Genomic DNA, 69,644 nt, shown 5'->3' with positions numbered 1-69,644 from the left:
AAGCAGAGCCAGAGTTTGTGCAGTCAGCTTCAGCCTCTCCTTCCACCGTTTCCTGTCACCTGTCACCCAGGGCTCAGTGGGTCTTCGCTAGGGTAATCCTGCCCTAGTGAGAGAGAGAGTGTGTGTGTGTGTGTGTGTGTGTGTGTGTGTGTGTGTGCGCGCGCGCACATGCACATGCACATGCACATGCGCATGCATATGAACTGGAATAGGCATATCTGTGCATACTTATGTGACTTGTTTATTTATGCAGCAGTGTCTATGGGTGCTTATTGGTCCATATATATGTATATTTTTTTTCTATGATTGTGTAGGTTTGTATATGAATACTGTTTGTAAATGCATAGCTGTAATGTATGCTTGTGTGTATACATTATTGTGTGTATATGTATAAATATATATACATATGTATATTGTATATTGTATGTTTATGAGTATTTGTAGCTGCAAAGATATTCATGCACATTATCATGCAGGATATCCACTTACATATTTACATGATAGTGTGGATGTTCGTGTATGTGTGTATGTGTGTGTGTGTGTGTGTCTGTGTGGGTGTGTAGGCATGTGGAGCACCAAGAGTGGCTATTTGCTCCAATACAAGAATCTGACTCGTTCAAGGTCAAATGTGGTGGGTCAAACGAGGTGCTCCCGCTCAAAAGCACAAGGATGGACACGATGACTTCTGGGGTCCCTTTCTAGCCTGAGAAGCAGATTGAGTGTGTCTGTGTGTCAGTATGTGTGTACATGTATGGGTATGTCTGTGTGTGTCTGCAGCTCTGTGCCTCTGTATGGTATGTGACAATGTGTGCCTGACTCTGTAAGTGCTCTAAGTGATAGTGTGTACCCTTGGGTGACACTGGGCACTGTCAGACAGTGACCTGGCTATGTTCATAGTGATGGGAAGTGATGGCATCTGCCTAGAACTAAGGCAGCATGAGATGAGCCTTGCATGACGATGTATGGCATTATAGCCCATGTGTCCTTCCCCTTGTATGACTGTCACTCCCATATTCTCACTCCCACTGGGGCTCCTCCTGCCCCTGAGTCAGAGGCAGGTGGGCAGAGTTAGGAGCCAGGACCTGGAAGCTTAGAACTGAGCTCCTCTCCCTCCCTTCCCTGAAGCCCCAAGGCAAGCACTAGCCCCAACCGGTTAGACCAATGGAGGGATAAGAGGGAGGTTGGACCCAGGGCCCCACCCTGGGCACTCAGCACCCTGCCTCCCAGCCTCCAGCAGCACTCCCTCCCCAGGCCCCTCATCCAGCTTGTCCACTCTCCAACTACAGCTTTTTTTGAGTCAGCACATACTCTAGAGTTCCTGCCCCAAGTCTCAGCAGTCAAGTCGTTCCCTGGCTCAGGACACTTGCACTCTTAGCATCACCAACACAATTATACAGTGTCAGTGTTTACTTACATATTGGCACATACCCATCCTTACAAGCTTTCAAAATGCAGCCACATACCCATGCAATCCCCCCTTTCTACACGCACACAGACACTGTCAGGTCTATACAAACACAGTAATCCAGAAGACACGCCCACGGCCTGCTCATACGATTTCATCTGCATCCATTCAAGACCAGACATATCTGAGAAGCCCTGCCGGCCAGGTGAAGCCAGAGAGACCAGTGGGAGCCCTGGGAACCCCGGCTGGGCCATCAGCCATGCCCTAATGCAGTTAGATTTCAGGGTGACCCAGAGCAGGCAGGCTGGCTGCTGGGGCTCTAACGGGACAGGAGGATGCCTCTTCCAGCCCCAGGCCAAGGGAACACCAGCTCATTCCTGAGATAAGGATCCTAATGTCATCTGCCAGATCTTGGGGTGGCCCAAGGCAATTTAAGGATGAGCCAGAAGTCAGGTGCAAGAAGAGACTCCACCCTGGGAAAGAGCCACTGGAAGCAACCCTCCCAACAAGGAAGATTCTCTTCGCCCACACCACGGAGTCCAGTTGGGCAGGAGGGTAAGCATTCAGGAATAGGGGCTTGGGATGGAGGGATAGGCTGGAAGAAAAGTGTCTCCACCCTGCGTTAAGCTGAGTGTCTTTCTTCAATTGTCCCAGGCCAGGAAGCCTCACCCCAGCTTCTCAATCTCCTTAGAAGCTTTCTCAGCCTCCTCCCAAAGCTTCCAGCCTTTTATGTACCTCCTCCCCCGTCTTTGGAAGTTGTTCCTGGTGTCTCACCATGATTCCTCTTGCTGTGACACTGAGGAAGTACTTCCAAGGAATGTGAGAGAAAAGGGAGGCTGGGGAGAGGGAAGAGAGCCAGAGGGGATGAGAAATCTGGTTGGGAAGACTTGGGGAGAGAAAGGATCCTGAAGGAGTCAGTGGTGATTGTCCCCCCACAAAATCGCCAGGGGCTGGCTACCCTCTAGGGGGTGTGACCACATTCCTAGTGACTACTCTCAGCTGGTAAAGCCTTTCTGAATTTCCCAGCTGTTTCCAGACAGGAAAGTGAGAGAGGGGAACAGAGGGAGGAGAGAAAAGTCACCTCCACAAGAAGGCACTGCTGCATAAATACACACCCCCAGACACACACTGCAAACATGGAGATGTCCCAGCATTCCAGAGCACAGCCGGAGCTTCCTGAGTGGACTCTGCCAGCCTCTTCAGACCCAGAGGACGTCACAGACATCCCGCCGTACATGCCAGAATCACACACACGTACATACACACGCAGAGGCCGAAATGGTCCCCCCACCCCACCCTCCTTACCCTTCCTACTTCATCGTAAATCCAGACCCCAGCTCAGGGGCTCTTGCTAGAACTTGCCCAACCTGGGCAGGCAGCCACCACATCCACACCTGATCCCTGCCCTCCAGCAGCACCCCAGCATGGTGAGGAGGCTCTGGAAAGAGCCATCTATCACCACTCTCATCTTGGAGAGGCCACAGACCTGGAACTCACAGCACACAACAGCTTTCAAGGGAAGCAACTCCCTCCCGGGCCCCATGCTCTGGCCTAGGGAGAGCAGGCCCTCCCACTACAGAAGATCCGGGTGAAAACTGAGCCTTCCCAGGCTCCTCCTCAACCCCCACCCAGAGCTGCTGCTCACCTGACTCCTACCCCACCTCCAGCTCCCGCAGGTTACTCCAAGCCAGCCCCATCCTCCAGTTCGCAGCAGGAACGCTGCACGTGGAGCAGCTGCACATGTGTGAGCCCCACAGGCCTCAGACACCATGAAGAGCCACGCAGAGACCTCTGCACAGGGACACTGCCCCAAACCTTCAGGTACAGGTTCTCCTGGGGAGAGGCCCCCCTCTTGGCAGTATCCAAACCAGGATGGTAGCAGGGTGAGAGTGGGTGGTCCCTACCAGAACCTTGCAGGCCACCTTTGAGGCTCCTCTGGGAGTACTTGCTGCCCTTTTCCCGGCCCATCTGGCCTCACGCTGGGCATCCCTGCCCACTGCCCAGCCCCATACCTGGGCTCAGGCACAGGAGTAGAAGTTGGAAAGCTCCTCGAACTCCCATGTCTCTAGGCTCGGTGTTTCCTCCGCCTGAGGAGGTGGGTTCCCGTGGCCGGTGGTGGTGGGTGGAAGGGGCAGGTGGAGGGAGGGGGAGCTGAGGGCCCAGACACTGCCCGGGGTGGCAGGAAGGTGCAGTGAGTGCCCAGCTGGGGAGCAGCCAGAGTTATTTCTATGGGAGGGAGGGGGCCTGGTCCCCGCCTTGGGGAGGAGCCCCAATCACCCTAATTAGCGGGGTGACAGGATGGCCTACCCAGGCATTACCCAGCCCTCACCCAAGCTCTTCCCTGTCTTGAGAGTGGCACAAGGCGGCCAGCGGGACTTGTAATTAGGCACCTGTTAAACCTCCACTTCCTCCTGGCCACGTCCTGGGGGTGACAACAGTCGCCCCATTTGACAGCGTCCACAGAGCTCCCCTCACCACTCATTTGTGCCTCCTTCCCTAGGGGAAGTGGGAAAGAGGAAGGAGAAGCCAGGCTTGGGGGGCAGGCGGGGTGGGGAGAGGCCAGGCCTTGAAGAGTTAACACTCACAGGGGAGGGGCGGGTGTTCTGACACACCCTCCCAGCTGCAGGCCCAGCTGTGCAAGCCCCGCCCCCTCCAAGCATCCCTGACCCTCCCGAGGGACCCCTTGTAGGAGGAGGTCTGTGAGAAGGTACTCCAGGGAAGGAGAGCCTTCCCCCAGGCTGGGACCAGGAAGGAAGGAAGGCCTGGCAGATGAAAGGGATCCAGGCATGTCCAGCCTGGGATCTTTCAAAGGGAATAGGGCCCCCTGAGCTGAAAGAGGGAGAGGAGGGGGATGTGAAGGGACAAAGTCATCCCCTGCAACTGCACCCCCACCCATGCCTGACTCAAGGACTCCACGGGCATTGGGACCCCTGGGAACCCAAGGTGTCATGGGGGACCCAGGCCCTAGGGCTCACACAGATCTACAGTGGTTCACGGAGGATTATAAAGATGGACCAGGGCATGTGGAGGGAGGGAGGTACGGGGTTGGGGTAAGGGAAGGAGCAGCCCTGGTGAGGGAGGACTGTGTGAATCTGTGCATCCTCACACCTAACAGTGTATAGATGGGAGGGAGGCAGGGTGACAGTGTCATAGAGTGAGGCTGGGCCCCTCTGTATGTGCTTCCCGTGAAGGATGCCTTGGTAGCCTGGCTCCTATGCCCAGGAAGAGCCACCAGGCCTGCAGAGTGAATGAAGACCTGGTTTGAACTGAGCCCTTGAGACCAAGGACCCCCGTGACCTTGACTGGTCATCAGGGTGACTAAGATGGTGTAGTCCTAGGAAGGCTGGAATAATTGGGGTGGGTGGGGTCTCAACCAGCCCGAGAAAATAGAAGGCCGGCTCTTGCTTTTGGTCCCCTCAGGCCTCCCCTGGACTCCAGGACTGCTCCACAGGACGAAGGTCACGAGGGGCCCCATGGAACTGCTGGACTTCCTTCAAGGAGCCAGGAACCCTCCCTTAGCCCTGACAAGGACAGAGGGGGAAGAGTTATGGGGCTCTGGGATGCTGCTGGGACCCACCCCTCTGGGAAAAACAGGAACATTAAGGAAACAAAGGAGTCCATGCGTCTCTAAGTTCCAAACCCCTCTACCTGAACTCCCAACAACAACAGGGTGCTCTGGGGCTTCCCAGACGTACACAGTGAATATCCTCATTTCCTTATTTATTTTGAGTTTTATGGGATTGTCTTGTGCCCTCTGGAGAACAGGGATCATTATTCCCATTTTACAGATAGGGAAACAGAGGCCTGGAGAAACATGAGGATTTGGCTTAGTTGATACCGCTGGGGCCTAAGTAGGAGACAGCCAGACATCCTGACTCTTGGCCCAGCGTCGTCCAAAAAAAAAAAATGGCTAGGTGAGAAGAAAGCGTAGAAGGTCAATGGTAGGGGAAGGGGATAAAAGGTGGGATGAGGAAATGAGAGACTGAAAGGAAAGGAGTGAAGGGAGGGGGTTTTAATTGGGTTCTGAATTTGAGCTGATGTTGGAGTTGGGGTGAAAGCTGGAAGTGGGATTAAGTGTGGGGTCAGTTGAAATTATAAATGAGGTTGAGGTCAGGTTTGAGGTTGGGATTGGAGCTTAACTTGGCATGAGGGTTAAATTATAGTTAGAACTGAGGCTAGAGTTAGTGGCTGGGATTAGTGTTATGATAAGGAATAAGATTTTTAGCTTCATTTACAGATATGCTTAGGAATACATCGAAGGCTAACCTGAAGGCTCAGTGGAGATTGACCTAGGATTAGTTACAACTGGGTCAGAACTGAGTTTAGGATTTGAGTTAGAATAGGCTATGGTTGGGGTTAAAACGTGCGTTAAAGATATATGAATGGAGGATTCCCAGTAATCAAAAATGATATTTTATTTATGATACAGAAAGACATCAGCTTCCGTCTGCTAAATTCAGGTTTGGCTGGAATAAGTCTGTGAGAATTCCAGTGGTACATGTTGACTGGGATCTCAAGATTTGGGAGAGGGATCCCAATGTTCATGAGTCCATCTGTGGGTATGAAGTAACCTAATCCCATAACAAACGTAACCTCTGAAGACCTGTTCCACCACCCAAGCTCATGGTTTGGTCAAACTCCAATAAAGGCACTGGGAAGGGGATGCAAGAAGTTCTTAGTAATGGAGGGAGCTCAGACACCAAGTTGAACCAGAAGACAAGGCCCATGGGAGGGAGTCTTACTAGAGGGGAGCCCTGGTTTTGAAGCAGGAGATGGGGGTTGGGGAAGAATAAGGACCTAGGTGCTTCCAGAAGAATAGCCACTTTTCAGGAGACTATAAAGGGGGTTCTCAAAGCCTAAAAAGGCAGAGCATCATCATGGGTCCCCTTGACCTACTGATGGCTAATTGCCTCCTCCTTGCAATTTGGAGCCTATAAAAGAAGCTGCCAGCCTTCTTGCCTTGTGCCTTGAGCCCTGCAGGGTTTGGGGGGAGTGGTGATAGAGGGAGGTTACCGGGGATAGGTCCAACCCACAGTCCTCTCCCTGGGAGACCAGCCTACAGCCCATGCCTGTCTCTCTGGGCCATCCTCAGTAGGATGGGCCCCAATCCTGGGAGGCACCCTACTCCAACTTCTCCTTTTCCTTTCCCCCCATCCAGTCCCCACCCCAAACATTCCATTTCCCTGCCCACTTCTTTTTCAGGTCCCATAAAAGTCCAGGCAGATCTGAGAGTATTGGATTTCTCTCTCTCTGGTGGGTGGCGGGGGGGGGGGATGGCGGGAAGAGTAAGAAAAAGGAGGAGGAGGAGAGGAACTTGGGAGGAAATAATGATTAGTTAAGGGGCGAACACTGAGACCATCAGAAATACATGTGGCATGAGAGAGAGTCACAGGAGGCAGAAAACTCCAGATCATAGCCTGGAACCCTGGGAAATCTCTAGCTTTTCGGGGGCAAAGGGCTCCAGTTTGAATGGCATTTGCTTCTATTCTAAGACATAAATAGAAAGTCTGAGACAGAGACCTAGAAAAGAGTGAACAGAGACACAGACCAGGAGGAAATAGGCAGGATAGGGACCTAAAGACCTGAAGCCAACCTCTGAAATGAGCTGCAGCCCAGCCCCAGAGCCTTGGGGAAGGACGGACAGAGGTCTCAGTCTACCTACTCTTCCTTCAAAGTTCCCTTTGCAGCAACTCATAGGACCCTATAAGCCCTCCCCACCCCCTGCCTGGACTCTGCCCCAGGCCCCCTCCCTAGGCTCTGTAGGCATGGGCTCAAGCTCTCCATCTCCCCCTGCCGTGGCCGGGACTATAGCTTGACCCTTTCTAAACCCCTCCCCATTTCTGTCAGCAGGTCCGACAGCCTCCTCTCCCTAGTCCCCATGTAGAACTGGGCTCACCCCCACAATACCTAAGGAGGAGCCACCTCCCAGAGAAAACCTTTGAGAAAAGAGCCCAGGAGCAGAAGTTACGACCATCGTGGAGAGACAGGGTCTCGTTAGTCTTGGAGGCAGGTGGTCCCAGAGTCTCCAAGAAGCCACTGCAGCTATTGTCTTTCCACCAGCTTTCAGTGAAGGTCTGTGGGGGGGGGGGGGACTGCCCTGCTGGGTAGGGCCATGGTTGGATGAGAAGGGCAGGGGTTTCAGAGACAGGACAGGTGACATGACGGGAACAGGATGATATCCAACAAGAAAAGGCTAGAGTTAGCTGGAGAAAGAGGGATGAGACCTATGTGTGGGGTTAAGTTTGAGGATGTGGGTTCAGGTTGGAGACTGAGGCTCAAATCGGGGCTGGCAGGTAAGAGCTTCAGACACCGGTGACCCAAGAGTCCTTGAGCCCCTGCTCAGACTTCCATCACAGAAGAAGAGGGACACTGAGAGGGAGCCTAGATATTCCCAAATCTCTCCCATCAAGCAGCATCTCAGAACTGTCCCAGATTGATAAAAGAAAGCAGAACAATCATATGTCACCGCCTCTGAAAGAGTGGCCTAACCCGTCCTCCATCAGTAAAGAACAGTAACAAAGGGTTGTGGATGGAAGGCCATCCACTGAAAGGCTATCAAGCAATTAAATGAAGAGAGACAAGAAGAAATCCCTTTTAAAGAGTGTGTGAAATCCTAATGACCAGAGGAATAAAAGACCCTGATGATGAAAAAGTCTCTTCACCTCCGAGAGGTCAACCACCTGCCGCAGAACCTTCATGCACTCTACAGCCGGCTGGGCTTTGTGTTAGTCCCTGATGGGGAGACACTGATGGGGGGACACAGACAAGTGAAGGGGCACCTGACCCCACAGTGTGATAAGCTATGCTAATGTGCTCAAAGTCCAACCCGGTGGAAATGATGTTTAACCCGAAATTCGAAAGATTGTCCATTGATGTACCAGGAGGAAGACCAAGGGTGACCAGAGGAATATTTCAGGGTTTGGGGAATCAGCCAGGCACCAAATGAAGTGAGGAAGGGAGGTGAAACCACTGGTGGTGATTTTTGGACTGAGGAGGGGAGATCCTTGAGAACTGAACTTCTTGGAACCCTCTGCCCAACCCCCACAGAGCACCTCACAGGCCCTCGGATGGAATTGGGTCACTAAGATCGATTGGCCTGATCCACACGTCTGTGTGTGTGGAGAGGGAGACTTTGTGATGTATTCATCCATATGTCCAGGGAAAGTTTGGCTTTTGAATTTGTAGAAATAAAATTCACCTTTGCTTTGCTACCTCGAGTCAGTGGCTACATATCTGCAGAGGGGAACAGAGGACCCCTTCAAGCGTGAGGGTGGCCCTGGGACGGCCTTGCCCAGGAAAAGGTGTGGGAGGTGACAGGCATCAGAGGGAAGTCGCTCCTGTCAGCCCGACCTGACCAGCCCTCACTCTGCCTTCCCTGTTTGTTTCCTGTTGCCTGGATACCAGAATAAGGGACTGAGAAGGGAAGGTGGCGCCAGAGGGATGGGGCCTCAGAGACGACACCAACCACTCTGCCAGGGCTGGCCCGGGATGGAAGCATTAAACGGCAGGAAAGCAACAGGCCCAGCCCAAGGGAGAGAGCCAAAGTTCCCCTCCAGTTCCCTCCCCTGACTTCCTCCCTCTAGAACCTCTTACCTGAATGGCTGGAGAGCCCTGTGTTTCCAGAAGTACATGCACTTCCCCACATAGGGTCAAACTACACAGCTTACGACGGTAGGAGACAGCTGAAGGGGTCTTAATTATGAAAAAAGAGCCTGGACTTGTTTTGTGTGATCCCAAAGAGCAGAAATAAGTCCCTGCATTGGATGCACAGGAAGACATATATTGACTCGACACTGAACTTTCTGAGCTCCAGGGCTGATCTAAGATGATTGGGTTGCATTATCAGAGAGTGAGTGTCATGTCTGTCAGAAAGTGCAAGCTCAGACTGCCCAGCCGTGGGAGATTAAAACACCAGAAGGTCCTTGAGGTCCCTTTTGGCCTTGACATTCTATAATTCCATGCTCACCCCCACCCCCCAGCCCAGAGATAATCTTTCTCCAGGGATCACGCAGAAAAGTTCACTAGCTCTAGGCAATTTCTTCCAAGCCCCAGGACCTTCTGCTCCCTACTCCCACCCAACACTTTGGCTCCACTTTCTCTGAGTCTTTGGAGAAAGCCACCGAAACCTCAATGCTATTTCTGTCCCAGCCTCCAAGTTGTCAAAGGACACTGAGAAAACTGGCCATCCCTTTCCAAAGTGAGGGTGGGGATGCAAAAAGAAATGTGGAGCTTACACCTCATGGGGAGTATCCCAAGCTAGGAGAGGCCAGAGTGTGTGAGCTAAGACAAAAGGAAGGTTTGAGCTATTAAAGATATCCAATCAAGAAAGATATGTGATGTTGGAAATGAGGATCTTCCAGGAACTCTTGGCATGAGTTCCCGGATAAATCTCAGAGTGCAGAACAAGAGGTGGGTCACCTTGGAAAGCAGCCTTGGATGGGAGAGGGCCTCTCGTTGACCTTTAGGGAGCCATCTCCCAGGCTCTCACTCTTTGCAGAATAGAAAATGCAAAATAGAGAATGAAGAAGTCAGTCCCACCTTCATGACCTCTGCACCCAGACTTTTTGTCTGAGACTCCAGCGTCTCCCCTCTGCCATCACCTGAACACCTGCCACCCTTTCTCACCCCAAAAGCCCTGCCTGGCTTTGAACTCTCACAGACCCTTTCATCCAAGTCTAATCAAAGTGCTTTTACTGAAACCAATTATTGCCCAGCTGTAACCCAAAGTCGCAGATGGGGATGCTGAGGCCTCCAAGGGCACTGGAGGACATCCCAGCACCCCCACTGAGTCAGGGCCTGCCTGGATGGGCCACCCGGGGCGGGCTGCTGAATCATGCAGTCTTGAGCTACTTCTGCTGCAGGTGCAAAGGTTCTGAGACCTCCCCCAAGCCACAGCAGAGCGTGGTGCCAGGAAGAAGCACGTGAGGGCGGATAGGACAGCGAGCCCAGCCAAAAGCTGAGGGAGACAGGCATACCTGCAGGCAGCTGCCTGCAGATCCGACTCAGTGCTCCATGGCTGGAAAATTCAGCTCTGGAGTTTTTAGGCTGAATCAGACTATCCTGACACTTTAAGGACTGCAAGACCCCAAGGTCACAAGACAGGAAGCTAGTGCACACCTTGGTTTGTTTTTTGTGTTTTTGTTGTTACTTTTGTTTTTACCGGAGATTGAACTCAGGGTTGCCTTACCACTGAGCTACATCCCCAACCCTTTTTTTCAAAATTTTGAGACAGGATCTCTCTAAATTATGCAGGCTGGCCTTGAACTTGTGATCCTCCTGACCCAGCCTCTCAAATTGCTGGGATGACAGGTGTGTGTCACTGCACCCAGCACAGTATGTACCTTTATACATGAAATAATGTAAACGCAATATATAAAGAAATCAGATACCCATACCACAAAGTCAATAATAGCTTGGGCACTTTAAAAACAAAATCTTTACATCAGCAAAGACAGTGCACCAGCGGCCCTTCCTACGTATCCTCAGATCTTCCTCGTCTCTCTTCCTAGTCTCTCTCAGTGTGGAAGGAGAGGGGGGTCACCACAGGCAGCAGCCATGGATGGGAAAGGGCCTCTGGTTGATCTTTAGGGAACCATGCCCTTGTCTACAATTTTCCTCCAGGATCCCACTCTTTGTAAGAGTAATAGTAGCTGCCTCCCAGGTACCCCAAGACTGACGCAGTGGTTTAGAGGGATGCATGGAGCGCATTTCCACCTCTGAGCGTAAGCTGGGGAAAGCTGAATCGTCTTCAGCAGAAAGCAGCCCCGCCAAAGGTCTGACCTCTAGCAGAAAGACTGGTCATTCCTGATTCCTGAGCCTGGGGGGTCCATTAGAGTCCTCAACACCACACTCACTCCCTCTTTCCCTTGTCCCCAGGCCCCACCCCCACTCTGCAAGTTGGGCTCACACAGCCCCCTGCTGGTTCTGCCACTCCTGTCACAATCCTGACCCACCAATCACTACTCAAGCCAGAAGACTTGCTCCATAACTATTCCCAGGGCTGTTCCCAAGCCAGTGGGTAGAGGGTTTATTAAAAAAAAAAACACCCTCACGGAGCTGGGTAGCCTAAGATCTCAACTAGTCCCGCACTCAGAAGATTCCCACTTCTGGGAAGTAGGCTCCTGCTGGCAATCCAAGCCAGCCCTGGAGCCGAGGACACCTGTGTAGCGCTTCTCAAGAATCCTAAGAAACAGAACCTCTCTTTTGTGGGCCAATTCCAAGGCAGAATTCCACCGCCCCATACTGGAGATTGAACCCAGGGACATTCTACTGAACTATATCCCTACATCCCCAATCCCATTTTTTTTTTTTTTTTTTTTTGAGACAGGGTATTCCCAAATTACCCAGGCTGGCCTTGAACTTGTGATCCTCCTGACCCAGCTTCCCAAACTGCTGGGATTACAGGAATGTGCCACCACACCAAGCCAAAGATATGGCATTCTTAGATTGGAGGGGGCAACCCAGTGAGTGTCTCTCCCAAGCCATCTTCACTTGTTCAGAGGTGACTGTGTTCTCCTTTCTCCTGTAACTGCTCTGGGTCCAGGCCCTGTCCACCAGTGTCACCCATGAGCCTTGGGATCTGCCGTGAACCGCAGCTCTGCTTTTTCACCAGCAGCAGCTCTTTGACTTGTTCTCAGCATGGGTTCCCAAGCAGGCAGTGAGTGCGAGAACCCCTTTCTGGGAGCCCGCATTCCACAGGGGCCCACTCTTTCCCAGCCCTGAGATGGATGACCTGGGTGTGCACCTGACAAACTCCAGGTGCCCAGGAAAGGCTCTTTCTGACCTTCCTGGGGAAGAGGGCTCTCCAAGATAGGTAAGGGCTTATTCTTTGGGCCTTGAAGGTCTCACGATGAGGCCAGCTGGGTGCCAGAATTCTTGGTGGCACTGCTGTGTCTTTCTCTCACACTGGGCTCAGTGCCATGTCCTCCCAAGACCCTGAGAGGGGCAGGTGTCAGCTGGTTGCAGTTAGTTTGCTGAGTGGAGAAGGTGAGGCAGTCTTTTCCCCAAACAGCTGGGGGGCTGCCCGCCTGGTTGGGTGGGGCAACAGTCTTCCCTAGTGGGGAAAGTAGAGAGGGCAGCCACTCAGTCCCGAGGAAGGGGAAGCACAGGAAGCAGCTTGCTGACTCTCCCTGGGCCCCATGAAAAGAGGACTCTTGCCCCAGGCCCTTGTAACCTGGCGTGGCAAACACCAAGGACGCGCCCAGCAGCTGTCCTCTCCTCCTCTAGTGCAGGATGCATGGAGGAAGAGGAGACTGGGCTTTGGATCTGAGAAAAGAAGCCAACCCCTGGGGGTGGGGAGGAGCAGAGGGGCACCAGAGTGTGGGGAGCTAGGTGGAGGCCCTTTACCCCCAGGCACACAACACCAGGAAGGGCTCCATCATTGGAATGTGGCTCTCCCACTCCAAATAACTCCCAGGGTCATTCCAGAAAGGCTGAGATTATTTTACAAGTACATGAAATTGGGGGAGGGCTGCAGAGAATCGGGAGACGGGCCCAAACGAGAGGCTTCCAGGAAGGGGCACCAGGTCTGCTGTGGTCACTGAATGCTCAGAGGGTGGCTGGTTCAGGCAGGCATTCTGTTAAGTGTGTGAGTGTGTGAATAAGGAGTCGTGGGGAGCAAAATGAGAAAAGTTAAAACAGAAAAATGGTTTGGGGGAGCCCCATTTACGGGAGTGAGGTTGATCAGGGAAAGCCCAGCCTCATGAGTGGGAGGGAAGCTGTGTTTGGGTAAGGAGCAGGGTCCTGGGTGTGCCCTGGCGGGGCGGGGCGGGGCAAATGTCTGTGTTGCAGTAGTACATGGACCAAGCTCCAACACCAGCCCCCTCCACAGATGTGGTCTGAGTCATGGTTGTGAGCCACGGAAGAGCTCTCCCTCCCCAGCTTCACCCCACCCAGCCCTCACACCAGCCCTCCCCCAACCCAGCATCTGCCTCAAGCCTTGAGATGCCTCCGAACTGGCAAGTGGACACTGCGGGAGATGGCAAAAAGCCAGCAGAACCCAACGCTAAGGGACCCCCTGGTCTAGGACATCCTCTGGCCCACCCTTGGGTCCCCATAACCTTTTTATTTATGTATGTATTGTGGTACTAGGGATTGAACTCGGGGTGCTCTACCACTGAGCTACATTCCCATTACTCCCTCCCCTTTTAAATTTTAAGTCAGGGGGGCTGGGGATGTGGCTCAAGCGGTAGCGCGCTCGCCTGGCATGCGTGCGGCCCGGGTTCGATCCTCAGCACCACATACCAACAAAGATGTTGTGTCCGCCGAGAACTAAGAAATAAATATTAAAAAAAAAAAAAAAAAAAATTTTAAGTCAGGGTCTCAGGTACCCAGGCTGATGACCTCAAACTTGTGACCCTCCTGCCTCTGCCCTCCCAGATCACTGGGATTACAATCACACCTGATTCCCCGGAACCTATTTTTCTCCACCTTTAATCCCCTGGAGCAGCCATATCCCCACAACAACAACAATAAAAAAAAAAAAAAAGCTATTCCTTAGAAAAGTAGAATAGGTTTAATCCGTAACTATGAAATGTCTAGGTTAGCAGCAATTAAGGACACCCAAAGACTGGGCAGAATCTGTCCCCTGAAGGCATCCTGAGGGTCACAGAGGCTCCCCCTCAGTTCACAGAGGTGGTGGGCAGGATGTTAGCTTTGCGCTCGGCTTCAATGCAGTATTTCTCAGGAAGGCCAGTGGCTCTGTGGAGAGAAGGCAGGGAGGTGTAAGGCAGTGTTGGACCAGAGTGGACGCAGAAGAAAGCAGGCCCCGGGTGAGGTTTACAACACCTGGGGACCCGTACCCCAGCCTTCTCCCATAATCCACCCCCCAAGCCAGTCTACTGCCAAGGAGCTCCCCGAGAGCAAGGAAGACCCAGTTCCAGAACCTTCTGCTGGAGCCCAGTTTAGGGGTAAGCCTAGAGCCAGGAGAGGGGTCCCTCCCTGAACATAGCTACGCTTTCCGGACTGCCCTGCCAGCACCTCTTAGGGGAAGTGAAAAGAGCCAGGGAAGAAAGGGTCCCAGTGTACCTCAACTCCTCGAGTTTTTTCTTCTTGATATCATCAATGCGCTCACGGCGCTTCTGAGCCTCCTCTTTAAGGCGCCGGCCCTCTTCGAAGGTGGCAATGCGGTTCTGCACCTGCCTCTGCTGGTTCTCTCTGACCTGGCGACGGAGCTCGTTGGCATGCTGTAAGCGCCCCGAGGCCTTTTTCTCCTCCTCCATCTTCTCCTTCTCAATCTGCTCTCTCTGAGCCCTGGGGGAGGGCACAAGGAGTGGAAGGGTCTAGGCTGAGCTGGTCCTGCCAAGGGAAGGCGGCTCCTCTAAAGGACGTGTTTCAGAGACCACAGCCCTCAGGCCCCAGCCCACTTCTTCTGCAACTCAGGGATTAGCATGAAGGCAGAGTTCTGCCTCCTCCCACCAGCCAGAACCAGCCTCAGGATCATGCAACTGTAAGCCAGGGGCATGCTTTAAAGGGCCCCAGGCCTGGTGTAATGCTCTGCTGTCACGGTGGAGAGATTCTTAATAATTTTTTAACAAGGAGCTCCATAGTCTAATTTTTCATCGTGCTCTGCAAATTATGTAGCTGGTCCTACAACCAGGATTTCACCCCCCTGGGAGCTATTTTTCCTACTCTTCCCTCATAATAATGCATAACTCCTCTCCAGCTTGTTCTAATATATCTTCCTTCCTATCTTCCTCCCTTTCTCCCTTCCTTCCTTTCCTAACAATAATAACGCTAGCAATCTGCATGCATATTAGAATCAGCTGCAAGATTTCAAAAGATACTGATATCTGGGCTGCACCACACACCATTTAAATCACAATTTGTGGCAGAGCTTATCTGTATTTTTTTAAAGGTCCCAGGCATTTCTAAGAACCACTTGGTAGGATAGATTAGGCAATATCTGCTTAATCAACAAGCTGAGAACTAAAGGCATCCCTCTGTCCAGAAACAGGTAGTCTCTAGGGAGGCCATACTTTGGGTTTGTTTTTTGTTTGGTTTTTGGTGGGAATGGAACCGGGGGCTTCCCACACGCTAAGCAAGGACTCTACCACTGAGCCACATCCCCAGCCTACTTTTGAAGTAAGAAAATTTGGATTGCTAGCTGTGGCAGAGGCACTCTTAAGAGAAAAGGCACCCATCATGGAGGTCACATGGCCTGGAGACACTAGGTCTTAGATGCTAATCTAGGACAGCAGGTACAACTGAACTTCTCCAAAGGCTGGTCCAACTTTAATAACTGCCTAGTGCACAGGCTTCAAGAAAACAAAGCAAAGCAGAGACAAATGGGTCAGTGGCAAATGTAGAACTTCAATTTCATTCCATTAATATGTATTCGTGCCTGCTAAAGGCACACAGATGTCCAAGGGCACGAGGCCAGAGAGGAAAGGGGAGACATCTGGAAGGCAATCTGGAGCCCGAGGGCAGGATCTTTGGGAGCATTTAGGAAGCCGCCTTCTTTACCAGTGTCCAGTGACCACTGGCACAACCCCAAGGGCAGGGAAAGCTAGAGTCCCAAAGGGCATCACAGCTACTGGGAATCATCAAGAACTTGCAATCCTACAGAAGACCAGGAATCTGGTTCTGGCAAGGACAGAGCTTTATGGAGAGCTGCTCTGCCTCCGTTAGGAGTCTAGATGGCCTGGTCTAGGACACCGCTAACTGAAACAGGATCAAGAGAAAGGTCCTCTAGCGTGGAGACCAAGAAAATGAGGTCCAACTGTTCAAACTCCACTTATCTAAGCATAATTTCTGATTCCCCAAATTTCAATTTTGTCTGTTTTTTTTTTTTTTCCTTTTGAAAAATTCTGATCTCACAGAGGCTGAACCAGAACAAAAAGGAAGCCGTTCCCAGTTAAGCCAGATCTGGTGGTAACAGATTTAACTGGTAAGAAATAGAGAGGAAAACCAAAGGTACCTGTGATTACTGACTGCTTTGGGGGAGGGTCAGAACAGTGATGGATATGAATGCTTAGCTTCCACTTATATGTCAGAATTACCACTGAGCCAAAAGTATACAAATAAAAGGATAAAGAGCTACTGTGCAGGAAAGATGGATAAATAAAAGTGAGGTCAAAATATGAACCTATAACATCCTTCCTACAAAATAAGAAAAAGCGGTGCTGATTAATTTCTAATGCTCTCCGTGGCATCCAGCACAGAGCCTGGCTGGATGTGCTCAATACATTTTTGTCGAATCAGTGGCAAAGATATACTTTAAAGTGCTGCTCCAGTAACACAAGCCTTAATGACCGAGGTTCTTCTGTCTCCCCCCTACCTTCTCCTATTTGAAGCTTCATGACTAGTCTGCAGACAGATGTGGATGGGGGGTGGTCAGAAGGGACTAGATAGACCTTTATTTACATTCTACTTTTCAGGATAACTTATCCCCATAACCCCCAATTCCTTAAACACTTCCCAGATGCTATTTTCAAATTCTCTAATCCTGAAATACTTGGCTTGAGTGTTTTGTCATTGTTGTTATTTGTTTGGGATTGTTGTTGTATTGGTTTTTGTGGGAGGTTTTTTGTTTGTTTGGGGCCACACTCCATACTGGAGATAGAGCCTAGGGACACTCTATCACTGCACTATTTCCAGTCCATTTTTTTTTTTTTTTTGCATCGGGGATCTCATTAGATGAGAAACCTGAGTTGCTAAGGCTGGCCTCGAACTTTCCATCCTCCTGGCTCTAGCTGGGGGAGGCCTGCAACACCACCCCTAGATAACTGGGTGTCTGAAGTATGTCAACCGCCCATCTAGCTGGAGTGACTGCATGGATGTGCATCTATCTGTTAAACTGCCAGAAGGCTCCCCTTCATGCACGGTGGCCCCTCCCTGCTGCAGAGCCCACACTGGTCCACTACAGGGCATACGGGAAGCCAAGACTCCCGAGCCCCTCCTACCGAAGAATCCTCTCGAACTCTTCCCGGTCCTGTTGCACCTGAGCCGCGAGCCTGTGCTCCTTGAAAGCCACCTGCTCCATCCTGGTTTTCCGTAGTTGAGCCTCCGTTTCTATCTTCTTCTGTGCATTTTCCTTCTCCTTCCTGCGCCATTCTCTGTCCGCAGCCTCCTGGTTGCGCTTGGCCCGCAAGGCATCCTGTGGGAAGGTGGAGAGCCCCGAAGACCTCAGGTCCAGACCAGGCCCAGGTATCTTTGGGCTGTTTTCTAAAGCACCGTGGGCTTCTCTGGCAGCAGATTATTTTAGGAAAGAATTCATGGAATCCTAGCCCAGAAACCTTGGGGTCAGAAGGTCCCCCGAGGGGGTTGTCTTGGCCTTCTACCCCAACTCAGCCCAGTTCTTTCCCTGTTCCTCAAACTCCTCCAGGCAGTCCCCATCAGTGCTTCTAATTTTAAAAACTGAAAATGGTGGAGAGGCCATAGTTTCCTCTGGTGACATATTTCTTTGGTCACTTAAGGTGGAAATTTCTTTATGTTGCAGCCAAAGACTTTCTCTGGGATCTTAAGCCATAATTCTGCTCAGGCCTTACTGCCATGGGCACTGGGGGGCAGAACCACCCCATCCTCCTCAGTCTACTCTAGAAAGCCTGTGTCCTCTCTTTTATACCTCCATCCTTGAGGCTGGTTTCTAGGCCATCCAAGGTACAGCTGCTGGAGAGGCAGAGAAAGAGGGAAGTCAAGGCCGAGAAGAAACAGGTACCTGTTCCGCTTGGTAATCCTGAGCCCTCTCCTGCAGGGCCATCAGGCGGGCGAACTCCTTCTCCTTTTCCCTCCGGATTCTGTTCTGCTCAGCCTCAAACTCTGCTTCCCGAGCCTGCAAGGAAGCAAAGGCCTCATAGAACAGTTCTCATTGCCCCAGCCTTGCCCAGACCAACAGGGTCCCTGCAACACATGTTCCAACATCTCCCCTACACACTCCTTTTAAAACAGGCAAAAGAGGCCAGGCTTACGGCACCCATCTGTAATAACACAACTCAGTGGCAAAAGGTGGGAGGATTCCAAGTTCAAGGCCAACCTCAGTAACTTAGTGAGACCCTCAAAATAAGAAGGAAAAAAATATTCTAGCTCAGAGGTAGAATATTCCTAGACTCAATCCCCCAGTACATTAAAAAAAAAAAAAAGAGTAAAAAATAAAACAACATAGAAATGAATGAACATTTAAAAAAAAAGAACTAGCATCTGTAAAATGTTTCATTGTTGGAAAAAAAAAGGCTTTCCCCTGCATTATCCTAGGCAATTCTGATCTTATGGGGTGGATACTATCGATGAGAAAACTGATGTTCAGGAAGATTGAGGATCCTGCCTAAGATCACCCAGACAGTAAACTACCAAACAGGATTTGAACACAGGCATCCTGAGCCCAGTTTTATACTCCTTCCATTACATCACAGACAGTCTTCAAGTTGCAGGGCCACTGGGCCAAGTAACAAGTGTGGCTCCCTGCCTGTCTTGTAAAAGCACAGCGCAGGTGAAGGTTATCTCATTAGTCCCTGGGCAAATGGCCAACCATCCTTTAGGCAATTCCCCAGTGGTTAACAGACACCTAAAGAATGAACCATCAAAATCAGTTCCCTGTACCACCTCTGTGAAAGAAATGGCCTATCTCTAAAGCTTCCAATCCACTATTTCTGTTATTATTTCCCCTCCCCCTCCTCCTCCTCCTCCTTCTCCTCCTCCTGTACTGAGTAGTGACCCAGGGGTGCTTTACCCACTGAACTATATTCCCGGCTCTTTGTTGCTTTGAGACCGGTCTTGCTAAGTTGCTGAGGGCCTTGTTAAGTTGCCGGGTTGGCCTCAAACTTGCAATCATCCTGCCTCGGCCTTCCAAGTCGCTGGGATTATAAGCGTGTAACCACTGTGCCCACCTGCCAACCACTGTTTCTCAAGCGACCGGTATTTCTCAAGACTAACAACAAAGGTTGAATGGAAATGTGATCTTCCTATACAGAATCTCTGTCATCCCTCGTTCATCCTGCCCAACAAACTGTGCCAGCTGGTTCCTTTGTTCTACCTTGCCCTGTGTGGCAGGGCAGGGAACGTGGGATGATTCCACAGCCAGTCTCTGTCTTTAGCTCTGAAGGGTTAGTTCTGGCTGCGACACCATTCATTGAAAGGCACCAGTGGGAGGGGAAGGGCTAGTGACATATAGCCATGTGGGCACAGGGATGACCTGCCATGTATATGACGACGGTCCCCTAAGATAATGTCACCCGTGGTGTTGGAGCCATCTTAGTTGGCATACACCTGTTATGTTCAACAATGATGAAATCACCTAATGACTCATTTCTCAGGATGTATCCCATCGTTAAGTGATGTGTGATTGCACTTAGACACTGAAAGTAGATTGTAGAAGTGCCCAAGTATCTGATCCTTTTGCCAGTCTCCAGCCTCTCCCAGCATCACCTGCCCATGTCCTTTCCATGGAAGAATACAAGACATATTTCCCTCCTGCTCAGGGATCTACAGTTCCTCATCATACCACCCCTCCAGTTTCCTTCAAGGGCCAAGGCACCTGCCAACAATGGCTCTCAGCTCTCCAGCATCATTTCACCACCCTCCTTCCTCATCATGACCACCACAGACTCTCAGCTGCAGTCAGCAACTCTGTTCACCTGCTCCTGCACATGATCAACCCATTATCACCACATCACCCATTCCGGGAAGCCACTGTTGCGTTCCATTCAGTGTACACTGCATTACTCTGGGTTCTCTCAGCCGAGTCTAATATTGGACACACATTGAAGCATTCAGTATATTCTGAATCAATCAAGGGCTACTTCCCGTGGCTGTTATCAAGATTAAATGAGACAACAGAGCAAGGGGTGTAGCTCAGTGGTAGAGCATATGCAAGACCCAGAGTTCAATCCCCAATACCACACACACAAAAAAAATAATAATAACAACAACATATGAAAAACAGCACAGGGCTTAAACACACAGTCTAATTACTCAGTAAATGGTGATTATGTAGTCATTGTTATGCGCAAACCACCTCCATAGTTGTGCATTCTTGCTCCATTGCTTGCATATATCCAAAATCCAGTAAGAAAACTGAAGCCAAAAAAATGAGTTTTCCTAAATGTTCAACATCTCTAGCAATTAGAGAAATGCAAATCAAAACTACACTGAGATTCCATCTCACTCCAGTCAGAATGGCAATCATCAAGAATATAGGCAACAATGAATGTTGATGAGGATGTGGGGGAAAAGGTACACTCATACACTGCTGGTGGGACTGCAAAATGGTGCAACCATTATGGAAAGCAGCATGGAGATTCCTAAGAAAACTTGGAATGGAACCACCATTTGACCCAGTCATCCCACTCCTAGGTTTATACCCAAAGGACTTAAAATCAGCATACTATAGTGGTGTAGCCACATCAATGTTTATAGCAGCTCAATTCACAATAGCTAAACTACAGAACCAACCTAGGTGCCCTTTAACAGATGAATGGATAAAAAAATCAGTGGTGTACATTCACAATGGAATATTACAAAGCCTTAAATAAAGAAGAATGAAATTATGACATTTGCAAGTAAATGGGCGGAACTGGAGAATATTTCACTAAGTGAAATAAGCCAATCCCAAAGAATCAAAGGCCAAATGTTTTCTCTGATATATGGATGCTAATTCCCATAGGGGTTGTGGAGATAGTGGTATTTTGGACTAAACAGAGAGGAGAGAAGGAAGGGGAGAGGGGATGGGGGTAGGAATAAAGTAGAATGAATCTGACATTATTACCCTATGTGCATATATGATTACATGACCTAAGTAACATGTATGTACTATCATGTATAAGTAATTAAAGCAAATTAAAAAAATAACAGAGATTTCCTGACTTTCATTTGCTGTGATTTTGTATTCAGCATAAATGGGCATACCAAGTATGCCTTTCCAAATTATAAACACAGGCCAGATACAGTAGTACATAAATGGGATAAGGCCTTATCTAGGCATACCAACAGGAGAGTTGGGACCTTTATTTGATATCCTAAAAGGCCCATCAGATCCAAATTTACCCCGCATGTTAACGCCTGAAGCAAGAAAGGCATTAAAAATCATTGAAACATATATGGAAAATATGCATTTAGATAGAATTGATATAAGTTTGCCTTTATTATTTATTGTACTACCAACAAAAATATTCCTACAGGAGTATTTTGGCAAGAAGGTCCATTATTGTGGATACATTTATCTTATTCTCCTAACACTATTCTTACTAGGTATCCTGAAGCTGTAGGACAATTAATACTCAAAGGAATAAAAGCAGCAAAGGGAGTGTTTGGAATTTCTCCCAATAAAATTATTATTCCATATACTATGGATCAAATTGATGAGTTAGCTAATGAGTTAAATACTTGGGCAATAATCATGTGTAAATCTAATGTTTCATTTGATAACCACTTACCATCTAACCCTTTGTTGTTGTCTTTTTGGTCTTCTCATCCTATAGTTTTTCCAAAAATGACAAGAAAAACACCTATCATGAATGCTCCAAATATATTCACTGATGGGTCAAATAATGGTACAGTAGCAGTAGTTACCCCTGATCAAACTTTTACATTTTTAGTACCCAAACAATCAGCTCAAAAGGTAGAGCTTAATGCAGTATTACAAGCTTTTGTGATGTTTAAAGATTCTGTATTTAATTTATTTTCTGATAGTCAGTATATAGTTAATGCTATAGTATCCCTTGAAGATGCTGGTAGGATTTCCCCTTCCTCTACTGTTTTCTCTTTGTTTTCCACTATACAAAGTCTAATCTGGGACAGAAAAGATCCATTCTTTATAGGACATATCAGGGCACATACAGGATTGCCTGGAGCCCTTAGTTTGGGCAATGATTTAGCAGATAAAACTACACATGACATACATATTTTCTCTACAATAGAAGAAGTTACAAATTTTCATAAAAGGTTCCATGTCAATGCTAATACTTTACAAAAGCATTTTAAAATAACTAGACAAATAACAAGCTAGACAAATAATAAAACAATGTCAAAATTGTGTGATCTTTTTACCACAAGTTAATCTTGGAGTCAATCCTAGAGGACTGATACCTAACCAAATTTGGCAGATGGACGTCACACACTTGCCAGAATTTGGAAAATTAAAATATTTGCATGTTACAGTTGATACTTCTTCTGGATTTTTGATGGGCCCCCTTCATGCCGGAGAAAAAACTAAAGATATTATAGCTCATTGCTTACAAAATTTTGCCACTGTGGGCATTCCAAAACAGTTAAAAACAGATAATGGTCCTGATTATACTTCTACCTCTTTTAAACAATTTTGCTCATCATTTGGCTTACTTATATCAGGAATCCCATATAATCCACAGGGACAAGGCATAGTTGAAAGAGCTCATCAAACTATTAAAATGTACTTATTAAAGCAAAAATAGGGAATTGGAAAGGGGTATATATCCCCGAAGATAAACTTAAAATAACCCTTTTTACTCTAAACTTTTTAAATTTGGATTCATCAGGGCTTACTGCTGCAGAAAGGCATATGTATCCAAAAAATGTACATAAGCCTAAGGTACTTTGGAAGGATATTTTAACAGGACAATGGAAAGGTCCTGACCCAGTGATTGTCTGGAGTCAGGGTTCTGTTTGTGTGTTTCCACAGGCAGAACAGCAGCCGATTTGGATTCCAGAGAGACTAACTAAAGCAATTTCTACAGACCAAAAAGAAGATGACTTAGCTCAAATCCATCACAGCTGATATCCTTACATCTGCAACAGTGGTTCTCCCACACCTGGAGGCTAATGAATAATGAACACAATTAAAGCCTATTTCAAATGTAAAAAACCTTGGGGCTTGCTTGTGGGAATACCTTCGGACCCATTATACAAGGTACAGGAAAAAGGATGGGATATCCAAAGAAGAGTTAAACCCGGTTGGTGTGGTGTGTGCCTGGAGGAGCCACGTGGGTGGCGTTGGAGAGAGGTTCCTGGGGAGCGTGTGTGGAGTGTGCTGGTGGAGTTCAGAAATAAAGTTTGTTCCTGCTTGAGTGGCTCGTGATTTGTGCCCAGCCAGACTTCGGCACTGGTTGTCTTTGCAAGGGGAGGGAGAAGTCTAGCTCCCAATATAGGATGCTCAACATGGGAATTTTTACAAGAAATTTACAGGGTTACCAAGTCATGAGGAATCAACAAAAACTTCATTTTCACTAATCATTTTCATTTACTTTCATTCCTACACATGACCCAAAGACCAACTTCTAATGAGGATAATCACACACTGATTTGGATGTCCTTTCTAGGATATTCTGTTAATGAACAAGTCAGGCCAAGGAGAAGGGTGGTGCCAGGTCCTTGAACAAAGGATGTACATTTTTAAAGTGCCGACGTGGCTACCTTCTGTAGGAATCCCCTCTCCTGGTTACAGACATGCCATTCCGGCTCAGAGGCCCCAGTCATCTGAAACCAGGTCCTTACCATCTTCTTCTTGGTGAACTCCATCACCATCTGGTCGGCCAAGTTTTCCTGAGCCAGCAGCTCTGCTTTCTTTCTCTGGTTCTCGTCGTTGATGCGCTTGATCTCAGCTTGCATCTGCACTTTCTCCTGATGCCTTCGTTCCAGGTCCTGCCGGTGCAAGCAAGAAAGCCTTGGAGTTCAAAGAGGCAAGAAGAAGCTCCTGTCTTCCCGACAGTAAAAAAAGCTCCTGTCTCTCTGACACAGATGTGCCGCCTGCAGCCCAAACCTGTTCTTTCAAGGGCTGACGGTGCAGACTGCTACCAATGGCCTCTTCACCGTCTTCACCCACCTTGAGTTTGCCATGGCCTCTGACACTGCTGGTCGCCAGACACTTTTAGGAAGTGGAGGCTCTTAAACTTCCACTCTGTGGCCCCCACATATTCTATGAATCCTAGTCATGTGGCTTTCCTCCTGTGCCGTCCTCCTGCCTTCAATTTCCTTCTATTTTTAAACTCGATTTTTTTTCTTTTTTCACTTATTTTTGACTGATAAGCACAAACTTTTAATTTCCATTCAGCAGTAATAACTAAGAAAATAAATATTGCCCCGTGGGGTGCAGTGGTGCAGGCCTGTAATCCCAGCCACCGGGGAGGCTGAGGCAGAAGAACCACAAGTTCAAGGCCAGCATGGGCAAATTTAGTAAGATCCTAACAGGAAAAAAATAAATAAAGAGGTCTGGGGATGTAGCTTGGTGTAGATTCAATCCCCAGTACTGAAAAAAAATTAAATTTTTAAAAAATGTATGTACGTGTATGTGTTGTGTGTGTGTGTGTGCGTGTGTGTTCCCCTAAGTGAGTACTTTCTATTTCTATTCATTGGGTCACTTTGTATAGACTATCTTTTTTTTTTTTTTTTGGTATCAGGGATTGAACTCAGGGGCACTTGACCACTGAGTCACATCCCCAGCCCTATATTTGGTATTTTATTTAGAGACAGGGTCTCACTGAGTTGCTTAGTGCCTCGCTTTTCCTGAGGCTGGCTTTGAATTGGCCATCCTCCTGTCTCAGCCTCCTGAGCCACTGGGATGACAGGCGTGCACCACTGTGCCTGGCAGTATGGGCTATCTTTAATACCTAAATCTATCCAAAAACTAGGAAAGGCAGGCCTTGTGTAGGTGAAGAAACTGAAACCAAATGTTAACTGACATTCCCAAGACCACACAGCTAATATACCCTACGGCCAGAATTTTGAAACCTGCTGTCTGAATTAAAGTTTTACCCTCCTACAGAAATCCCCCTGGATTATTCCAACTTTCTGTTCTCTCTCCATTTATGAATTCCCTCTGCACCGAGGTGATGCCACATTTCTTGAGAGTTGATCATACACGACCTTGTAGAGTCCTGTTCATTTCATAGGTGCTCACTGTGTCCCAGCTAGAGGACAGGGACCTGTGTCACATCCCCTTTCTTCACCAAAAGTATCTCGCTCAATTCAAGCAATACTTAAACTCTTGATAAATGAGAACTACAGAGAGTGGTACATGAGGTGGGGGGTGGGGCTCTTAGACACAGAAATGTGTTTCTGAGCAATGGAGAGCAGAGTACCAACCTGACCCTGAGGGATAAAATCCTTTCTAAGGAAAGAACCCCCTGCCTTTTCCAGCCCTGAGCCTCCAAAATCTCTCCATGATCAGATGTTCTGAGCCCAGGCACGTTCTGAGGTCACAGAGCAAAAGGGCACTGCAATCTTGTGCAGCGGCCCACAAGCCAGCACCTCTGATCAGTCTCAGACTCCTCCTGGCTTCAAACTCTTCTACCCACCAGCTCACCCCACCCCCCCATACTATTTACAGCTCCCTACATTTCTTCAAAGACTAAATCCTTCCGGGCCTTCCAGCTCCTCCTCGGCTCCGCTTATGCCCTGATACACTCAAGCCGTGCAACCCTGCCTGTGTGTCCTCCTCCAGGGCTTGGCTCGCAGCCCAATTCGGGCCTCCCTCCTCCATGAAACCTCTGAGCCAGGGAAGCACAGCAACCATCTCCTCCAAGCTCACGTGGTGCACATTCCCCCACTCTCTCTGTCCTCCTCTGCTCGTTCCACTCTTCTCCTTCTCCAGTTTCGAGCCGAGCCTGTTGCCACCCCATGCCTTATTTAATCTCATTGACACTCAAGGCCAAGGAAGCTGCTGATCTCTGATCCAGAACACACATGCAATCGGGTATTTGTTGGCTTACTTCTTTACCTATTTATGCACTCTCTGGTTTGCTGGTTTGGTCGGTTCATTTCATTTCCGAGGAACAGAATGACTTTCCCTGTTTCTCATCTTTGAAGACCTTCAAAGCAGCCCAGAGAAACTCCCTGCACTCTCTCTCCATCTTGCTAGCAAGGTGGGAAAGCTGCCCTTGCACCCCCTGAGATGACACCGGCCGCTCTAAAGCTGGGCAGGCACAGGGATCTGCCCTGAAGTTGCCTAATAATACTTCCTGGAGACTCAGGGAGTGCCTATTGGAGGGACATCCAAAGGACAATGACACAACGTCAATGTGATGGTGTTGACTCACTGATTCCTGGAATTTCTAGTGTGGCCACCAAGTCCCGATTCCCACCATCTAGTTGGGTTTTCCAGTTTTGTTTCTCCCTTCTCTGCATGTTTGCCCCACACCTCTCCTTCCTGACCCTCTCTCACCCCCTCTCTCTTCACCAGGAACTGAAGTAACTTGGCCAGGTCTTTCTGTCTTCTTGACCCCCTCAGTCTCCTTCTCAAGCACCTCACCAAACCGTGTGCCCTCGGCTTCTCCAACTATCCAGGTAATCTTCCTCCCTCCCTTCACAATGGGAACTCACTCTGCAGGACCTTCATAATTTGAAGTCTGCCCGACTGTGGGACTCCTTACAGTCCCCAGTCACTCACCACTATGGAATGCTCTGGTCGACATTTATGGATGTTTATCAACTGCAAACATGGGAGAGGGGCAAAAAAAAAAAAAAAATGTGCTCCACAAGTTAAATGGTACCATGAAGAAAAAGAATCAGACAAACCAATGCAGGACATTTTTAAGGCACACGGCCTGGGGCTGGGTAGGGCTCAGTGGTAGAACACTAGCCTAGCATAGGCCAGACCCTGGGTCCAATCCCCAGAACTACCAAAAGAGAAAAAGAAAAAAGCTAGCCTAAGGCATATGACCTGTATGCTTCAAAATTAATGCGTGGTGAGGAGGATGGGGGGATAAGACGTTTAATGGGTACAGGGACACAGTGAATAGCAGGAATCATTTCTATGTTCTGTAGCACGGAGGGATGATTACAGCTGACAACAATTAATTGAACATTTCAAAATAGCTAGTAAGGAAGATTTTCAATGTTCCCAACACAAAGAAATAATAAGTGTCTAAAATGATGGATGGGCTAGTTTCTCTGATCTGGCCATTATACATTGTACACATGCAATGTATACGATATGCAATGTGCTCCATAAAGATGCACAATTACTGTGTCGATTAAAAATACATTTTAAACAATAAATCAATCAGCAAATGAGGAAACTCTTCTAAATCAAAACGTACTAAAGAGACTTAACCAGCTGTAATGTACAAACCTTGATTGGAGCCTGTTTTGAAAAGAAGAAAAGAGTTGAAAGTACATTTTTGAACAACTGAAGACACCTGAATATGAATTTTGTATTAGGTGATAAGAGGGAATCACTGGATTAGAGTTTTTGGTGGAGGACGTGATAAATGGTACTGTTGGCATGTCAGAGTGCCCTGGTTCTTCAGAAATGCAGGCTGATACAATTGGTGACTACATGTCAAGGTGTCTGTAATTTAAACTAGATTAACAATTAGCAAAATATGTATGTACACCTAGAAAGAAACAAGCCACGGCTGGGAGAAGTGGCCCACACCTGTAATCCCAGCTAATCAGGAGGTCGAGACAGAAGGATCTCAGGTTTGAGTTCAGCCTGGGCAACTTAGAGAGACCCTGCCTCAAAATACAAAATGAAAAAAAAAAGAGCCAGGAGTGTAGCTCGGGGTACAGCTCTCTGGATCCAATGCCCAGTACTGAAAAAGAAACAAAGAAACAAGCCACTAAAACAAATTGTTAGCAATCATTAGATCTAAATGAAAAATTGATGGGTGTGATACAGTGTTCTCACCTTTTCTGTGTGAAATATTTTGAATAAAAAAAAAAAAAAATCAATGCTCCAAATCCCTGCTGTGTCCCCTCTCACTGTGCTTTTGTTTACTGAAACAGATCAGATAAGGCAAATAAAAGTGGAGTTTTTAAGTCTATTTAGTTTGGGCAGGTATTTCATCAGTTTTTTGTTTGGTTCGGTTTGGTTTTGCAATAGATATTCCTACTAATTTTATTTGGGCTAACAGGAAGAAAAGGGTTGGCTCCACCACACAATTAATGACCATGGGATGCTCTGCACTTTGAATGAGGTAACAGCGGGGAGCCTGGAACTAAGACACTGCTACTGTGTTCATACAAACTAGATAATAGACCTAGATAATTGAGGGAAGACTGTAAAACGTCCCTGTGTTTATTTGTGCAAAGCATGCAGCCAGTATATTTCCTTTATGTGTCTGTTCACATGGATAGGTCACTGAGACCCAAAGTCCCCAGGAGACAGGGACAGTGCCTGTCCAAATCACTGCTCATCCCCCAGCATGGCACCATGGCCAAATAAATGTTTAACATGGCATTAAAAGGTTGATGGTGACGATGTTGTGAAATGAGCATGTGCCTAACAGAAATCAGTCCACACCCTGAATCCCCAGATCTTGGAGTACTTTGTTGTGGTTGCTGGGGGAAACTTGGCATGACCTGTCTAGCCCTGTTACCCGAAGGTCTTCCTCCTGGAGCTGTTCCAAGTACTCCAGCATCTGTTCCTTCTCCTGCTCCCGCTGCTCCGAAAGCAGAGATCGCTCTTCCCGGTTCCTTTCTATCTGCTTCACAATGTGCCGCCTTCCCCTAGGAGGGAACAGCACCACAGTGTCTCAGGAACCACGGGTCCAGGTCTCTCTGCTCTGACCTCCATCCAAATAATCCCCAAGACAGGCAGTTTCAGGGACAATTTGACACATGCCCCTCAACCTGGATAGGCTTGATGGATCCAGACCAAAGTCCTTCCCCAGCATGTCCTGGGGGATCGGTCCCTCTTTTCTCAGCTCCTGGCTCTGGGGACCCATCCTTCCTGAGATTCCTCTCCACTCTGTTTGCCCAGGAGTCACCCGACGGCTTAATACAGCTTCTCATTTTCATATATGTAACTAGTTACTGGAATCCTGTTCTTCCCAAGTCTTCTCAGTGTATGGGAAGCTAGCATGGTATGCTAGCCTCACAGAATTTAAAAGTCTAATTCCTCTAGTGCTTCTGCTATCACCCAGTTTATCTTGTCTTCCACGCCTAGTGTGACAACTGTCTTTTTTACTTTCTCCCTCACGTTTGAGACCCTCGGCTGCCGGTAGACGGGGCTGAGTCTGATGAAGTCTCTCCACTGGGCAAAGCCCAAGCTCAACAGTCAGAAGCAGAGAGAGTGGGTCTACAATCAGCACTTGCAGGGATCCCTGTGTGTACTGGGATGTCAATGAACTTGGAAGCATGCAGACCCCACATCATGAGTCAAGCCTGGGAGAATGGGAGAAGACCAGATCAGAATAGAAATCAAGGGCAGCAGTATGAGATTCCCATTCTGATGGAGCACTTGAATGGCTTCACACCTCAGATGAAATAAGCAGGAGCAGTGAGCGAAAGATCTACATGGAAGCCGGACTGGGCTCAGCCAGGTCAAATCATTGGCTTTGCCTAATGAGGCAGAAGTTTTCCCTTTATCGGAGCTATTTATGCAGAAGGTAAACAGCCACTTAGCCACTAAAATAAGTTTAACTGGGAGCCTAAGATGGTCTACTGGGTAGCTACTAGAAGCACAGAGATGAATGGTTCAAGAGCTTACAAAGCACAATTCTCTTTAGATAAAACTGCTCTCCAACGTGGCATGAAAACTGCTCATAGAAGTAATTCATGTATCATATGGTTCGTATTCTAACTCTAGGACACTTTGATTCTGTAATTTACCTTCCCTAGGACTTTCCCTTTTCTGCAAAATGAAAAAAGGGAAAATGCATTTATGCATCCTGATGTGAATGAAGTACCTATTCCAGGCTGAACACCCTGCAAGGCCCAGGAGCTTCAGAAATGAATGGCAGGACCTCTGTGCTCAATAAGCTCCCAGTCTAGCGAGGACCAGGGAGCCACAGCACAAGAAGTGGCACCTGAGAGTATAAATACAGCATGGCAGGGTACAGACAAGGAAGGCACTAAGCCTGCCTGGTGAAGTGAGGGAGGGTTATCAGGGGAGGTGACAGCAAAGTTACATACTACAGAAAGAAAAAGATCCCCAAGAAGATCTTTCGCTCACTGCTCCTGCTTATTTCATCTGAAGAGTGAAGCCATTCAAGTGCTCCACCAGAATGGGAATCTCATGTTGCTTCCCTTGATTTTTATCCTGATCTTGTCTTCTCCCATTTTTCCTTTTCCAGGAGGGAAAAGAAAAAGAAGGGTAGTCAGTCAAAAAAGAGGGAACAACAAAAGTCATGAAAATTGCAGCCACTTGTAATGGCACATGCCTGTAATCCCAGCTACCCAGGAGGCTGAGGCAGGAGGCTCACAAGTTCAAGGTCAGCCTGGGCAACTTAATGAGAGCCTGTCTCAAAAAAAAAAAAAAAAAAAAATTAGAAGAGTTAAGGGTGTAGCTGAGTGGTAGAGCACCCCTGGGTTCAATCCCCAGTACTGAAAAATAAAAAATTGTGAACCTGTGACAAGGAGCCTGAATTGTGGCCAGATTGAGAAGTACCTGTTATGATCTTGGAAACAGGCTGTAAAACTTCTAGGATTCTCTGCCTCGTTCCATAGGGGTAATAGATGATGATGACCACCAGGCCTCACCTCCTCCCTCTTTTCAAAGCGACATGGACCTCAAGAGGTATGGAAATGACTTAGCGCAGAAATGCCCAAGCCACATCCTTACCGTACTCTTTCTTCTCTCCTCTTCCTGTCCAGTTCCTCCTGCCTTTGAATGGACTTCTGCCGCTCCACTTCCATCATCTGATTCAACCGCTTCTCCTCTGCATCCAGTTCTTTTTGTATCTGCTGCTTCTCTAGGATCTGGGCATCCCGGATGGCATGGCACTTGGCATTGAGAATAATCTAGAGAATGGAGACCAAAGTGTGGCACTAGACCTGGGGGCAAGGACAGGAAGGGATGCCCTGTGGGTCTGAGGAAGTGTAAGGGGGAGAAATGGAAGCAGAATATCTTGAAGTGTCCTGGCATTGTGCATGGCTGATCACAAATTCAGAGAAGCAAGAACACTCTGGTATTTGCTTTCCCCCTTATAAATTCCTGGGTTCCTTCTAGGTGCTAGGGTCTGTGCAAAGACAGATCCAGAATAGCTTCTTTCAAAGTGTTATAGTGTTTGGGGGTTAATGAATTGTCCTTTGGGACCCATGAGCCCCAAGTTAAGCTCAGTGAAGTTAAAACAGTCTAATGAGATCAGGCCACTAGAAGCATAACAAGCTGGAAGAGCCCAACATGATACAAAAAGGGATGAAAAACCTGGGTCCGTCCATAAAAACCAAGATGTAAAAGCCTTGGGAAATAAAAGGAGGGATACGTAAAAAAGATTGACCTGGAAGACAGAAATCAGAGATGAAGGTGTTGGGGAATCGGCATTTTTCATTTGGTCAGGAAATGAACCGCATGCAAAAGGAATTAGAAAATAGAATTTCAAACGAGTCCCTGGTCTTTATGCTCTCAGCTAAAGGATGCACTCTGAGTACTCAAAACAAATCCCATTGCCTCAACCACCCTCTGTGGCCAGAATTGAACTAGCAGGATAAAAATAAAAAGCAATATCCTCCCATTTGTTTATGAATCATGGTTCAGAAAGGATCTCCTACATCTTAGCTTATTTGATCCTGCCAATAATTCTGCCAAGTAGTGCTACCGTCCTCATTTTACAAATGAAGGAAGTGAGGCTCAGAGAGGACAAGAGGGCTTGCTCAAGGTCACACAGCAAGCAGGCAGCAGAGTCGGTCCTCTCTGATGACAAGGACTACCTTGACAGGTATACCTTTCCCCCACTCCCCAGCTCACCCCCACCACCTCGCACCCACTGCTTCCTCACCTTGCCCTGTGCGTGAATTCACGGGGAAGTAGAGGGTGGCGGTGAGATGAGGCACCCACCTTACTCATGTCCTTGAGCTCCTCCTCCTGCTCCATCCGCAGCTTGTCGGCCCTCTGCAGGAGGTTCTGGGCCCGCTCCTTGGCCACCTCTTCCAGCTCACTGAGCTTCCTGTTGCTCCTCCACACCATCTCCTTCTGTTTCATGATCTTCTTGCGAGTCGCCACTGCATCCTAAAGGAGGTGAGTCTGGATCGGTGGAGGGGTTGTCCCCCTGTGCTCCGTGCCTCAGCCCATCACACCATCAGAACTGGGCATTTGCACAACCTGGCTTTATGCTCCGCCCCTTCCTTGGCCCAAGTAGCCCCCATTCCCTTCCAGGAATTTCTCTGATGGCCATTCTGCAACATTTCTTTTTTTTTTTAAGCTGGGGATGGACAAAATACCTTGATTTTACTTATTTTTACGTGGTGCTGAGGGTGGAACCCAGGGCTTCACAGGTGTTAGGCAAGCGCTGTACCACTGAGCCGTAACCCCAGTCCGGCTGCAACGTTTCTAACTAAGGACACATTCACCCCTCATTTCAGGACCCTCAAAGTGGGTCAGTTCTCACTATCTGGAGACGCTATCCTCTCCCCAGAACTTTTTTTTCTTTTCTATGTGGTATTGGAGATGGAACCCAGAGTGGCAGGGTTCTTTACCACTAAGCCAAATCCCCAGCCCTTTCTGTTTTCCTTTTTGAGACAGGGTTTCGCTAAACTGCCTAGGCTGGCCAACGAACTCTCCGGCCTCGGCCTCCTGAGTTTTGCTGGGATTATAGGTGTGTGCCACCCTGCCCGGATCCCCTGAACACTTCTATTCTGCCCCCCATCTGCAGAGATCAAGGTTTAGGGAAGTCAGCTACCACAATGGCTTCCTTCTCCTTCTTGAAGGCCTGCTCCCTGGCCTCCATTTCTTCTGTGGTCGGGACGTGGGATGCCCCTTTGATTCGCTCAAACTCCTCGGGGCTGATGATTAGGGATTCTCCAGAGGAGTCCTTCGATGGGACACTGACACAGGAATGAATGGAGTTAGGGGAGAGAGAGCCAAAGCCCCGGGCACCCTGCTCCAGACTCTCTCACCCTCCCTGCGCCCTGCCAACCCTCCAGCACGGACTCAGTCAGTCACAGGGGAGACTGCAACTGCACAGTCATTGGAGGAAAGGGCCTTAGGTAAGCAGTGTACACTGAAAAGACACATTTTAAGTTCTTTTTCTCTAAGGTCCAGCTCATAGGCTACCTTCTCTGTTCAGCTGCCCAAGACCCATACCCACCCTGCCACCGGGCCCCATAGATCACCTCCTCCTCTGAGCCCCCACCACACCCTGTTCTTCGTGCCTACATCCTGGCCAAAGGAATGCAGACTCTGTCCTGACAATACTGATGGCCTGGTCTCTGGCACAGTGACTGGTACCGAGTGAGCACTCCAAACCAAGCTGTGGAACTGAACCTTAAAAATAGATTATTCCTGATGACATATAAAGGGCAAGGGGACGCCAGACAAGGTTGAAATAGATGCTGGTGAGAAATGTAAATATCCCTGTCCATCCAGCTTACAGAGAAGCTTTGAACCCTAAATATTAATTAAAATCTCTGATCAACAACTGCTGGAGACATGTCTATAGACCTCTCCTGGTAGCTGCCCAACGCATTCAACAAATCTATAGCTAATTATAATGATTACAGACAAATGACAGACATTAAAGATGGGGGAGGGAACGGCTGGGGGGTAGGAATTAAAGCTGCTTCTGGGTGAAGCAATTTAACAGGTACAAAGCCATAAGACGCAGACGGTATAAACCAGGAAGTGAAATCTCATCTAATAAAACCAGTGTGTGTGTCGGGGGAGGGAGTATTCAAGAGGGAGACCAAATGAGTGAGTGTCTGTAGGACTCAGCCAGGTGACATTGCCCAGCGTGGATCTGGAGTGACTTCCTAAGTGACAGATCTGAATCTAAGACCACAGTATAGAAAAAGGACCAGCGCTTGATTCCCAGTGCATCTTCAGCACAAGACCACTCCAAAGAAGGAAGCCTTTCTCAGGACCCCAGGCCTGCCTGCACAGGATGCTGACCACATCTGGCTGTTGGATGCTGGGGCTGGCCAGACCAAGCTCAATAAGGGGCTGTGGTCAGGCCCGGCTCCTACTCTATGTACCAGCTGTTCTTCCCCAGCTTATGCCTCAGTCAGCATTTTCTGGGAATTCAAGTTCTTAGCGGGTAGAGCCAGAGTAGGAAGAACAGTTACAGAGAGTGAAGCACTAATAGGAGAGCTAAACCACTGAGCGTCATGTTGGCTCCTTGCTTTTTTTCTGAGCTTGGCTTGAACCCGTACGTAGGAGGGATCCATGCAATGGCTGCGCTCCAGTCGGGAAGCAAGGCTGAGCTCCAGTCGGGAAGCAAGGCTGAGCTAATCCCAAAGGAACCCAAGGAGCTCCTCAGATAGCCTCAGAATCTGGGAAGGCTAATGAGGCATCTGGTCAGTTTCCCTTCGCTTCAGATTCTTAATGCAGCCCAAAGGAAGTGACTCATCTGGATCACTTCCCTTTACCAGGTTTGCTAATAGAGACTTAGAGAGGACCCACTAAGCGCCTCCCCTCTCCCAGTTCCTTAGATCCTTTAGCCAGCAGAAGAGAGAGAGGAAAAGCAGCTGGGAATGATGGGCCAGAGTAGACACAGCCAGGGAGAAACATGAGAGGCCCGGATGAAACTAAAGGGGGACATGAATAGGAAAGAAGCAGGGATTGGGCCGGCAGAAGGAAACCTGGTGAGTTTCCCCGTCTCCCTGCAAAATTCTTCAGAGGTAGCACAGGCTGAGTGAGGGAGACTGTGGGGGCTCACATGAGTTCTCGGACCATGTCCCGGGTGATGAGCTGGATGGTCTCTGGCTTGTGATCCAGGCCCAGGGCCGTGAGAGTTTTCCGGATGGTATGCTTATCTCGGAGCAGCACAATGGGGCTGTCGCTCTGGCCCTGGGCCAGGGGCTGTGAAGTCAGAAAGACATCTTTAGAAGCTGGTCACCCCACTTCCTGCTGTTTAGTCCTAACTTCACATGTAGCCTTCCTCTCTCCTGCGCTTTCCACCCCACCCAGGGGCAGGGGAGGCTTGCTGTCCCAGACAGCAGGACCACCTTGAGTACTGGGAAAGCAGCGCTGGATGCTCGGTACTGACCGACTTTTCTGAGAGCTAGGCCTCCTGTTCTCAGCACAGCATGGTCAGGGACAGTAGCAACAAGAGGGGAGGAGAGGAGTTGCTAGTGTGTATCTAGCCCCGACTTTAAAATCATCAGGAATGACAAATAAATTTTTGGTCTCTAGGTTCTCCTCTCTTCATAAAAGATTCTCCTCCATCAAAGAAGGAATTCTTATCTCTCCTGGATTACATTGCGATTTTGAAGCAATACAATTTGTTATAGACTAATACAGTCTATGATAGTAGTAATTTTTCTTTCTAATAATGAATCCCTTTGAACACTTTCTAATAATTAATTTGTGTCAAACCAAAAATAAATAAATAAATAAAAGCCATACTGAAGGAGTTACACATAACTAATTGGCCAGAGATGCGCTCTTAAAATCAAGATGGTGAAAAAAATCAAGGAGTTAGAATTTAGCAAAAATTAATACAGATTAGATTATGATTTTTTTTAAACTTCTGACTGTGACAGGTTCAGATAACAAAAAAATGCTTATTTCTGGGAATGACTAAACACAGGAGAGAATTCATTTGTCATTAGTGCATCAAGTGGGACCCTGACGGGCGGCGGGGTGTGGCCTTGCCTATCCTAAGAACTTTCCACACAGTCCCGAGCCCTGCTGCCACCTGGTGCCCATCTCCGCTTCCAGGCGAGCACCACTCGGTCAAGCCACAGGCCACTTCTGCCCCCTACTGCCCGCTGAGAGACTTCCTGGACTCCCACCCTCCCTTAAGGCCAAAGAAACTGGGATGGGGTCAGAATTTTTTCTTTTTATTAGCCAGCACAACTGCTCCTGGAGCACTTGGCCACTTCCACACCTCTCTTTGCTATTACTAGAAAACTCCATATGGACCCGAAATAAACAAAAACCAAAAGTAAGTGAAATTGCATTCCTTTGATTCTTTCCCTTAAAAATAGGAAAATTGTGGCAGAGTGGGAGTCTTCTAAATGGAAAAAAAAATGCCCATCTGGAAACTTCTGGAAAGTCTGCTCCTCTCTACAACCTCCTCAGCTGCCACAGGTATTCACACCACCTACCATCCCCCCCCCCACCGCCCGCCCTTGGAACTGGGGATTGAACCCAGGAACTCTACCACTGAGCCTCATCCTCAGCCCTTTTAATTTTTGAGACAGGCAGTCTTCAAATTTGCAGTCTGCCTGCCTCAGTTTCTTGATTCACTGGGATTACGTGCATGCGCCACCACATCCAGCTCACAGCTCTTTCTTCTCTCTCTTCTCTTTCTCTTAATCTTTCACGATCCCACTCTCCGTGTCTCATTTCTCTATTTCTCCTTCCTTCTCACCTATGGAACTGTTTCAGAGGAATTCTCTACCTCTCCCTTTCTTGACTAAAGGGATTGTCAACCTTGTAGTCTGGACGAGGCTTGCAAATAAAAACCTTCCCATTTCTCAAACCTAAGTAATTGTTTCAGTTGAGCAAGTGAGAAAGGAGGTCATTTGTGCTGTACTCTGATGCTCTTCTTTGGTGGAAAGGGAAGAAGTTCCTCTACGCTCTTCAAGCTGTGCCCACCAGCCCTCGGTTGGTTCATCCTGAGGCTTTCACTGAGCGACGGCGGAGCTCTCTGTGGCTGAGCCTCCCTTTGACATCACACCAGATCTTAAATGCTGAGAGGGAAGAAGCCAGGCAGCCCCGTCTACACAGGCCATGCTAGAGGCCACACTAGAGATCAGAGATGAACAGGTCTCAGGATTCCCCTCTGTTCTCTGTCTGAGATTTATCTAACAAAGGGTGATGACTTTGACCTGTGCGACACTGGTCTGGGTCACTGCCCAGGTGACAGACACATGGAGGGACTTGCTGAAGGCTACTTTTTTTTTCTTTCTGGTACTGGATATTGAATTCAAGAGTGCTATACCACTGAGCTACATCCCTAGCCCTTTTTAGTTTTTATTTTGAAACCGAGTCTCACTAAGTCAGACTTCCCAGGCTGCCCTCAAACTTGCAGTCCTCCTGCTTCAGCCTCCCAAATCACTGGGATGACAGGCATGCACCACTGCACCCAGTTCTGAGGGTTACCTTGACCCCTCCTCCAAAGAGGCTCTCGTCTACTTCAGAGCTCATAGCTTTGGTCCGATAGCGAGTCCTGTTTCGTGACCTGTTGGAAGCTGAAGAAGAGGAGCTCAAGATGCCAGTTGTGCTTAACGGCTGGAAAAAGAAAAAAAAAATTGGGGTCATCGTAACTGAGTGGCATTCAGACTCTGGGCAGAAAACACTGTCAGCCCATGTTGGGAACAGAGGGTAGGCATGTGAGGAAAGTTAAGGAGAGCACTGGTGTGAGCCCTGAAACATGAGGGACAAATAGCAATAGCTAGACAGCATCCTCACAGAAGCAGGGGAGTCCCTTGGCAGAGACAAGGCACCCTGGCTCCATGAGAAGGAGCATGTCGGTAGCCCCTGCGGCTGAAGAAGGCCAAATTGGTCATGCAGTATGAAAGAAAGGATAAAGGAAACAGAGGTGGCAGGAAAGGAGTGACACTTCAACTCATTACTCATGTGCTTCCAGTGTCCCGTATGAACAACCTCTCATGAGGCAATTCAAGCTACGCCCCAGAAATGTAAAGAGTTTTCTTTGCCTCCAGTCTTCTCAGCTTCAGCTCCAGGCCCCCCTCACAAATGACATATTAATTGACCTCTCCTCCATGCCTTGCAATCTCACAAGGTCATGGCAGGGATCAGAGGATATAAAGGATGGAGAAGCACTTCCCCCACTACTGAGCATGTGGTCGACATTTTCATACACTTTAGGCTATAGATGAAAGATGAATGATCACCAGCTACAGAAAGGCAAACCAGTTAACCAGTTCCTAATATCCACTATGTGGCTTTTCCCTCCCAGAACTCCTTTAGTGTACATTAGTCATTTAAGCCCCAGGATCTTCTTGTGTTTGCCAACTTTCCATTGTAATCATTGTGGGAATCAGGGCCCATCTCCGACGACAGAAACAGAAAACACCAGGTGTTTGTCTTCCTACTTGGGCAAGGAAGCTAGGCTTAGCCAATGAAATCACCCCAAGCTGACAATGCCTAGGGAAATTACTAATGCAAGAAGCAGAATCAAGAAAGTCTTTCTGACAGAGGCAGCATGGGCAGCCATACCCAGAGTCAAGGGTAACACTGGTAAGGACACAGGTAGCAGCATCCTGCAATCCAAGATGACAGTGTTAGGGGACAATGGTGTACCAAAGGGTGTTATGAGACCCTTTCTACTTCTGATTTGGGCCTTGGTTCCAGCCATCTGTTTGTTCCTATTTTCTAAGCCTAGTTTCCCAGCTTGGGTGTCAAATCAGTGAGCTCTCCAAAAATCCTCTCAACACATTCCCTTCTACTTTAGAGTCTTGCTATGTTACTTATAATCAAGAATTCCAATTCAACACCCTTCATTCCACAAGGTCAATCCAACTGCAGGAGGATTGATCAATCCAATCTCTAGGAGGCAGCTTGTACAAGGAATTTTTTTTTCCCCTGTACTGGGAATTGAACCCAGGGACACTCTACCACTGAGCAACATTTCCAGCCCTTTTCATCTATTTTGAGACCCAGTCTCACAAAGTTGCCAAGACTAGCCTCAAACCTGTGGTCCTCCTGCCTCAGCCTATCCCATCTCCTGCCCAAGTCCCTGGGGTTACCAGGATGTACCACCACACCCAACTCCAGGCTTAATCTAAAACTGATTCAAATCTGTCTTTGGAGAAGCCCACATGCCCACCTACCCCCGAACGCACGCATGCACACACACACACACACACACACACACACCCCACCCCCCCCCCGCACACACACACACATATACACACAACACAGCTCTATAAGCTGGGCTACCTTGGGGGAATGGGCTAGACATATTGGGTCCCTCCAAGCCTGGGAATCAGCAGCCATCAAGAGGACAGGGTAAACAGAAATAAACCATGCATTCCAGGTCACTGAACACCGGGCAGTGTTTTGAAAGCTCTCTGATCTGCCATTACCAACCAGACCCCCCCAAGCACCTGTTCCACCTGTATCAAGGTTTTCACACTAAATTGGGCAATTATTCTCCAGCTGGCTCTGTTCCGAACAATGAGCACTGCTGTGTGTGCCTCTCCCTTGCCGCCTGGCACAGCCAGCAAAAAGCTTTAGAGGGAACCTCCCTTTACATCCTCAGGCAGCCCCAATACAGCAGAGCAGAAAAGCTTGGATTTATTAAAAGGTAAATATAGCAGCCCTGAGGATGCCTAATAACAGCCTCTGAAGGGTTATTATATGGTGGGTGGTGAGCGACTGCTCCCCTTTCCACCAAAAATAGAATAAGAGGAAATGAACAGAAACTGCAGTAGGTGGGATTGAGACCGAACATTGGGAATAACTGGAAAAGATGGAAGAGGCTTTGGATCATGAGGGATGGTCTGAGTTCTGTACCTAATTAAGAATGTGCCTGACACACCGTGGGAACCCAATATGCATTTGTTGAAGAGCAGTGAATGAGGCTGAGCAAGATGACTCTCAAGGCATGCAGACCACATAGAGATGGGTGCTTTGGGGAAACACATCTGCCCTGCTCCAAGCCACTCCACCAGTCCACGTTTTCCAGATCACGTATGTGGTCTGCATTGTGGATAATAATGTATGTGAAAGGGCTTTGGAGTACAGATGGAAAGTATTATTATTGTTTTGCATTTGTTTTCCTGTTTCTTTTCAAGGGCTTCTACAGGTTTTCTCTTTGTGTGTCGGGTCTACCAGGCTCTAGTTCCCTCGAGGGCTCAAGCTGCACCTTCTCCTTCCTGTGTTCTTAGTGCCATGGTCCAGGGCAGTAACCACAGGAAATAATTGATTGCCCGCGTTTAAAAGTCAGAGCAGAGGAAGGAGAACAGATGACCACAGAAAAGTGGCCACTGGGCAGGACAAAGGGAAGCCCTGAGCTCTAGGATTGGGTGTCTGAGAAAACCTCATTTGAGAACTGCTGAGTTGGAAGCCACAAGCCTTACCCCAGGGTTAGAATAATCAGTTTTGCCAAGAGTAACAAGAAGGATTCAGGAGGTCACTATGTAAAAGTACTAGAAAAAAAAAAAATGAAAAACCAAGCAGAAATGGAAAGTTGGATCCCTCTGGGCTGGAAGCAATAGCCAAGAGGTTCTTTTAGGAGGTGAAGTGCTGATTTTACATCTTGCATGACAAAATAAATATCTCCAAGAAGCTGAGCAGTGGCCAGAGAGAAGCCCAACTAGTCCTGCTTGGAGTGAGGGGGGACAGTTCTTGAAAGGAAGGTAGCACTCCCCAGCTCCCAATAGCTAAGGAGGCAAGGGGGGATTGGGAAAGATGAGGATTGATAAAGATGCCACCCCTGCTTGGATATGTTCATCTTAATGACTCAGCTTACTCTCCATACACCATATCCTCCCAGGAGCATGCAAACCCAGTTAGATAAGCGGAGGAGGATGCCAAGTTCAAGGCCAGCCTCAGCAACTTATGGAGACCCTCAGCAACTTAGCAAGACCCTGTCTCAAAATAAAAAATGAAAAGGACTGGGGATAAAATTAAAAGCTCTGTGATGAAGTGCCCTGGGTTCAATCTCCAGTACCAAAAATAAACAAATAAAAATGTGACCAGAGCTAGGGGGCTCTTTGAGACAGATGCAGGAAGATTAGCTGTTAAATGGATATTGATTTATACTTATTGATATAGGGTGATCTTCATAACACATATATTTGGGGGGGGGCAGGTACTGGGGATTGAACCCAGGTTGCTCTACTACTGAGCTACGTTCCCAGCCCTTTTTATTTTTGAGACAGGGTCTCACCAAATTGCCCAGGCTGGCCTCAAGCTGATGATCCTCCTGCCTCCACCTGCCAAGTAGCTGGGATTACAGGGGTGTGCCACCACACCCAGTTCAAAACATAGTTAGTTTTAAAGAAAATGCATTCTGAGAAGTATATAGGTATTCCTGCAAAAATGTTTGTATGGAGGATGTACACACAAAATGTGTCACTAAAGCATCTTCACAAAGACGCTTAACAGTAATTTCAAATAAGCTTTACTGTCATAAGACAATTTCTTGTATTAAATAGTTTTTTTCCCCAAAGTAGGTAACTATTTTTATGACCAGGAAAAATAATAAAACTATTTTTAGTTGAAAATAAAGTGTAACCGTGGGCTTGGAGCCCTGACTCTGATGGCAAGAGTATGGAGCCCATATAAACCACAGCACTGTACATGCTGGGATCCAGGATGTGTAATGCAAATTTAACAAGACAAAGCTGGAGCAGGACTGGAATGAGTCAGTGTGGAGTTTCCCTGACGTCATTGCAACACCTGTCAACTGAAAAAAGACAAAGGCATGTCCTTTCCTACATGTCCTCTGCACCCTGGGATCTTGTTCCTCTTTTGTATATAGAATTACCACAGGCTGGCAAATTCAGACTTTAGACTCTTAGCTTGGCCTCACTTCCCTTTGTGTAGATTTTGGTTACCAAGAAGATGGGTATGCTCACACCCAAGGACCCTTGCCTTTTATTCTGAATGATCCATTCAGTTATCCTCTTTCTTCAAATGGATCAGGTTGCCTATCTGTACTGAGGTCCCTGACCTTCTTTCTGGAGGATGTTATTAATCATAACCTTTGTAAGAGTCCTGTGGGTCTGTCCAACCCTAAACCGCCCCACCCTGCCACCTCTTTTCACTCCTCCTCACCCTCTCAAAAGCTAGTGAGTAGGCTGGGCGTAATAGCACACGCCTGTCAATCTAGCAGCTTGGGAGGCTGAGGCAGGAGGATCACAAGTTCAAAGCCAGCCTCAGCAACAGTGAGGTGCTAAGCACTTCAGTGTGTCCTTGTCTCTAAATTAAAAAAAAAAAAAAAATACAAACTAGGGCTGGGGATGTGGCTCAGCGGTTGAGTGCCCCTGAATTCAATCCCCAGTATTCCAAAATTTAAAAAAAGAAATAAAACAAGCTAGTGAGAAACAAAACATGGTGAAACATCTAAGTAAGCCCAGCCACTCAGGAGGCCATATGATCACAAGTTCAAAGCCAGCCTAGCAAGACCCTGTCTCAAAATACAAAATATAAAGGATTGGGGATGTAGCTCAGTGGTAGAACATCCCTGGGTTTGATCCCCAGTACTGCCAAAAATTTTTAAAAAGCTAGAGAGTAGCACCACACGTGCATACACACACACACACACACACACACACACGTACACACACTATCTGCCAGCAATCACTTTGACTCACTACTTCTCCAAGATGTCCATATACCAATCTTGTCTGAGGATTTTAGAAGGGCTCACTCAGCTGGCCAAACACCTTCCCTGAGTGGCCCTAGGGTAGGGAATCCCTGAGCCTGTGATCCACAAGTCTTGTCCAGTTGCAACTTACTAATTCATGAGGGCTTGGAAATAGAAAACTTTTAAACAGGAGAAAATGAGAGTTCCATTACTGTATGCAAGAACAAACAGACATTTAAGGACATGCCAGGTGTGATGCTAGAGCCTCACATACATAATATATACCCTGTGCCAAGGGAAGGGGAGACACTGAATCAAATAAGATGCATAACTGAAAGGGGACTTAATTTCAGAGAGTCCTCAAAAGTTGGGAATTGCTCTTTATTGAAGACGTTTTTATTTCACAATTAACAAAGTTCTTCAAAAATCCATTAAGTCCCAGAAGAGCAACACAGCCTCTAAGCCTGAAATGTCTTCAAAATTACACCTAAGTAGCCACCTTTAGCACTGGTATGCCAGACATTCTACAGTGAGTTTCAATAATTATTGAAATGAGTCAGTGTGCCTCCCCCAACCCTTCCAGGGCCAATACACTCAAGCACAAGTAAGTGTCTTCCTCATAGCTCCTCCCATATCTTGTCCTTTTCTACGTTCATGACCCTATGCAAATTTCAAGCCTGCCAGACCTATCCCAATCTCTCTTCAGGGCCTGGCGAAAGGGGACCATTCCTGTTCATTCATAAATGAATGAATGTCTATTGACGCCCAATGAATGATCCAAAGCCCTGCTAACAGAAGAGAAAATGAGGCTCAAGAACATGAGGTGACCTACCCAAAATCACCCTATTGCTTGTTAATGGCATAACAGGTACTAAAACCCATTACCTGGCCTCCTCACCAGTATTTTTCTCCACAGCACATCCCACAATCCCCCTCTTTGGCGGCACCACTTGATAGGCACCACTTAGCACCATAGCACGTTGACAACCCCTACCGACTCCGCCCTTAATTCCTCTTTTGAACCCCTCCGTGGTCTTCCTTTGCTTTTTCCAAGGTTGTTCTACCCACCCCCAGACCTTCCTGGGCCTCAGACCCAGACCCAACTTCTGCCCTTGCCAGCCCCCACTTTACCCCCTAACCCAGTTCAGGACACCTGAGCTACCGCGGCCCGGAGCCTCACCATCTCTGCGGCCTCCTCCGCAGCCCGCACTGCCTCAGGGCACTTGATGTGGACGCGTTCCCACGGCAACCAGAAGCCCGCGCTCCCCGGCCTGGCCCCGCCCCAGGCCCCGCCCCTCCCAGTTCCGGAGGGCGGTCCCAGCGTGCGGCTAGTTTTGGAACCGGAGCTCCTCCCTCCGACCTTCCCCTCCCGGCTCCAGAGCGGGAACAGTGGCTGCAAAGGGTTGAGCCGACGGGATGCGCCCTCCTTTGGCTGAAAGGAGTGGCATTATACAATTGTCTTAGACCGGACTCGAGCCGTAAAGACCCAGGGGCGACTCACTGCCACCTAGCTGCCCCAAGAGCTAGGCCTAGCCGGGGTCAAGTTTTTCCCCAGACCCCCTCCTCCCCCGGGGTTACCATGGTTACCGTTGCCCCCAGTGCGCGGGAGGCGCCTAGCCAAACGTGATCCTCCGGAGTTTGGTCCGCCTCCTGCGAAGCCAGCAGCCTTAGACCAAATATAAATTTCACAATAGGAAGGGGAGTCCATTAGACCAAAGAAAAAACTTCCGGCTTTGGATCTGTGCTTGCCATCTCAGGAGCAGTTTCTTCAAAGGCGTGCCTCAGACTTCCCTCTCCAAAGTCTGGGAGAGCTTATTAAAAAATAAAAGTAAAAGCTTGGGCGCTCTGGCACACGCCTGTAACCCCAGGGACTCGGGGTTGAGACAGGAGGTTCGCAAGTTCGAGGCCAGCCTGGGCAACTAAGTGAGACCCTGTCTCAAAAAGGACTGGGAATGCAGCTCAGTGGTAGTGCACCACAGGGTTCAAGCCCCAGTACTGGAGGGATGAGGGAATAAAAAATCTCTGAAACTAGCTTTGGGGAGCTTCCCCCACCCCACCCCCGGTACTGAAAAGATAGCCCAGGGTTGCTCTATTATTGAGCTTCATCCTCAGCCCTTTTTAATTTTTTTTTTCTTTTGAGACAGGAATCTCATTAAGCATACCCCATACAACAGGTTGGGAACCTGCTCTTTACACTTTTTCATTTGTATGTTTTGAGGAATTTAATAATATTCTCAATTTGATTTTTCCCTTTTACCTCCCAACCTTCAGGGGCAGAAATAAATGGCCCTGGACAGCCTACATGCTCCAAGCCTCACAAAGCCTTCCCACCAGCCACGATGTTTTTCCTTCTTCAGGTGTTGATTAGCTGAGGAAGTAACTCTGCAATTCTGCGACCCCTGCCTCACTCCCAAACCTCTCCAAACCCTAGCAGCAGTCTTTCTGAACCTTACTCCAACTTAAGCATGGAAAGCCCCTTGGGGAACGGAGGAAGCAAGACAGGGCCACCTGCTGCAGCTTCTGAAGAACTTATTCCAACAAGCTTCACATTCCTTCCCTAGATTTCCTAGCCCTTATCTCCTGTGGGATCCTCAAGAGTATAAAATTGGCACTCCTTTCTCCCGGAAGCCCCACGGAGTTTTAGATCCAAGAGGGGAGGGGGAAACTTAAAAGAATGACACAGTCCTTGAGTGGCTTGGGAGGGAAGGAAGGAACTCTTCTGTTTCTGGCAACTTTCTCGCCCTGCCTTGGTATTAGAACCCCCTTTCCTGCAGCCCAGGAGAACAAGTCACCCCCACTGGGGATCAGATGCTTCCAGAAGGGTTTTTACTCAATTTTCTGCCACATTCCTCTGAGGTAATAATTGTCCCCATAACCAAAGAGGTAGTAATTGTCCCCGTAACCACAGAGGCCAAGAGAGATAACCGTCCAAACAAAGACTGTGTTCTTTTCTCCACCCAGACTGTCGTGTGTGTGTGTGTGTGTGTGTGTGTGTGTGTGTGTTAGTTACTAGGTATTTAACACAGGTGTGCTCTACCTCTGAGCTACATCTCCAGCCCAGTTTTTTACTTTCTTTTGAGACAGGGTCTGGTCTTCACTACAATCCTAAGAGTACAGGCATGTGCCACCACACCTAGCAGCCTGGCTCTTTTGAAGCAAAGGAATAAAGTTGAGGCAGGCAGGAGGAGATGGCAGAGTACAGCTTAAGGAAATCACCTTCAGAGGTGATATTTGAATTGACCTCAAAGCAAACAAACTCCAGACTTCCTGTTCGCAGGAAGACTCACTAAAATTCACAGCAGGGCCCTAAGCTATGTCACTTTAGGCATGTATTTCTGTAACCTTGCGAAAGTAATCAACTTAGGGATACATGTATTTTGGATTTGGTGAAAAAACGTTTGTGTGGATTCCATCACTTGCATTATAGTTAAGTTACTATCTGTTGTCCCGGTGTGGGAAAGGCTTCCTGGAACAGCCTTTCACTGGATGTCCCAACAGCAGTATACTGGCCATATTCTTCATATGACTGTGTGCTATGAAGTCTGACACAAAAAGCATCAGCAAAGTGAAAGAGAAACAGGTTTAAAATGTACAAATTCAGAAGCCAGTCTGTGAAAAAAAAAAAATCATTCTAACCATCAGTGGAGTAAAACTTTAAGTAAAATTTTAATTTAAAATTGTGTTCTTATCAATGCCTCCTCGGGCCAGGAAGAGACAGGGTCATGCAGCATATATAATTATACATTATACAGAGAAAAAGCTGCCTTCAGAGCACATAAATGAGTTGACTATTGTTTTTCCAGCACTTGATGTTTTCTTTTTGTATTCCTCTCTTCAATAGAGTATTTTAAACACACATACCTACTTGAACTTTTCTAAATATAATGAGATGGTCTTTCCATTTTAAAACTATTCATGTCTTGTGTATTAGTTTTATGCTGCTGCTGTAACAAATGACTACAAATTTAGCAACTTAAAACAACATGCATTTATACAGCTCTAGAGTTTGACCCCAGTCTCACTAGGCTAAAATCAAGCAATCAACAGGGCTGCCTTCCTTCTGTAGACTCTAGTGCATCTAAAGGCTTCCTGTATTCCTTGGCTGATAGCCCCCTTCCTCCGTCTGCAAAGCCAGGATCTATGCCTTTCTCTGACCTTTCGTAGTCATGTCTCTCTGCTCTGATTTTAAGGACTCAGAAGATTAGGTTCTGCCTACCTGGAAAATCAAAGATAATCTCCCCATCTCAGGCTCCTTAACTTTATCTTATCTGCAAAATCCTTTTTGCCATATAAGGTAAATATTCACTAATACTAGGGATTAAGGGGTGGACATTTGGGCACTGGAATTAGGGTGGCAGGGGAAATACCTTGACCTGCCTATCACACCTTGCAACAGTACAAGGATATTTTAAGGATATTTCAAAGACTTGAAAGAGAAACAAAATGTAAGCCATTTATTTAAAAAGTTGATACAACTTGAATCTGCCATTTGAAACTGCATTTGGGGAAGTCTCTTTGAAGATTTCAATAATACAAGTGAAAATTAACAGATTTCTGACTTGGATGTATATCAACAGTATATTTTTTGCCTTTGTCACCTATGAATTTATATATTAAAGAACATGAGGGCTGGGGATATAGCTCAGATGGTAGAGTGCTTCCCTCGCAGGTACAAGGCTCTGGGTTCAATCCCCAGCACTACAAAAAAAAAAAAAAAAAAAAAAAAGAACATGAAATTGACTTTAAATCAATGATTCATGAAAACAAAAGTGATAAAGACAAGCCATGAAATCAGTAGAAATTATTTTGAAATTCAAAAGCAAATTATCACATAAATTTCAGATCATTCCAAAAAGGTAATTCAATAAGAGGAATAGACAAATTATGAATAGAGTAAGTAAGTAATAGAATAAGAATGGAATGGAATGGAATAGAGTAAGTAAGCACTTAGATGGCTTTGTAATCCAGTTAACAAGGAGAAGAAAATCACTTGAACAACTGGGAGAATATGAAATTTCTCGTTGATTTAACAGAAAGCATTGGCGTGGATGGAAAGTACGTGAAACTCATATTAGTACACTAGAATGAGACTTATGACAAACTGATTAATGAGTGCCATCAATTCAAAGAACAGTTAAGATTAATTACTGAACAATGCTCTGAAATCCTACAACTCACATAAAAAAGAAATTTAGGGCAGATTTTCCCAAATTTGACAACCATCATAAAAATCGACATGATTTTACCCACAACAAATTGTGAAATGAAACATTCTAATCTATTAATAATAATAAAAGTGTTGATCAATCCTCGTCAGGGGAAAGAATGAATTACCTTTCTATTCTCTCTATTAAAATTAATACGATAAAATCATTGCCAGACGAAGAAACAAAGAATATGCAATCAAAAAGACAGGGATTTAAAAAGAGCTTTTTTGAGTTGCTTTAGGTAGTTAATTCATATAAATCTTAGGTTGCTCTTCTACATGTTATAATGTTTATAGAATTTGCCAGCCTTTAAGTTTATAATTTGTTGTGATTTATATTATTATTCTAAACATTAATTGCTGTAACTAATTTTGTATTAATAATTTGGGCATTGCTTTTCCAAAACTCCAGGCCCTATAAAACCAGATTCCAGCCCTGATAAGCAGGGAGGCTACTGTTCCCTTCCCTGGAAAACTTGGCTTGAAGCGCAGCCACATCCCGTGGGTCTGGGGTAAGTGCCCTTGCTCTCCCCTGCCACCCCCAGCCAATTCTGCCCACTCCTCCCATCACTATTTCTTTCCCATCTTTCCCTCCTTTTTCTCATCTCATTTCTACTTTTATCTCTGGAATCCTTTTCCGTCTACTTAGGTCCCCAAGCTTTCATTTCATTCTCCTCCTGTCCCCTGTCCCCTGTTCATCCTATTCTCCCTGCCCAGCAAGCCAAGGGGTAAGAACAGTGGGGAAGGATAAGAGGTTAAAGATGCCAGAGGAAAAGGGCAGGTCCAGGTTCTGGGCTCAACCCTGACTCCACCCCTGGCTGCCTGCCCCTCCTACCGGCCGAGCCAGCACTCCTGGAGAAGTGTCACAATAAAGCCTGAATGCCAGCCGGCAGGAGCCAGGAGCCAGGAGAGAAGCTGAGTCCTGAGGAGCCAGGAGCGGAGGAGCCTGATCAGAGCCCAGCAGTCTCGTGCTGGACTTGGCCCTGGCATTGACTCCCCACCTCCTACTGCGCCTTGGAGCCTTGCTGGGTGCACTGACTCCCACCCTGCTACACCCCGCCCCCCCCACCACACCCCAGATGCTCCCTACACTGGCCAGCGCAGGAGACATAGGAAGTTCAATTCTGTGATGAATCAGCATATTGAAATGGGAGGAGCCTGGGAAACAAGGTCCAGCAGCGGCAGTTGGCTGAAATGAAAAGTCTGGCTTCTCGCTTAAGCATGTGTCCTGCCTGTCTAAGAGCAATGAGAAGGGAGCCCGGCTCCCTGCTTCTAGCTCTCTGTCCCCTCCCTGAACCCCCCCCCCCCCCGCAGTGAAATACATTTAGGAACCTGCACTTACCAACACTAGGATTCTAGATGTCAAAGCTGGATGAGAATAAAGAAGGTCAGGAAGTTGGGCAGGGTGGCCAGGCCATTGATTTAGAATGAGATGGGGTCTCCACGTTCCTGTGTGGAGTAGAGTATGTGTTATGCACATGTGGGTTTTGGTTAGTGGTAATGTTTTGTTGTTGTTGTTTTTTTCCCCCCACATTTTCTCGAAACTTCTTTGCTAAGTCCTGAGAGTTGCCCAGGATAGGGCCCTCCCTCCTTCCCTCTGGACCTTCCCCATTGCCCTACACAGCCTCTGTTCCCATTGTAGGAGTGCCCATTTGGTCCTCAGTTACACACTGTTTCTTCTACCTTGTCATAATATCATCCAGGATCTCCTGGAGGAAGTCTCCCCATACTGTGTTCCCTGGGGGGGATGCAGTGAGAGTCAGATCAACAAGGTTTGAACCCTGGCCTGGACCTGGTTTCCTCATCTACGAGATGGGTAATAGCCCCAAAGAGAGATGCTACAAAGATAAGGCCAGGCTTGAAGAAAAGTTGCTTTGCACAGCACCCTGCAGTTTTCTTCCCCCTTTCTCTCCCGTGTGCAAGGCAATATGGTGGTGGTGCGGGGTGTCTTTGTCTTCAGTGCAGCATAAACACCACTCGTCATCAGGAAACAGATCATAAATCTCTGCCTGGATGCTAAAGAGGCTGTTTTACTGTCCCCCTTCTTCCGGGAACACTTGAACTCTCCAAACTGCCCTACATTCTTTCTAAATGAAAGTAAGTCTCAAAACATAAATAAATACTCAAATGCACGAACTATTTTATTCTGTTTCTTGCCTTCCCTTCTTTAAAATTCCCTTTCTCTCCCCTGTCCTTAAAGACTAGTAGGTTTTCCTGCTCCAGCTCAGGAGACTCTCTGGGGCAGAGGGACAGGAGGATCTGAAAAGCAGGAAGAAATTTGAAATGAGGGAGAAAGAGTAGGGGCTGGGGCAGGAGGACTGCTGGAAGGTGTTTGGGGCTGGAGGCCCTAAGTCTAGAGAAGGGAGAGGGAAAGGAGGTCAGGAGGGCACAGGCCAGAGGACACAGGGACATTGGTACCTTTCCAGGAGGGGTCAGGTCATACAGAGAGTTGCCCAGGATAGGCCTCCCTCCTTCCCTCTGGACCTGTCCCCATTGCCCTATAGGTACAGAGGAAACACCAGGGTAAGGACAGAGAGAGCCCCTCCTGGTCACCAACACTCTTCCTCACATTCCCGAGGCACACACCCTCCCAGGCCAAAGCGAAAGACATCAACAAATCAGCAGCCTCTCTCCCTTCTTGAACATCTCCACCCTCCTGCCTGCCCAGGTCCTTGGACTGGCGTTACCCCAGTGCCCTGGACACGCCTCCACATGCCTGGCACCAACCTTCCCTCCTACGTGACCAGCATGGGCCGTGGACTGGGTGGCGGATGCTGAGATAAGGCCAAGGAGGGGAAAACCGCCAAAGTCAGGAAGTTACAAAGCCTGGTTCCCCTGGCAACCCCACCACAGTCACCAAACAGTGCAGGGTCGGTGAGGAGGAGGGGGAAGGACAACTCCCAGTTCCTAGCTTGGACGAGAGCCCTCCCAGACCTCAATTTTCTGGTTGCAGAAACTTCTCTCCCATCTCCTAGGACTGTGCAGCCTAAGGATGGTGGAGGAAGCCTGTTTAAAAAGCAAATCCAAGACACCGACCCCTCCCAGCTTCACCCCAGGTTCTGTGTCTGGAAATAGGTCTAACTGGAATCTGCATTTCTGACTAGCATTCCCGATGATTCTGACACTGGCAGTCCTAGGACTTCACTCAGAGAACAGGGTGGGTTTCAAGAAGTTGGGACTCCTTTTGACGGTTTAGGAGAAAATACAAGGTGGGGCCTGGATAACCCCCATCATCCTATGTCTCCTGGGGTCTGTAGCAACCCCATCTCCAGGACTGCTTGACTCTGGATATTTTTTTTTCTTTTGTTCTTTCGTGTGTGTGTGTGTGTGTGTGTGTGTGTGTGTGTGTGTGTGTCAGAGAGAGAGAGAGAGAGAGAGAGAGAGAGAGAGAGAGAGGAGCCCTCTACTACTGAGCTACATCCCCACCCAGACCTTTTTATTTTTTATTTTGAGACAGGGTCTCACTCAACTGCCCAGGCTGGCCTTGAATTTATAATCCTCTCAGGTACTTGGATCACAGGTGTTCACCACCACGCTCGGCCAGCTTTGGGTATTTTCAACATCAAGTGGGTGACCAAGAATCCGGAGACCTGGCTTCTAGTACATGCCAAACCAATTCAAGACCATGAACTTTGAGTTCCTCCTGAGTCCTTAAAAACCTCCTGGGCCCTAAGAAAAGAAGCCATAAGAAGGCACCGAAGGCATGCTTTCGATTCTCAAGTACCCTGGATCCCTGGGCAAATTACCTAGTTTCTAGGCTGCAGTTTTTCTCTTCTCTGCAAAGAGCATGGAGGGCTAGGATCTGGCTCAGTGGTGGAGCTCTGGCCTCACATGTTTGAGGCACTGGGTTTGATTGTCAGCACCACATATAAATAAATGAATGTTGTCCATCAACACCCAGCGGTGCCTCTCTCATTTCTTGGGGCTGGGGATATACAGTTGGTAGAGTGCTTGCCTCACATGCCCAAGGCCCTGGGTTCAATCCCTATCACTACAGGAAAAACCCAAAACAAAACAAAGAGCATGGAAATACTAAAGCATTACCAGGAGGTAACAAGCCTCCTTGGGACTAACAGATATGCAAGGGTCTTGAATGATCCACTCTGGGGTATTGTCCTGGTGGTAGTTTTTCTTGCTGGAGGTAAAAGTGGGGTTGTCTAATGGAGGGCTAAGAAGGTCAAGGATCCTTGAGAATAGAAACTCAGGCAGCAGGATCCAGGGCTTAAGCCGCAGACACTCTCTCTAGTTCCCACCTAAAGCAGCCACATCTCCTTGGACTGCAGAGGTGTCTGAGGCAAAGCTGAACTTCCGGTACTCCTTGCCAAGCGTGACCTCTCCCTTCCCCCACTGAGCCCCGGTCTCCACTCACAGGAAAACCGCAGCTCAAACCAGCCACAGACTGAACCCTGCCCCTGGGTCAGCCATCTCACAGGCGAGCACCAGGAGAGGGTGAGCAATAGCTTGAACTTCTGTTCCTAAAACGTTAAGTCTCAACATTTTGTCCACTAGCTGAGCTCAGAGAGTTACTCTACTCCAGCCTCAGTGTGTTCATCAGTAAAATGGAAGAAATTAACTCATTTTCTCCCATAGATGTGGAACACCTAGAAAAACTTAAATCCAGCCAGCTGTGGTAGCATACACCTGTAACCCAGAGACTGAGGCAAGAGGATCTCAAAAAATAAAAAGGACTGGGGATGTGGTAAAACACCCCTGGGCTCAATATTCAGTATCCAAAAAAACCCTTTAATATATAATTATATGATATAAAGAGAACTATATTATAGCAATAATATGTTATTGTATTATTGTAATATGATATTCATTGTTACATTTATATTATTATATTATTGATATAATAATTATACTGTAATATAGTAATTAAAATATCAATTAATAATATACATAAGCTCTAGATTATGATTTCCAACCTATTTTAATGCACCTGTGTTAATTTCATTGAAATATTCACAAAATTGAAACCTGGGACTATTGGTTTGATATTTTGTGATAGTACCCACTTCTCCTGAATTTCCTATCCTGTTGCATTGCTGAAACCAAAGGATGTCTTTCTTGACCCCTCTCCCTCTCCTTTACAGAGAGAGAGCACCAAATAACTTGAGCTTCATTTTCTTCTTGCCAAAGAAGGAAAGGAATAGCCCCTCTCCATAGCCCCACACTGAAACTTGACCTCTAAGCACAGAGCCAGTGACTGCTCCTTTTTCTGGAGAAGCAATCCCAGCAAGCTCTCCCATTTCCCTGGGCAGATCAGGGGAGATAATCCCTAAGGTCCCCCAAGGCTTTTGGGAATTCCAGAGCTTGGAGTGGGAGTGTTCACAAGAAAGCCTCCCAGAGAGCCCTACCTGCATTCCTCCAAAGGCACAGGTCACTGTCTTGTTGAGTCATCACGGCCCCTGTCCATGTTTTATCTCCCTACAGGACACCAAACACTTCAGGCAGAGATCATGTATCAGTGACCCATTCCCCATAAGGTCTGATACAGAGTAGAATCTCAGTGCTTGTTGAATGCATTTATGAATGAAAAAAAAAATGAGCATTCCCAGGCAGAACCGCCCATGTTCCTCCAGTAGGAGATGAGATTTTTACCGATTATTGAAGACATTCCCCCTGACCCTTCAGAGATTCCAGAAGCTAATGAACTTCAGAGTCAAGAGGATCATTTTTCCTTGTCTAACCTACATTTATCTAGATGCAATTTCAGGGCATTTTCTTCTAATCTACCTCCCTGACCACTGGGACTAAAACCCATTTCTTTGCAAGGAGACAGTTACTAATTCACTCTTTTAGCCTTTTCTTCAAAAAAATTAATCCCAGGCCCCTTATTGTTCCCTCTCTGGGGTCCTATTGTCCAGACCTTTCCTTGTTTCACTGCTCCTTGGGCCTTTTGCCAAGTTCTCAAAGGGTTCCTTCAGCTGTAGAAGAAGGAATGGGACATTTTGTTCTCTATGAAATCATGTACAAACACGGATGCCTACGCACAAAGGACCAACACCTCTGTGCATGATCCTCAATCCTGACTAAACACATACGCCTAGGAAGCCGCTTCACAAGCCACAGACTCAGCTCCTGCCACCTGAAGTCCTAGTACACTGAATTCCCATACACCTGGGTGAACACTCACTTGCATACAAACAGACTGTACAGCTTTTTACCTACAGGTGAGCCAAACTGGGCGGAGCGTCAGAAGCCCTCTTCTTCCTCCTCCTCCCCAGCTCCCTTCCCCAACTCTCCTTCCCATTGGCCACCATGAGCCAATCCTACTTTTCTCTCCACCCCCACAGTGATTTTCCATTTCAAGGCTGGAGGCAAACAGTACATGAACCCAAGTTGGCTTCTACCTCTTTCTCCTTCCCTGGTCTCCCACCCCCCAATTCCTCAATGTGCCTTCCGTTTGTCCAGAGCACACACACCACCCTCTATTCCCTTCTCAGACTCCACTCCCCTGGCTGCAGAGAGTGAGGGTTCTTGGGTTTTTATTGTTTGGAACTGAGCGATAGGGAAGCATGAGACCTGAGAGATGAGTTGAGTTTCAGCTCAGATCCAGTGACAAGCTGGGTGGTTGGGACTCTGGGTTGATTGGGCACAGTGTTACTCGTCTAGGGGAATCACAAACAGGAGGGTGATGTGACATTCATCCATTCATTCAACAAATATTTATTCAGCACCTTCAACATGCCAATCACTACAAGAACAAAACCAACAAAAATCTGCTTCTGTGCAGTGTACATTCTATGGGTGGAGACAGAAAATAAATAAAACATATTTGGTGTCAGGTAATAAATGAAATCAGGGGAAGAGGATAGGATACAGGCTAAGGGTGGAGTATGCAATTTTAAATAGGGTGATTAGGACATTTGAAGGAGATAAAGGAGTGAGCCATGGTGAGACCTGGAGGAGACTGTTCTAGTTAGCTGGGGCAGGCCAATAAGTGCAGTATTATCAAACGCCAGTGTGGAAAGCCAAGGAGAATGGGGTGCTAGGAGATGGCAAGAAGAGGGGATGCTATACAGAGAGCTCTTTCTCCTATTCACACTGCCGGGACCGAGTCTGGGCTCCAGGGCCTGAAGGAGTAGCTCGAGAAGTAAGGAGGTCAAATCATAGATGAAACTGTGACCTCAGGTTTCACAGTTTTTTTTTGCTAAAAAGTAAACAAAACAACACAAAAACTTGGAGAGGCCAAATGAAAGTCAGTTCCAAAAGAAAGTTACAGAACCCACCGTATGTATCAAGAGGAGGCATGAAGATTCTTCGCAAAACTTGGCAGGTAGATAGCGGTTGCAGCCAGAAGGGAGATAAGTACCTCCGAAAGCCAGTTTGCCTTGAAAATGTTATTGTAGGAGTGTAGCTAGGGCTACTCAAAGCATCTTTGACCCCATTCAGTACAGCAGGGGTGATAGGTCCTGGCATCAGCTCTCTCCCAGCTGACTGTCCACACAAACCCCACCTTTATTCCCCCATGCTTCTTGAGCACTTATTACGTGCTAGCATTCACTATTCAAAGTGCTGGCCACACGGATTGCATGTGATTTTCACGGCAGGTTTTTGAGGCATTATTTTCTTTAGTTTACAGATGAACCCCACTCCAACACCTTTCATCCCCCAGTCCCTCCAAAGCTCCACTTCTGGCTAAGCCTGGAATTGCACAGGTCCAGCTGGACCTTCCGTCAGGTGGGCCTGGGATAAATTCCTGATTCTCTGCTTAATTGCGGTGTGGTCTTTGGCAAGTTTCTTGTCCTCTCTGAGACCTATGTCTTCATCTGGGGATAAAATAGGGGCAATAATAATATGGTGACATCCACCTCACACTTTTGTGAGAATCTGCTAAGAGATGGCTAAGGGTTAGCACTGGGACATACCACGTCAGAAAACTGTTAAGTGTGTGACCAATAAATGTACAGCTATAAACAGTTAAATCAGAGAAAGTTGAAACTTGGGGAGGGGGGATAAATATCAGTGAGTTCAGTGTTTTCTCTGCAATGACATCCCTCTCTCCCACTGGCATTCCCTGAGGCCTTCCTAAATGGGAGATAAAGGGGTGGAGTGATAGCTAATCCCCTGGGAATTTGCACACAGGCTGCAGCCTATCTTATCTGTGCCACAGCCCATGGGAGAGCAGCAAGCAAGCACATACCAACTTTCCCACAGTGTGGTGTCAGGAGAAGGCTGAGATCCAAGGACCGTGGTATGGTAGCACATAGTAGGTGCTACTCAGAAGAGGTAGCCACAGTGAGGCAGGGGAGTGTGTGGGTGGGGTGGAGAATACAAATTCTCTGCTTACGAACCCTGCAAAATCTATCATGCTCAGGCACCATGTTGTGTCTTTCTCCTCCAAGGAGAGAGAAATACCCAAAACAGGGCAGGGGAAAAGGATGAGGGTGGGCAGGTCCCTGAGGCTGGCTGATGGAGGGGGGGGGCCCTAATACAAGAGCCCAACCCAGGGTCCCTCAAGTTCTCCCTGGGAAGACAGCAGGTCTGATGAGCATAGCTCGGGGGTAAGGTAACACTTGGGGATTGAAACTGTGCGTGCAACATTCTTGCCCAGGTGGAACTGAGGACTGGAGGCAAGTTTGACCCAAAGTTGATTATCTGGGTCCGAGGCCACCTGACTAGGCTTTCCCCAGAACGTAGCTCACAGGTGGCTGCCTGGGATAGATCAAGGTCTCTTCCCATTAGCCACCACCACCAATTCATTCTTGTTCATTTCCCAGCTCCACTTCCCCTTCATGGCTGCAGCCCCCACCTTAGCCTCCAACCTGGCGGTGACCTACTCCAACCCAGGCCACCTGAACCCCGAGGCTGCCTGAGGGGCCTCCCACCTGGAGACAGCTGCACTGGCCAGGACTCAAGGGCTGCGCCAACCCCCTACACCTTCCTGCAGGGGCTCAGAAGCTGATCGGGCTGCAGGGGTGGGCCCAGCTGGAGGCACCAGGAAGGACTGCCCAGTTCATCAGTTGGGCGGGCCTCACCTTCCTGTGAATACTGCCCATTCCTGTGAATTCTGCATTATGGCTCTCAGCCCAAGGACAGCTGTGAGGTCCTATCCCTTCTCAATCCCAGCCCGCCTGTCCCTAACCAAGAACAAAAGAGGATGGGGGAGGCACCTGTAGATAGAGCTCAGCACAGCAGTCTTTTATCTCTGCCCTCTCCCCTGTACCATTCTCTGCACATTGCCCAGTATTCCTCCCTTCCCCACAGTGGGCACAATGGCCCTAGACACAGCCAGAGTCCATCCAAAAAACACTGGGATTCTTTATTTAAATCAGCCAACTCGTATTTCTCAAGCCCCACCCCATGGTGGGCAGCCCTCCCTCCTCTGTCCCTTCAACCCCACCCCTCGGCCACATAGAGGGGAGTGGAAAATAAAAAGCCAAGAGGACCTCTGCTAAAGAAGGCTGCCCCAGATGTGCCATGAGTACAGCCCAGCTGTGGCTCGGGTGGCAGTGGCCGCAGGCCCCTCCCTATAAATTAAGTCCCCGCAGCCACAGCTGTGGGAGAAGCATACTTGTGGAAGGATGGCCAGTCCAGCGTCGGGCCAGAGGGCAGCATCCCTGACTTCCAGCCAAGGAACGGACTGAGAGGGCAGAACTCAGGGTCAGGAGAGGTCAGAGGCAAGGAGGAGAGGCCTAGCGGGGAGAGGGAGATTTACCCCCGCCCCCAGAATTTGGTCCCAGGGAGAAGTCGATCCAGTTTTGATGGGGATGGGGAAGGAGTGTATTAGTAAGCGCAGGAAGAGAGGCAGCCAACAGGACAGGTTGGATCCCCACCCTGGCAGAGAGGAGCTGAAGGTCTCCAGGGGCTCTCGAGGAATGTCACTGCTAAAATATACAAATACATATATATTAACGGTTCACAGGAGGACAGGAACAGGGTGGGATCAGAGGATCTGGCGTGGCATTCCGTAGCCGGTCATGCCTGCCTGAGATGCCCCACGGTTGGTACCCATCTGTAACCCAATCACGTTCTTGCCCTCTTGCAGCTGGTTGTCCGAGAAGTTCCGAGGGTTCTCCTTGGATTTCCTGGATGGGGAGGGGAATGCTGGTTGGAAGGAAGCCAGAGGCTGCCCCAGTACAGCTCTTCCCTGAACAGAGAGCGCAGGCCCCGGAGTGGGCTCAAGGGCTGGCACTGACTCTGCCCTTGAGGTCCTTGAGCTGCCCGAAGCCACCTGCTCACCTCTCCAAAGGGACAGTCACTTACCACCCCAGGGAGCTGTAAGGATGGAGTAAGATAGGAAAGTGCTTTGTTGTTTTGGTTTTGTGGCTACTTTTTGAGGACTAGGGATTGAATCCAGGGGCGCTCCATCACTGAGAAACCAGCCCTCTTGATTGTTTTTTATTTTGAGGCAGGGTCTCAAAGTGGCAGGAGCTAGCCTCCAACTTGCAATCTTGCTGCCACAGAGCCATCAAATATTTCCTAGGAAAAGGAAGGGGCAGGGCTCTACGGCTCCCTTAGCAATACTTACTTAGGAAACCAATTGGGATCCCCAGCAAAGAACCCATCATCCCGGGCTACCGCCAGCCCACCCAGGTTCATCAGCGTCCGCTGCACACACGCCATGTTCTTTCCTGGAAAGATGAACATATTGGCTCAGCAGGGCTGAGATCCTGGATGACAGGGTTCCTCCTCGCTCACTAAGCCAGGCCTGGCTTCCAAACTCGTTTTACTCTTTGTTCCCATTCCAAGCCCCAACATGGCCAACTCCTCCATGAAACACATACGCACACTTATGCGCACACCCACCCACCCACACACACACACACAAACCCTTCTTTGTCTTCAAAAAGCTCAAAATTTGTTCCTTCTCTCTGGTTGAAATGTCCTGGAGGACAGCCCCCAGGCCCTCGCCCACCTTCCCAGAGGTCCACCGTTTGGAAGATGTCAGTGGTGTTGATTCCATAGCGCTCGGCTGCCTGCAGGAACTGAGAGATCTGCTCCATCTGCTTGAAGGCCATGGTGGAGGCCTGGATCTTCTTCACGGGGGCCTGCCCTTCTGGGTATAGTCCATTAATAAGCTCACACAGCACCTGAGTGGGGACAGCAGGTATCCAGAGGTGAGGATACGCCAACTTCAGATCAGCAGGTACAACCCTCGGCACTAGAGAGAGTGAGCCAGAGAGGTTCCTTCACCTGGAGCAAGCCTCAGGGTCCCTCTTGCCCAGCACACTGCCTCGCAGCCCAGAGTGTATGGCTAGTGTCTAGTCTTTCCTTGTTACGCCAGTATCACTGCCTAGAGCCTACCCTCCCACAGTTCTTTCTCAGTGCTATTCTTCCTTGATGTCACCTACATACAGCCTTCTTCAGGGTGGAGGAGGCACATACACTCTTTATCTTCCCTCTGTGTAGAGGGAAGAAAGCGTGGGTCCTCTCATCCTTGATAAAAAATATTCAGGCCAAGGAAGACCTTGGGCCTGCATGCCCTCATTCTTTCCTTCTTCGGTTTCTTAATCCTAAATCCCCCGAGACCCCGTCCTGCTCTCCCTGCATCTCCAATCCAGTAGGGCACAGCTCTCACCGTGCCATCCTTGAGCCAGATCTGGAAGTTTTCACGTCCAGGCTGGGGTCGACCCACGTCCTTGCGGCACTGGCTGGTGATCCACTGGATCAGGATCTGCTCCAGGTCAGCGTCGTACTGTTTCTCTATCTTCTGCTGCACCTCCCGGCTCAGGCCATATGTAGGTCCCCTGTTGGCCATTCTGAACAGCTGTGGTGGCTACAGGAAGCTAGTAAAAGGACAAAAGCAGGCCCGTGGTCAATACTGTGTACACACACACACACACACACACGGTGGAGGATTCTGCCTGAGGAGACAGACACCCTAGTCTCCAGGGGGAGCCCATGGTTGAGAAATAGAACTGCTGCCTTATAAAGGAAGCTTCACCTTGACCCCTAGACGTAGATGTGGGCTAGAGTAGAACTTCTCAGAACTCTGGGAAATGTGGGGCCTCATGGACAATCTCTGGATTCCCCCCAGACCACGATAAGCAGTCTGTCTATTATATTGAGCATTGCCACTCAATTTCATTTGAACAAACGGTTCTCTTACTGGAATGAAGCATAAGACCCACTGGAATAGAATATGGGGTAAACGATTGGGAGGTACAGATCCTCATTTGGGATGGTCAGCTTTTGCAAAAGCAAACTGCACAATTCAGATCACATGTATTAGGAATTAACAGAAGATGATGGGCAGAAGCAGTCTGGGAGGGCTTGCTGAAAGAGGGAGGCAGATTTTAGCAGGCAAAGGGATCATCCTGAGAAACCATGCAATCAAAACAAATTCTCCTTTCCCTTCCAGGAGCTGTGGTGGGCCGAATAATGACTCCCAAAGGGTGTCCATGTCCTAATTCTCAGTACTTGTGGATCTTGGGATGGGGAGATTATTCTAGATCATCCCAGTGAACCCAATGTCATAAACAAGGATCTTTAGTAAGTGAAAGAGGCAGGGTCATGAATATGCAATGCAGGTGGTGGCTAGAAGCCAGAAAAGGTAAGGAAACTGAATCTACCCTCATCCCCTCAGAAAGAATGCAGCCTTGCTACCCCTGGATCTTAGTAAGATTCCTGTTGGGGTTTCTAAAGATACTACATGTTTGTCACTAAGTTTGTCGTAGTTTGTTACAGTAGCGACAGGACAGTACTGCAGGAGCCTTGGGTGGTATTTTCCGGAAAACATGGGAAGAGGGGGAAGAATGGGGAAGCACACAGAAGGGTTTCTTGAACTTTGAGGACCTTGGTTAGCAAGTACGACGTGGTTTCTGACCACTGGCCTGAGGTGGAAGCACCTTGCAGTGGGCAGCCTGCCTTCTACCACCACTTCACTGCTGAGGTCCCTCACCCAGGGGCTTGCTGAGCAAATCCTGGTGGTGCTGCTGATGCCAAGGGGAACCAGAAATAGGAAATAGACACAGACCCCCCATTTCCTGCCCCAGCACCTCCCTAGAGGGGATCCACTTTCCTCTGAAATGGAGCTGGTTGGTTGCTCACAAAAGGGGATCCCCAGGACAAGTAGGTACCTGTGCTCAAGCACAGGAAAGGGAGCCACCCCTTCTTCCCACATTTGGCTCCAGGCCAGGTCAGACTGAAGGAATGAAGTCATCCTGGCTCCCTCTCTGAAGCACCCCCAGGTTAAATAATCCCGCCACCCCCTCAATGGGCCTCGGGGCTCTGATGAAGAACAAGGAGCCAGGCTGCCTCAGAGAGCTTCTACCCCTCAGCCCCAGAGGTTGTGCGTCTCAGGACGGACCCTTCCCCCACCTAACAGTATGGCTGCTCCCTTCTACTCCAGCTTATCGAGCTGCACATTTCCGGCAGAAATCCTCCCCATAAATCAGTTATTTTTAAACCTCATTAAGAGTGACCCAGCCCCCACTTCCCCCGGCCTGCAAGCTGGGCCAGATAAATGTCAGTCTGGGTCTTAACCCACACCACCAGAGCCCTACACACAATCAGCTGAGGGAAGGCAGGCGGGTGGCATGGCTGGGTCTCAAGAGGAAGAGACAAGATTCCCACCACCCAGCCCAGCCCAGCCCAGCTGCTCAGCCACCACTCGGTCTCTAAAAGCCTGTAACTTGTGTCCACAGAGGAGGAGCTGGAAGACTGTAGGGAGAGGAGGGGGCTAAGGGTTACTATCATTAGCAAACCCCCTTTTCCCAGTCCAACTTCCAGACCTCTTTTTTTTGGGGGGGGCAGCTTCTCTAGGTCACCTGGCTCTCAGGGCTGTTTCTAGAGAGCCAATCAACCTGAGGTTCAGAGAGCACTTTAGCACAGGTACATAAAGGGCAGGAGAATCATTAACCCGGACATCAGAGTTAAGAGGGAAGAGAAGGACCCCAAACCTTCCGGTGTCCCCCAAAACATAGCCACCCAGACCTACCTCAGGGTGAAGGGTGAATGTTTAGGGCCCCTCCCTAATTCTGGGGCCTGGACACAGCTGGCGGGGTCCCGGGCTCCAGCTGTAGTGTCTCTGCTCCACTCTGGGTCCATTGCCCTATAGCCCCGGGGTGCCAGAGCCACAGGGTAGAGTTTTGGGAAGGAGAAGTCCCAGCTAGGCCCAGCCAGGCCAGCAGCTGTTCCTCTTCCCCACCCTACTTAGACAGGCAGCAGCTGATGGGCTGCGGCTGCTGCCGCTGAAGAGGCCCACCCTAGGTAGGGACACCCCGGGGACCTACCTGTGCCCTCTCTCAAAAGAAGGGAAAACATCAAGTCTCCCATCAGGGCGGAGAAGAGAGAGGCCCAGCTGGAAGCCAGGTATGGAGATACCCAGAGCTGGGGAAAAGGAAGGCAACAGCTGAACAACTTGGGCAGTGGGTGGACAGTGAGTCCCTATAGAGCTGACTGCAGCCGTGGCAACAACTCTCCCCCCACCCACCCACAATGTTACAATAGTGGGGAAACTGAGAAGGGCCACCAAAGGCAAGCCAGCCCCAGCCCCAGTCCCACCCAGAACCCCAGGGCTTGGAGCTCACCTCACCCTACTAAAGGCCAAGGCTGAAGGAAAGGGGAACACCTTCCTGGTCTGGGGTGGGGGGGGGATTTCAGAGTTTCCGACTGGGGCGTTAAATTGGGAAGACAAAGGGACTCTCCATTGACTGCACAGATGGAATACCAAGGAACTTCCCAGCTCAGATTTGGGGTTGGGACTATTCCGAAAGAGAGATGCCACAGAAAGACAGTGGGAGGACTGTGGTTAAAGGGCAGCTTTAGGGCAACCCCCAACCCAAGGGGCAGCCCCCTCACCACCTAGAGTCCTAAGCAGAAGAGAAAGCTGAAGTTATACAAACAGGAAGCCACAGGCTTGCTCCAGAGGAGGGGAGGAGGTAGAGGCTAGGCCGTTGCTATGGTTTCTGTGTACCAAACACTGGAGGCAGGGTGGGGGCACCAGGAACACCCACTCCACAGACTTCATGGTGAAGAGACTCTTGAGCACAGGGGCACAAAGTGGGATCTTCTCAGCAGCTCTTGGGGACAGTTAGATGCCAGGGACTCCTCAAGAAGGTGGCTGCAGAGGGTGTAGAGAGCATTTGGAGATGGCAAGTCACCAGTTTGGGATAGAGAAGCAGGTTCAAGGTAATTCAGAAGAACCATACAGGGGAGGCAAGGTGAGTTCTGAGATAGCCCCCATAGTTGAAAATCCTGGAATGCAAAGGAATGGAATGAAGAAAGGATTAGAGGCCAATCCCCAGGGGGGCAGAGGCCATGGTGGGGGGGGGCGCATGGACAAAGACTACTTGTTGGTTCTGAAATGGTAGCGTTCTGCTGGCCCCGCCCTACCTTGGCCTCCTCAGCAGTTTGAGGTTTGCGGGTTAAGTAATGAGAAATTGGGAGGGGGATTGGAGGTTGGAGATGGGGAGATGTCCCTGACTGGTGCTCTGAGTCACAGGCAGAACCGGGGGGAACCCATCCACACCAAAGGTCTCCTCCAGCACCGCATCTCCACATTCGATCCCCGTTTCTTTTTGCCCCACTTGATGCCGTGATCCCCCAGAACCTCCGGGTACAGTCTCCTGGAGGCCTGCGGAGTTGGGGAAGGTAGCATGCCACTTCCGGTCCTATAGGTCCAGCCCCTTGCAGCCGCCGCCCCCACCCCCACAGCCACACCCTGGGCCGTTACTGAGGATGAGTCACCCACCGCCCGGCCCGCCACTGGGGTGACGCAGTGGTCTGGGAAGCCCGCCCGCAGCCCGCGGCTACCACCGGCTTTCCCAGCAGCAGGGGGCAGGGGAGGGGGCGGCGGTTGGACTCAGGCCAGGCTCGGAGGGCCTGGAGAGCAGCCATTCTCCCACACCGCCCCCCCCCAAAAAGTCAGGGCACTCAGGGGCGCCATCAGGGCAGCACCCCCCAAATTGCCTGAGGTCGAAGAAGTCTCCTGGAGACGACTGGAGCTTCACAGATGGCGAGGCCACTGGGACCCACGCGCCGAGACCCCCCGGCCCCAACCCATGCTCCGAGTCCCCAGAAAAGCGAGTCAGCAACAGGTACAGGAAAGATGGCCTGAGGTCGCCGTGGGCAGGCAGTGGCCACACGTGCTCCAGGAACCAGGAAGTGAAGGGTCACGCGTGAAGACCCGGGAGCGCTGAGCTAGAGCGAGGTGAGCGCCAGAGCCTGGACGCTCCGCCGGCCGCGGCCAGCCAGCGAACATCCGACGCCCTCGTTGCATCCTCCCAACCCGGACGCGGCGCGGGAGCCAGAGGGTGGGGCTTGGTGCCTGAGCCCCGGCTCCAGGCGGACGCCCCGTCTAAGCACTAGCATATCTCGCCTGATCTCATCGCCCAGCAATGCCCGGTCAGGACACGGGGACCTGACAGCGCGGGGCGGGGCAGAGCAGTCTTCGGACCCTGCCTGGGCTCCAACCCGAGATCCCCAAGATCCCTGGAGCAAGTTATAGGTTCTGGCTTGTTGCTTTCTAGATACCACGTATCTAGTGCCCCCCGCCTTGGTCCCCGGGTCCTGCTCACCGTCCAAGAGGGCGGGATAACGACACGCACGGCAGGGGCTGCAGCGGCGAGTGGTGCGCCAGGGCTGGCTGGCCAGAGGTTTTTCTGGAGGGTCCCGCCTCAGACGGGGCGGACCGGGGGCGGGGCAAGGGCCAAGAGGGTTTAAAGGCGCCACAGCGAACTAGCCAAGAGAAATGCTTGAGAAAGAGACCAGCAGTGGGCTTGATGGAGAGTTAAAGGATCTGGAGAATCTAGGGTGTAGCTGTCGTGGTCTCCACCCATGAAACACTGCATTTCCACCCAGGAACCTATAGACTTGAGTCCCAGTAGGAGACCTGCCCATATTAGTTTAAGACTGGCGGCGTCTTTATGGGGGAAAGAAGCCTCCTGTTTTAAAGAGACTTGGCAAGGTAAATGGAGGCACAAGACCCCCACACTGCGCCCAACTGACTAGGGTGTGACAAGACAGGCTTGCAGGCTAGGACAGCATCCCCACGTGGTCTTGCTTGCCACCTGCTTCAAGCCTGGGCAGAGACTAACAGTGAGGTCACTCCTTGCCTGGGGCCCAAGGGGTGTGGTCCGAACTGAGACCTGGATTCGGACCTCATCTCTCTCACTCTTTCAGCTCCTCCTCTATGATTGTTTTTTGTATCTCTTCCTAAATCCTGAAGAAACTAGGAGAGGGCTCAGTGGAGGAGGTTGGCAAAGGGCTCCTCTGTCTCTTAGGCTGAAGGGCGGCATGGTTTAGGGATCCAAAGATTACCTCCCACTCTTTCAGGATCCTATTGAGCTAAGTACCCCTGGGTACACTTTCCTGCTTACAATTACCAGTAGAGTATTTTTCGGTTTTTGTTTTTGCAATGCTGGGGATGGAAAAACAGGCCCTTGCAGATGATAGGCAAGCACCACACTCCCAGCCCAGTGGACTTCTTCACCTACGGTAGAGTCCCCTGTTAAGCCTGAAATTCAAAGACATCTACAACCACCAAAGACATCCCCTCGACCTTTCTGTTCTCTATCCCCTCCCTGTTCTGCCCAGATTCATGGAGTGGGAGAGTTTTCATTCCTTGTGCCTTTACAAAGGCTATGCCTCTGCTTGGGATGCTTTTCCTTCCCCGATTGTCATCTCTCCTGCTCTGGCCCCTTACCTGCTGTGTGACTTTTGAGAAAATTACTAAAGCACTCTATGCTTCTGTTCCCTATCTGGGAAACAAGCTAACTGTGCTACCTGACTCACAGAGCTGTAAAGGATTAAGCAGTGCTTGTGAAAAGCTTAGAGCGGTGCCCAGCACACAGTGAATGCTATTATCACTATTACCACCTTCTGCAAGGATCCCCAAACTCCCCCATATGTAGCATTTGTCCCGGAACACACTGTGAGCTTTCTCTAAATGTCAACTCCAACTGAACTCATTTCTTTGTTCTACATAATAAGCAACACATAGTTTTATCACAGAACTTATCACATCATACTGTAACTATTTCTTGACTTGTTTGCCTCCCTGGGTGGAAAGAACTCCCCAAGGGCAAAGCCTCCTCTTCAGGAAACTTTGTATTTTCTCACAGCTTCTAACTTAATGGCTAGTCTTTAGTGGCTAACCTTAGTAGCTGAATGTACCCCATTCATTCAGAGAGAGTCCCTTTTTCTTTGAGGGTTCAGGAATTTCAATCTTAGATTGAAAGTGAAATAACATCAAAACATTTTTCAGATTTTCTTTATTCATCTGTAAAAAACTTCATTCACACCACAAATAAAACACACACACACACACACACACACACACACACACGAGGGCAGACTAAGATCCCTGCTTCAATCCCAGGATTCACCTAGGGGGTTAGCACATACATCTCATACAAAGCTCCCCCAAGCCCCTCATCAGGGTCAGTGCCCGAGCACCAAAGGGGCAGGGAAGGTGCCCGTGTTTGGAGCTAGGTCTCATTGGGGGCCTCCTTTGCAGGTCCATAGGCTTTTTGTCCAGCCTCATATGAGTGGTGTTCACAGCAGAGTGGCCTGTTCAGGGTGGGCAACTGGCTGTCGAAAGGCTGGTAGCCGGGCCCTAGTGGCATCTCGGCGGCGGCGGAAGGCTAGGAATTCCTCCCGCAGGGCAGCACAGCGGGCTTCAGGGCCAGGAACTTGGGCAGTGTTCAGGAGGCAGCCCTCCTCTGGAGTCTTTCCACCTGCAAGAGAAGATAAGGGGCAAGACAATGAGACAAGAGGCCTTGAGGTTCAGTGGAGGAAGGGCCAGATGTGGAGCTCTAAAGGGCCTTTTGGTGCAGATGAGTCAAGGAAGCAAAGACACAGTCTGTGGCAGAGGAGCCTGGGATACAGGGCCTGTCTGTGCAGACGAGTCCTAAGGCGGCAGGGGCAATGTGGGACAGTGCTGAAGGCCTATCTTTCTGGAGATCCACACACCAAGCTCTGGCTCAGCTTCAGGTTGTGGCCGGGAGCTGGCCAGCCCAAGGTGCAAAGTCTCCAGCAATTCCATGTCTCCAGGGTACTCTGAGTCCCACTCATAGTTCTCATCCACAGATGTGTTCCTCCTGTTAAAAGGGACAAACATGTGGTAGGGTGGAGTAACAGTGGGTATCCAAAAATGTCTAAACCCAGGGTCCCCAAACTCAGGTTGGGCCATAGGTTTTCTCTGCAAATCCCTGGACCTCAGAAAGAGGTTCTGAAAGGAGACAGGTTCTCCTGGTCCCAGAGTGGAGTGGAGCAGGGAAGGCATAGGGTATTGGGTGGGGGGAAATGTGGGACAAGAGGACAGGACTGCGGTCAGGGCAAGGATGGGCAGGAACCTCCCTCACCTCTTGCTGACGGTCACCACATGCTCCCTTCGGGGCCACCTCTCAGGTCCACTGGCCCAGCTGCTGGTGTCTCCTGGAGCTGGGCTGAGGTAGCTGCCCCCTGCAGAGGGGGCTGTGGAGGGAGGCCGGAGGAAGGAAGCACTGCCCCGCCCACTGCTCTGGCTGGTCAAGCTGCCCCGAGGGGCAGCAGGGAAAAGGCCTGGAAGTAACCGCTCTCTCAGTGTCCAGTCAGTTGTGTAAGGGGACTCTGAAGTGGCCCCAACTCCTACCAGAGCCCCGGGAAGTGCTGCCCTGGAGGATACAGTAGGGGAGTCTGGAGTGCGAAGGAAAGACGCGGTGTGGCAGGGCCGCGTATCCACGTAATCTGGGGGTGGCACAGGGACAGGCTCCTCAAGAGGGGGCCAGTCCCCATCCACATTCATCTCCCGGAAGAAGGGCAGGCTCAGGTACTGGAGAAGGGGTCCAGGACCTGGCAGGGGACTTGGGGGAGCTGCTGGAGGAGACCCCACGGGGCTGATGTCTGCAATACAGAGGGGCTGGGGTGCCCCACTGGGGCTGCTGCTACTACAGTCAAAGGACCGAGCCAGACGCTGGGCTGAGGTCCTAGGTTCTGCCCGCTCCAGGTCTGACCTTTCTTGGGGGGCCCCCACAGTGGGTCCCATCACAAAGCGCCCATCTGGGCCCCGGCAAATGGGTTCCAGGGGTAAGGGTCCCCGGTTGGGTGGAGGATCCGGATGGGGGCTGGGGGGCCGGGCAGGCTCTCCCCAGAGCAGACTCTGGCGCAGGCTAGAGAGAGGGGAGCCCTGGAGCTTCAGCTTGGCCACGCTGTCAGGGCTGCTGGAGCCTGGAGCAGAGCTGGGGAAGGACAGGAGATCAGGGTCTGGTCTTGAGAGGTTTGGTGCACAACAAAGCAGAGCTAGGGAGAGCAAGTGAGGAAAGGACCAACATGGTGGAGGGGTGGAGGGAAGGCCCAGGCAACACTGGACCCGCCTCCAGGCTGGGGCTTCTGCATTCCTGTCGTCACCTCCCTCCAACTTCTGCTCCGGGTCCTCCCATCTCTCCCAAAGATACAAAAGAGGAAGCAGAGGATACTGTCCAGTACAAGGAGAAGACAAAGGGAAGTCAATGAGTGGAGGAACTTACTGTGGGGCTGACTTTCTGGGCGGAGAGAAGATAAGAGGTGGATCTGTAAGGGTGTGAGAACAGGAGGTGATACAGGCAAAACACAAGCCCCTCCGGGGCCCCAGGTGCTGACCCTCTCACCCAACACCAGTCGCCCAACCCAACCCCATCTAGCAGGAAAAGAGCAGGCAAGACGGGGTGCAGGGTTATGGGAATGCATGGGGAGGGGTTGTCCTCCTGGTGGGAAGGACTTCGGGAGGGGCAGGCCCTTCAGGTGGGCTGAACTTCAAGTGGCCAAGTGCTCTGCACCCACAAGACTGAGGGTGGAGGGTACCTACCCTGACGGAGGCGTTTGCGTCTGCGGCGGGCAGCCCTGCGCCGGTTCATGAGGCAGGCAGCCAGGATGCTCACCAGGACGGCCACGCCCAGGAAGCAGACCCCACCCACCACACCCGCCAGCACAGGTTGGGGCAGCAGGCCTGGCAGTTGCGTGCGAGATGGGTATACCTCCAGGCCTGGGTGAAGAGCCAAGAGGGAGGGTCAGTGAGCTCCGAGTTCCTGCAACCCCCCAGCTCCCTTCTCCCCCGGCAGGTTCTCACCTGAAGTGGAGACGTTGGCAGTGTTGCTGGGATCGCTGACATAGCTACCGGCAAAGGCCACGAGGCGGAACTCATAGAGAACATCCTGGGGGTGGGGATGGGGTGCCAGGAGGCGGATCAGGCCCCGGATCACCCACTTCAGCCCCATTGGTAAAGACTTTGCAGTTGGGGGGGGGGGTAAGGATGAGGTGAGGAAGAGAGGTGAAGATGGTCATATAAGGTAAGATAAGAAGTTGGGGGATGGAGCAGGACACTGGCCAGCCCCTGGGAGGACCCTCACTGTACCATCCAGCACATACCTTGATGAGGCCTGGCACCAGCAGCTGCATCTCCGTGCCTGCCACAGCTCGGTCCAGCACCTCCCAGCCCTGGGAGCCTTGCCGTCCTTCCAGGACATAGCCGTCCAGTCTCTTGGGGACCAATTCCGGGGGATCCCAATGCAGGAGTACCCCTCGGGGTGTCCTCACTGCCACCAGACTTCGGGGAGGGGACAGGGGAGGCAGCATCTCTGTCGGGGGCGGCCTGGGGGCAGCCGGTGTGGTAGGAAGCCCTGATTGGGGCAGATAGGCAGTTCAGGGATAGGATTCCCAGCATCCCTCATCCTGCCCCTGCCCTGGCCTTCCACAGCCTTAAGATACCCGACCATTCTGCCTGAGCCCTTCCACACCCCACTCCAGACCCCAAACTTCCCAACACCACCTTTGCTGCCTCCCCATCCCCAGGTCCCTTCCATGTCTTGGTTTTCCCTCCCAGCCCTTCTCCACCGTAGTCTCCGCTACTCTGGAACGTGAGCTCTCTCACCTTCTGGAGCAGACAAGACGATCTCACTGAAAGGCCCACTCCCCAGCTTGTTCTGAGCCAGGACGCTGAACTGGTACTGGGTGTAGGGCTGCAGGCCAGGCACGAGGAGGTGGGCCTCCCCCACAGGGACTGCCAGGGACAGCCAGTCGTGATGGGCTCGGTCAGGACGCTTGGCCCTGGGGCACAAGGGGACATGGGGAGCATCTCATGAACTAGGAAGTCCAGGAAGGTTTGGGGTCCAGA

The 69,644-nt window shown here is 49.3% G+C and overlaps 4 protein-coding genes across 6 annotated transcripts in view; all 4 read right to left on the bottom strand.

Moving 5' to 3' along the window:
- Positions 1-3,466, bottom strand: part of Vsig8 (V-set and immunoglobulin domain containing 8) — a 7,287-nt gene extending 3,821 nt beyond the window's left edge. The window contains exon 1 of the mRNA XM_026407982.2: positions 3,418-3,466. Coding sequence (XP_026263767.1) covers positions 3,418-3,466 — 49 coding nt within the window. The remainder of the gene's footprint in view (positions 1-3,417) is intronic.
- Positions 3,467-14,025: 10,559 nt separating this feature from the next.
- Positions 14,026-37,645, bottom strand: Cfap45 (cilia and flagella associated protein 45). The gene is made up of 12 exons (XM_077791611.1): positions 37,583-37,645; positions 37,239-37,367; positions 34,846-34,988; positions 32,872-33,016; positions 32,031-32,201; positions 30,816-30,994; positions 28,630-28,759; positions 23,807-23,953; positions 18,063-18,176; positions 17,308-17,501; positions 14,432-14,656; positions 14,026-14,104 (listed from the first exon to the last, which is right to left on the bottom strand). The coding sequence occupies exons 1-12, from the start codon at positions 37,643-37,645 to the stop codon at positions 14,026-14,028; spliced, it is 1,719 nt and encodes a 572-aa protein (XP_077647737.1).
- Positions 37,646-56,849: 19,204 nt separating this feature from the next.
- Positions 56,850-64,177, bottom strand: Tagln2 (transgelin 2). 2 transcript variants are annotated; one of them, XM_026407976.2, is made up of 5 exons: positions 64,093-64,177; positions 59,151-59,358; positions 58,488-58,662; positions 58,101-58,203; positions 56,850-57,657 (listed from the first exon to the last, which is right to left on the bottom strand). In XM_026407976.2, the coding sequence occupies exons 2-5, from the start codon at positions 59,328-59,330 to the stop codon at positions 57,516-57,518; spliced, it is 600 nt and encodes a 199-aa protein (XP_026263761.1). In that variant the 5' UTR covers positions 59,331-59,358; positions 64,093-64,177; the 3' UTR covers positions 56,850-57,515. The 2 variants fall into 2 exon arrangements, with proteins under 2 accessions (XP_026263761.1, XP_026263762.1); XM_026407977.2 differs by lacking the exon at positions 64,093-64,177 and adding an exon at positions 63,485-63,571.
- Positions 64,178-66,070: 1,893 nt separating this feature from the next.
- Positions 66,071-69,644, bottom strand: part of Igsf9 (immunoglobulin superfamily member 9) — a 16,280-nt gene continuing 12,706 nt past the window's right edge. For both annotated transcript variants that reach the window (XM_026407973.2, XM_026407974.2), the window contains exons 13-20: positions 69,402-69,577; positions 68,900-69,150; positions 68,601-68,685; positions 68,340-68,516; positions 68,023-68,065; positions 66,880-67,734; positions 66,488-66,615; positions 66,071-66,252 (exon numbers count right to left, since the gene is read on the bottom strand). In XM_026407973.2, coding sequence (XP_026263758.2) covers positions 66,071-66,252; positions 66,488-66,615; positions 66,880-67,734; positions 68,023-68,065; positions 68,340-68,516; positions 68,601-68,685; positions 68,900-69,150; positions 69,402-69,577 — 1,897 coding nt within the window. The remainder of the gene's footprint in view (positions 66,253-66,487; positions 66,616-66,879; positions 67,735-68,022; positions 68,066-68,339; positions 68,517-68,600; positions 68,686-68,899; positions 69,151-69,401; positions 69,578-69,644) is intronic.

This window comes from Urocitellus parryii, chromosome 11, assembly GCF_045843805.1.
Source record: "Urocitellus parryii isolate mUroPar1 chromosome 11, mUroPar1.hap1, whole genome shotgun sequence".
Lineage (NCBI taxonomy): Eukaryota > Metazoa > Chordata > Mammalia > Rodentia > Sciuridae > Urocitellus > Urocitellus parryii.
Note: the sequence above shows the minus strand (reverse complement) of the source record. Positions and strands in the feature narration are given on the sequence as shown.

Coding starts and splice junctions, on each gene's coding strand:
- Cfap45 (XM_077791611.1), bottom strand. CDS start 37,645: ATGACCAATTTGGCCTTCTTCAGCCGCAGGGGCTACCGACATGCTCCT. Junction 34,989..37,238: donor TCTTTGGAGGAGGGGTCAAG/GTAACCCTCAGA, acceptor CTGACTTCACAG/CCCCTGGCCCAGGGCCAGAG. Junction 14,105..14,431: donor AAAAAACTCGAGGAGTTGAG/GTACACTGGGAC, acceptor TTCTCTCCACAG/AGCCACTGGCCTTCCTGAGA.
- Tagln2 (XM_026407976.2), bottom strand. CDS start 59,330: ATGGCCAACAGGGGACCTACATATGGCCTGAGCCGGGAGGTGCAGCAG. Junction 58,663..59,150: donor TCTGGCTCAAGGATGGCACG/GTGAGAGCTGTG, acceptor GTCCCCACTCAG/GTGCTGTGTGAGCTTATTAA. Junction 57,658..58,100: donor GATCCCAATTGGTTTCCTAA/GTAAGTATTGCT, acceptor CTCCCCATCCAG/GAAATCCAAGGAGAACCCTC.